The sequence below is a fragment of the Ochotona princeps genome, chromosome 11 (assembly GCF_030435755.1).
Source record: "Ochotona princeps isolate mOchPri1 chromosome 11, mOchPri1.hap1, whole genome shotgun sequence".
Lineage (NCBI taxonomy): Eukaryota > Metazoa > Chordata > Mammalia > Lagomorpha > Ochotonidae > Ochotona > Ochotona princeps.
Window position 1 is genome coordinate 29,167,337 of NC_080842.1, and position 72,089 is coordinate 29,239,425.

At 34.3% G+C, this 72,089-nt stretch overlaps 1 pseudogene; it reads left to right on the forward strand.

Moving 5' to 3' along the window:
- Positions 1 to 15,682: 15,682 nt before the first annotated feature.
- LOC101527949 (heat shock protein HSP 90-beta-like) lies at positions 15,683 to 29,998 on the forward strand (annotated as a pseudogene).
- Positions 29,999 to 72,089: the final 42,091 nt, after the last annotated feature.

Below are 72,089 nucleotides of genomic sequence, written 5' to 3' on the forward strand. Positions count from 1 at the left end.
CAACTGTAGCATCATATGGAACAAAATAGGTCCATGTGGCACCCAGACCTAACACCAACAGGTTCCAGCAAGAACAGCACAACTAGCAACTTAGTTATATAGGATTCCTGGTGTTTCCCTAATCCTGGGAACTGCTAGAACAAGAAGTGGGAGAAAAGTCGTACAAACAACAGTGCAGCCTCAGCATGGTATCAGAGGAGGTGGAGAGTGGTGAGCCAGGTGCAGTGGCTATACAGACCATGGTAGAAGTCTAATGTAAGAAACCAAACCCGAAATTCACTGAAGTGAATGGCAAAGTGAGTACATACAAAGAGCTGTGTACTAAATACAATAAGCAAAATTGTGTTAAAGACCTGTGGATGAATAGCTTAGAAACCTGCCCCAAGGAGAAGAACCTGCTAATAGAAGTATAATGACCAAGAGCAAAAGAATAGTCAGGTGAACAATTAATGTTACTGAAAATTCTCCTGTAAAGGAGCAAAAGCCTTTGCCAACCTCAGAATAGACTGAGGAAGACATGGAGAAAATGGGGAATACCGAATTCAAAATTCTTGTTACAAAGCTTCTTATCAATAACGAGAAGCATGTAATACAGGCAATCAAGAAATTTAAGAAATTTGTTACACAGGAAACAAATCAAATAAAAGCTGATGTATCAAAAATGAAGAATACAATGGAACAAATTAAAAGTACAGTGGAGAACCTGGCGCAGTTGGCTAAGAGCTAAAAATCTCACTCTTTTTCTTAATTGTTCTCTAGTGTGTGTTTAAAGTATTATGTTCATTTAATACAATTTATTGTTTTTTATTATTTCATTTTATCTAAAAACTCAAAAAGTCCTACATTTCTGGTAATTTTATATGAAATATCTAACTTATTAAAATCTTGTAGGATTTTAGCAGGTTTTTAGCTATCTAGCAAAGAAGGCTCTAGAGAAAACATAAAAGGGTTATTATTTTTTTAATTTCTATTTTTGATGATGTTTACACAGTTGATCAGCTTGGGAAGGGTTAAGGGTTAGGGAAAGTGGGTGAGACTATTGTTTACAGATTTTCTTTTTCCTCCTCCTATATCTGGGGGAAGGGGAGAGACAAGGGGAAAAACCATGCCGAACCTTCTAACCACCCCAGTACCCAGGGGTGGGTAGTGGCTACCATATATTAACCCAGGGTCCTCAATGTGAAGCATGTTCCGGAGGGTTCTGCTTAAGTGGTTTCTATAGTTCTGAAATGCTGTAAATCTCACCAATCCAAGGATGAGGAAATCTGTCCAATGTCCGCTGACTAACCAAGTCAACTTTAAAGTCTTGATCCTCTCAGATATTTGCTGTCATCCCTTGGTTGGGTAATTGTACAATCTGTTCCACCATCTTTCCTCTGCTATGGTACCAGATATCCTCTGCAGGCCCAAATGGGCTGCTATATCCTCCTTACGCATCTGGGTTTGCCATCCACTGATCCAGTTTTTCCACTGAGGAGGACACCCCATGATTCCTTCCCCAGACACTGCCAGATCCCTCACTCTGAGGGCTCATGGACTCACCATGCAAATAGGCCAAAGAATCTAGGTCAGGCAGTTCAGACCCTGCCAGATCCCACTCCCTCAGGGCTCAAGGATCTGGTACCTAACATGCAGGCATGCCTAAGGACCCAACACTAGGCGGCCTGGGCCCCACCAGACCCCACACGAACCCAGGACCCATAGTGTATGTAGGCCTAAGAACCCAGGCCAGGTGAACTGGGCTCTGCCAGATCCTCAGCCCCTTAGGCTCACAGACCTGGTACACTCCCCACACCCAACATATCTGTAGAAAAGAAAAAATAAAAATAAAATAAACTACTCAACTATGCTGGGACAGGTATGCTTAACATAGATCTGGCATTAACCAGGTCCAGGATGCCTGCCCACTATTAGCTACTTTTCTCCCAGCAGTGTAACACCAGTTTAGATACAATTCAACCTAGGCTGTTGCCCACAGCTAGGGAAAACGTTGTCTTTTTCAACGAATTTTTCTTTTTGATGCTAGTCTCTTCTAGGAATTTAATTCTGAGTTACAAAAAAAATATTTATTTTCATCTACTTGAAAGGCAGAGAGAGAGAGACAGAGAGAGAATAAACAAGGAAGAGAGATCTTTTACTCAATGGCTTACTTCTTAAATGTCTCCCTAAAAAGGTAGACTGTAAGAGTAGAAGGGCTGAAACCCAGAACATTTTTCAAATTCCTATTTAGGTGGTAGGAATCCATTTGTTGGGCCATCACCTGTTGCCTCCTATGATGTGTCAGTAAAAACCTAGACGAAACTTGAGGAACCAGGACTAGAACTGGCATGAGATGTAGGTATTTTAATAAGTGGCTTAACTCATGGTGTCATAATGCCTTTACAGGCAATTTTTAAAACCCATATTTAGTTTTAAAAATGTTCAGACATTAAAAAGTATGCTAATAGTTGTTTTAAAACTTGAATTGTTCTGGTTAGATAAACAATATTAGACTTGTCATTTGCATTACAAATTGTAATTGTTTATAAAGTCATGCATCATCTTTGAGCTTTTAATTTTATGATATATTATTGGTGACATTACTGAGATTTCCAGTAGGAATATGTGAGTGTATTTTCTTTATGTATTAATCTCATAAGAATGAATGGCTTGCTGTTGTTTTCTTAAACATTTTTCTATTGGATCTTAACTAGATTTCTGTTGAAAATTTCAGTGTTAACTTTTTTATAATCTGTACTAAATTTAACCATGATATACAAAACATTTTATGAATAGGTCAAAACTTTAAATTAAATATTTTTTCTTTAAAAAACATCCCTGATTTACAAGAACATTACCTGCTTGTTTTCTCTATGTTACATGGGAAATACCTCCTTCCAAGTTCATTCAAGTGTATTTTAGAATGTCTCAAGTCTCTGCTGACTTTTAGACTGCAGATAACAATTGATTCTAGTATTAACTCCATCATGTGGTAGGTCAAATTATGACAAATCGCATCTCTAAAAGAAGGAGTTTCAGCAAGAAAGGGTAACTAAATGACATGTCATCTCTGTTGCTGTATTTTACTTGTTAAAGCCATCCATTAGTTTAAACTCTCACATAAAAGGAAAGTATTAAACAGGAGCTTTGCAACTAGAAACTGCTAATCATAGGAAATTGGGTCTTAGAATCAATAAGCACTACTACATACAAGAATTTGTTGCATTTTTCTTCACTTATCACATTTTAATAGAGGATGCCCTGATTTCAGCTTTTTACCCTTTTCACTGCTATTCATTCACTGCTACCAACTGATTCAATGGAACTATTTCTATTTCTAGTATATCCACACTTCCCCTTATTTAATATTTTTTGCTCTCTCTTCCTTTTTGAGAAGTTTCAATATGCTTATGAAATATATTATTTATACCTGAAGACATACAAGCAAGAGTGCCAAATCCTGTCTTAGTATCATTTCACCCAAGAGCTCCTAATATTAGCTTACACAATTAAATCAGTACAAATAAATGATGACATTATCATTGCACATTTAATTAACTCATTAAAGCAGAATTATGGAAAACTGGTTTAGAATTTAAATTTTGAAATATAGTGAAGTCCAAAGCGCACTGTTTATGTATGAATTTGAAAGTTCCTTTGGATAGCTCTCTTTAACTACAGCTAATTGGTTATTGTGGACAGATGTTTTTATGACAATACCAGTATGATGGCTACATTCACAGTTGCAAATATTTTAGAAGACATATATTGTAAGATCTGTAACAAATTTTCTCCTAATAACATCATAAGCTTTCTAAACATATTTTCTTATGCTTTTGACTTCATCATCATACTTCTCAATCAGACAATCAAGTTACTCTCTGAAGCTCTTCGGATTTTTAGGTATGTGGTACATAGATTAACCAAATCATTTTGCTTTTCCCAAAGAGGTCTTCTTTCTAGTCAGAGAAAATGCATGTTTATGTACAGCTGTGGATTTTGTTCCTTCCTATAACTTGAGCCAAGAAATTACATCGACTTTCTGCTTTGACTATTCTAGATTCTCATGTTCAATTGTATATATAAAGTGATGTTTTTTAAAGGGAAATCTTAACTCTTCAGGACTATTTTCATATTTTATGCACTTCTTCACTTGAACTTTTAATCTAAGGCTAGCATCCAATCCTCCACTGAAAGGTTTTTTTTTAAACAAAGTTATCAATGATTTTTTTCACTGAGTCACAAAACAGTTTAATTGTGGCCTTTGTTTAAATTATTTTGTGGCATTTGGCATTAGTCACTTCTCTTTTTTTTCTTCAAAATTCTCAACAGAACTTTCTAAAGTTTTCATGAAGGGTTAGGCAAACATCATTTTATATCTTTTCTCAAAAATGCTCCAGGTAAAGCCAACTCATCCATGTCACATGAAAAAGAACTGTGTGAACTAAATTCTTAAGTCAATCATGCAGCAAAGTAAATTCAAAACCATTATTTCAGGTTGATTTTGGCTGCGCTGCCTAGGGCTCCTCCCATGGTGTTTTATGCAGACAGGTTGGATATTTCTCAGTTCAAATCATTTCAGTGTTAGACTCGTCAACTTTCACGGTAGGGTAATAGTTCTTCTGCAACTCAACATTTGCTAAATGTGTGCTTATACCAGTGTCCAAACAAAATTTCAGGAAGTATCATCTTTTTTAATCTTTCTGGAAGATTATGAAAATATCAATTTGGGAAATTGTTATTGAGAAATTGATTAAAAGTTATGAGACTCATCCCTTCCTTTAAATATGTTAACACACCACAAACCAGCCTCTTCCAAACATGAGACATCTGTGCATGTAATACATAATACTTAGATCTCATAAAATCTTGTTATACATGACTTAAACAATATAAAATAATCATCAAGGACTTTTATTTTAGAAAGAGATATCTCTGGACTGAAATCTAATTCAAAAAATACTGAATTAGGTATTTGTGTGAACCCTATTTTGCTTTAGTAATCCTAAAAGGAATAACAGCCCTTGCACAAGTTAGTTTTTAATTTTAGAAAACTAACACCTTAATAATATTCATTACACTTTTCCATCCTGCTGAGTCCAATAATATTTCTAATATTACCATTAATATTGAAGTTATCAGAAATCAGAAGCTTTTTCATACCTTTTATCCACATTGATGCATTTATCATGAGACCATAATGCTTAATCTGTACTTATCAGTCATAAAATTATGTGTAACATTGTCTTTCTCAGCAATAATAATTATCTTTTGCTTCTATGTCACCACCATAGATTAAACCTGACATACAGCTTATGTTAATAATATACATTTAATATTTCCTAAAATGTGTTTGTGAATGAAGGTGCATCTGTGCATTTATCTCTCTTCTTGACAAACTCAAGATTTATAAACTTTTGATAGGGAAAAACTCATTGTTTTGGTTCCTTTTGCTGATTTATTTATGTTTCTGTTTTCTAGGATTTTAGCGCCATTGACACCATAGCTACTCAGCATAAAGCACTGCAGAAGTGAATTCTAAATGTTTAAATATATGAGTAAATGATGAAATTCAGCTGGATATGGTTTAATTTATATTTCTGTCTGGAAGTTTATCAAAACTGTATCAACAATGTAAATTAGTGTAAGGAAAATATCAAATTTTCGAAAGGAATTTATCTAAAAGAATGATAGGAATATGTTCAAACACTTAAGGCTAAAATTTTCAGCTGGCAGAAATAATGATCTAATACCTTACAGAGCAGACATATAAATGCTGTTCAAAATCTTTCTGTATATTTGTGTGTGTTGGGGGTGTGTGTGTGTGTGTGTGTGTGTGTGATTCCCTACTGCTCCCTTTAAAAACAAAATTGCTCAGTATTGTATATTAAGGCAATGGAAGAAGGCATTGAAAAATGAGCCAGAAAAAAAAAAAGACATGGATGTAAGAATCCAAAGAACTATATAGTAACTAGAGCCCTAGTTTTTTTTTTTTTCGTATTCAAGTAGCAAAAGAAAACTTGATTCTCATGAGCTTCAGCTCAGCCACAAAGAATCATTGTTCATTAACACTGAGATATGGAAGTGACAAGAATTGAAGTCTCCACCCACTCATCAATGCAGCAACTCTCTGTGTGCTATTAAATCAGTGAAATACTGAAAATGGGATGTGAATGTGTTACTGAAGGTATGTTCCTTCCCTCAGGCTGTCCAATGTGTGGCACACTTAGGAAGAGAAGGTGAGAACACTCTGATTTTTCCCACAGACAAGGGGGTGGGTGTAGGTCATTAACAGGGCTTCTAGCCAGGTCATGTAGTAGGCACTAGACACAGCACCTTTGTGGGCAACTGGTAGACTCATGATATTAGCAGTGCTCGATTATTTCTTCAGTAGTTCATTTAACCTGATCTGCTGGTACGTCTTAGTTTTATACAGATCAAGTTCATTATCTGTTATTTGACAGGGTTCATCATCTACTTTCAGTTTATCTGCAATGTCTTGTTCTTTATCATCTTCATGAAGTCTGTTGGCTCAGTCATTCCATCAAAAGCTGAAATATTTTCCTTGTTTGGTTTGGTGTTGATATCTCCCAGAACCATAATATGAGAGAAGTCAATCCAGGACTTGCTCAGCCAAGTTGCCATAGCTCTCTGATTGTGGTCTATTCTGTTTATTTTTCCGTCAATGAATACTCTGATTTTACAGTCTTTCCACTTTTTCTTGGAAGTCAGAAGGAGGAATAGAAACCTCATTTGAAACACCAAAGGGTGCAAACAGAACTTCAGGCAATAACTATACTAGTCTACACAAACACAACAGAAAAACTGTTAACTCCTCCCTACCACCGTTGTTCATGTCAGCAAGGACTAGCTGAAAGCATAAAGTTCCATACATTTCAGGCCAAGATGAAATATTCAAATGTCACTAGATTAATATACTATTTCTGGGACTAGAATTTATATTCCCACCAAATAATAGTAAGGTGTACCCACTTTGCTTTGTAAAGGTAGTGATAAAGTGAAGAGCATATGATACCCCACAATAGGCAGTAATAAAGTGCCTTCCTCCTCTGCTGCCTCCTGGTGCCAAAGGAGGCTTACTGCAGTGTCAGGACTTTCTCTCTAGCCCATTAGATATAAGCATAACCCTTCCTTCCGTAAGTGTAAGTCAGCTAAGCGTATCAATTACCACCCAGCAAGGAGGGATCAGTGAAACTTCTGCGGAGATCCATATCCCCTACTTACATATAAACTCATGAGAAGACACACTTTGAGTGTCAAACGATATCATGTGGTGTTCCTCAACATGGCAGTAAACATACAGTCTCGGAAGAATTAAACAGAACGCTCAAATAAGACCCAGAGTCTCATAAAATATTATGCAAGATTTCAAAAGTCTCATAAAACACTACTTATCAGAAATCAAAGAAATGGTGTGTAATAAAATTGAAAGATGTATTACAATTGACAACTTATTTGGTATCAGAATTTTTTGATAAATATTTTCTAACACTCCTGATAAAAGTGACACACTGAACAATCAAAATGTGTTTATATTCTTGAAGAGACAGAAATTTTCAGAAAACAGACACTCAACAAGAAACAGAAGATATAAAGGAGGAATAAATGAAACTGTAAAACAAATAAAGAACACACTGGCTATGCAGAATTGCTCAAAGGAGAAAAAAAAGATTCAACTTGAAAACCAAATTCATATTCAAATAGAACAGATCAAAAAATCCCAAATACACTAAAATGTGAAAACACCAAAAAGCAACATATACATGGGTTAACAGAATTAAAATCTAAAGATAAGGTCTAACATTCATGAGAACAGATCTGGAAAAGTGACCTTGATAAAAAGGGTGTATCCTAATGTACCATTAACAGAAACATAAACCAGTTCAACCATTGTGAAATATGGAGGTTCCTCAGAAATTTGAACAAAATCTAACAACTGACCCAGATAGCTCTCTCTTGGGAATTCACTCAGGAAATGAAATCATCATGCAAATGAATTATATGTATGAACACTCATGCTTGTAACAATTCAATTCACAACTGATTAGATATTGAATGAATCCAGCTGTCCATCAACTAATGGCTAGATAAAGAAGATGTAGTAGATAGCTAGCTAGATAGAGAGATAGATAGTAGAGGATTGCTGAGCCATGGAAAAGAACAGAATCCTGTTTTCTGCAATAAAATTGAGGCAAATGAAGACCATGATGTTTAATAAAATAAGTCAGTCACAAAGACAAATATCATATATTTTCTCTGATTTTTGTAACATACAGAGCATAAAAATGTAGCATATTTTAGTGAAACTGACATCTTAGGATTTGATTATTCCTTAAGGTACTTGCCTTTATGCCTGTGTAAAATTGATCTTTCTAAAATATTATACCTGGGTTGAATCACAATATTTTTTTAAACAATCTCTTCTCCTCCTAATCTCTCCTTCATAGACATCTTGTCAATTTTGAACAATTTGGTTTCTAACAATTTATATGTAATATCTTTTCTAAAAAGGAAAAATTAAACAACAGAATCTGAACGATCTGAAAAAAAGTCGTAATTTGAGAAATTTTGCAAACAAAAAAAGATAATCCACTCAAAATTCAAATGACATGTTAAGTGAAATTTCTAAACGCTAAATAAAAAGAAAAAAATTTAAAGGAAGAGTGTGATAAGATAATGTAATACCAGGAGTAGGAAAAAAATTAAATGATACTACATGAGTTATCAGAAAATATGAAGCAGAAGTATGGTAGCATTTTTCAAATGCAGAAAGAAAACACACACACATACATTTGCAAATCTGTAATTCCTCAATAAACATCAACTAAGAAAACTTCGTAGGGAACTGTTCTTAAAAGAATGAGTAAGTGACATTCTCTAACCAAAATGATAATTAAAAAGGGAATCTTGTAAAATAGGAGAACACATTGGACAAAAAGTATACTAGATTTTCATTCACCTGATATAAGAATTAGTAAAATTTTAATTTGCTAAAAAGGAAATAAACAAAAATATGAATGCCAGTAAACTGCAATAAAATAAAACTACATTATACAGGAAGATACTCAGAAAAATATAAACTGATTTTATTAGTGTTCCTCCCAAGGTAACTTGATGAAATTTTATAGACTTGGTACCTTAAAGAGCAGTAATTTATTTTATCCACAATTTTAGAAGCTAAAAGTTAAACATAAAGTTTCTGAAAATTCAAAGGAAAAGTCAAATTGTTGGTAATGGCTCCCTCCCTATGATACAGAAGGCCACTTTTCTGTTATCCTATCTTTACCTGGGACATATCAATACATAAATACATTTCATATATATATTTAATAGATGTGTGTATGTATATATATATTGCATATATATAGTGTATGTGTATGTACACACACACACACACATATATATATATATATATATATATATATATATATATATAATGGTACATATTAAACACATTACTGTGTGCTTATATAAGTAACCAAAAACTATCTCTAGAGTTTTTTTATACACACAATAATTTCATCCGTTCAGTGACCCTGCTCTGCTCTTTCCTTACATGTTCAGTCTCCATACAAACTTAAGACTTCAACCTAAATTTCAAGGTTCAAAAAAAGCATTCAGTTCATAATCACTTTCCTTACTATTTTGGAAAGATGGGAGCAAAACCAGCCAAAAGTAAGCAGAAGGGGGTGCTAAAACATATAAATAAATGAAATCACAGCTAAAAAAAAAAATCTAACAAATCAATGAGATGAAAAGACTGTAGAAAAGGCAATAAATTTGGAAAGTTTGTTTTATGACTTACAGAGGATACAAACTGCTAATATCAATACAACAGGGATTACGACCACAGACTCCACAGATAATAAACTGAGTTGAGACTGGAACTAAGATAAAGAAAATTAATCCAGATCTTTCAGATAGGTGGCAGAAACCGATCACTTAAGTCATCATCATCACCTCCTATGTACTAGGACACATGACAAAAACATCTTGTTAGCAAACTTTCCCCTTTGATGTACACTACTTATAATTTACCCTAATAATAGCTATATAATTCCAATTTATCCTCTTCACTGAAGATACAGCAATATCTTGGCAGCACATGAAAATCTTATAACAGAAAATAATTTAAGTTGCCTCTCTCCAAAATAGAGTAAATGCAGCAGAAAATAATCAACATTGTAGCAATCTTTAAGAATGGTCTGGAAAAGAGCCCTGATGAGGAGGGTATATAAAAACCTTTAATCTGGCCAATATTCAAGATAAGAGCCTAGTGTTTGAAGAAATATTTACTTGATTACAGTCTGTACTTTACACAATTCTTTGTTATACTTCACAATAAAACAAGGTTTAAAAACCTACGTTGTGAAATGTTACAATGAAAATGTAGTTCATCCAAGTTAAAGAGAATACTTTAGCCTCTTCTAGAGTACAAAGGTATACCACTTACTAGAGAGTATCAATAGGCTGTACATCATCAGCAAAAATACATGCCAGTAGGAAATAAACTGATATATAAAAAACAGAGGAAAATAATTCTGAAAACTAGAACTCTATAGTTAAGTTAAATTATTTTGTCAACATTGAAGCTGAAACAAATGCATTTTCCATAACCACTGGTCCTCACTTAAAAAAAAAATAATAAGTATCGCATACAGGTGCCAGTTCATGTCCTGGCTGCTATCTTCCCATCCAGCTCCCTGCATGTGGCCTAAGAAAGCTGTAGAGGATTCACAAAACTTGGAATTCTTCACTCAAACCCAGAAGAGGCTCCTGGCTTGGAATGGCGTATCTCTGGCCATTGTGGCCATTCAGGGAATGAACCATCATGGGATGATCTTTCTTTCTGTGTCTCTTTTTATCTATAAATCTTTCTTTCTAGTAAAAATAAATGAACTTTTAAAAAATATGACTTTCCATTGAAAAACAGATAAATCTTTTGTTTTTTAAAGATTTATTCATTTTATTACAGCCAGATATACACAGAGGAGGAGAGACAGAGAGGAAGATCTTCCATCCGATGATTCATTCCCCAAGTGAGCCTCAATGGGCCGGTGCGCGCCAATCCAAAGCCAGGAACCTGGAACCTCTTCCGGGTCTCCCACGTGGGTGCAGTGTCCCAATGCATTGGGCTGTCCTCAACTGCTTTCCCAGGCCACAAGCAGGGAGCTGGATGGGAAGTGGAGCTGCCGGGATTAGAACCAGCGCCCATATGGGATACCGGCACTTTCAAGGCGAGGACTTTAGCCGCTAGGCCACGCCGCCAGGCCCAGTAAAACAAATAAATCTTAACAAAATTAATTCACAAAAAACTTTGTCAAGTAACAGTTTAGGAAGTGGAACACATTTGGTGTTTATTTCAAATGTGTTCATGTTAACAATTGGGAAAAGATGAGGAATTTTCATAAAAAGTCTGTATTAGACTGCTTAATACTTTAGAGTTATATATTATATTTCTTTGTGAATATTCATACTTTATATGTGAATTCTTGCTCAGTTCATCAATGAAGTAATTTACCTTGATTGATTTTTGAATACTAAGTCAACTTTATAATCCTGAAATAAACTCCACTTGGTCAGGCAAGACTTTTTCTTAAAAATATTATTGAATTACTGAATTGAAGTTACAAAACTGTTTAGAATTCTTACAATGCTTGTAAATAAGGGATCATGTGGTTTTCTTGCAATGCCTCTATTTTGAGAATCTGGGGAACACTAATCTCATAGGACGAGTTGGAAATTTCTCTCTGCAAACCTGGAATTTTTTTTTTCTTTTCTTAATCACTTCAGAGTTAGTAAGAAGTGATTAGCACATCAATTTGTGTCCAGAATTTTGTCTGAATGATTTCAAAATACACATCTTTAATATTTATATATCTATAGGGTGCCCAGAAAAATAAAAGCAAGTTAATGAAAACTATAGCAGAATGAAGACAATAATAAAACTGCAACAAAATCAGTAAAAATTGGTTATTTAATAGATCAGCAAAAACATTAGATAAAAATAGAGTGACAGAATAAAATTACTAGAATCAGGAATGAAAAATTGACATTAATACTGAACTTAAGAGATAAATCAGCTTTAGGACCAGTTTGTGGTACAATGGACTAAACCACTGCATGGAACACTGACATCCCATATAGCAATAGTTCAAGTGTGGGATGCTTTTCTTGTGATGCATTTTCCTGCTATTGTGCTTGAGAAAACAGTAGAAAATGACCCAATTAATTTCCCCTTGCAATTCATGTGACTCTGCTCCTGCTGCTGAAAACCATTTGGAAAGTGAACCAGCAGATGGAAGATCTCTATATTTGTCTCTGCATATCTCTGTGTCACTCTGACTTTGAAATAAAACAAGTAAGTCTTAAAAAGGGAAACAGAACTACAAGAAAATATAATGAAAAATTATTTGTAATGCATTAGATTTTATTTCAGAAATTCATAAGTGTTCTAGGCTTCCTCAAGAAGAAAAAGAAGTCTAAATAAAACAATGACATGGAAAGAGTTTGGGTTACTGCTTAAAATTATATGCCTCAATAAAAATCAGGCGATGTCTTTATGGATGAAATCCACTGAATGTTCAAAAAGTTACTAACAGAAAACTAACAGAAATGAAGTGGAAATAGGCTATTAAACAATAATAAATACATTAATGTTCAACTTTCTGTAACAGAGCATCTAGGCAGAATAACATAAAGCCATGAATTGAAATGAAGAAGAAGAGAAATAATACAGATTTGCTAAAATGTAGAGAATGATAAGATAATAAAGAGTGATGAAACTAAAATTTACCTCTTAGAAATAGTAAAACTGATAAGATGGACTGACAAATTGGATTGTCTTTTACTAGGACTAGCACTGAAATTACATAGATGAATAATTAAGATCAGAAATCAAAATGAAAGTATTTATGGTGGGATGGTTATGAGAAAACTGTATAAACAACTGGTCTGCAGCAAGTGACCTTTTAAGTGAAATGGAAAATTGTTGAATAAATTATCTGGATCTAAATTTTGGGAGTGAACCAACAGATGGAAAGTGTCTTTTTCTCTGTCTCTCCCTCTCTTTCTAGCTTTGTCTTTTAGATAAATTAAATAAATCCATAATTTAAAAAAAGTAGAAAGTAAGTTCAGAAAGATGTGGAGAAAACAAAACTCTTCTATACTGCTTGTGATCTCTTTCAGGAAGATAAACCACCAAGGAAAATATTCTTGAAGCTTCTAAAAAGGTAATAATAATAAATTTAGCTACAATGCAATCCAGAAATTCCAATGCTGAGTGTATACTCAAATGACAAAATAAATCTCACGGTAATATTTGAACATAATATTCATCACATTAGTTAAAGTTAAAAAGAACCTCTAGTGTGTAACATCAAATGAGTAAAGCAGCAAATGTCACAAATACATAACGGTACGTAATTCAGCTAATAAAAAAAATGAAATTTCAATATATGCTAAAGCATGGACAAATACTGAGCATAATGCTCAAAGTAAAATAGCAAAACCACAAACTGTTGACTAGCATCTGAAAGTTAGAGTTATATAGTAGGTATGAACAATATGTAGCATTCATTTGAATATTTCAATACAAAAAATAGGTGCTTGAGTTGGTGGAAATTATAATTAGCATTATTTGATAATTATACAAGATATATATGTATCAAAACATAACATTATTCTCCCTAAATTATACATATGTCAATTATCAACTATTTTCTTAAATGATAAAGGACATAGACTGGATTATTACACTTACATGGGAAATTTAGTGCATTAAAAAACACAGAAACAGTGAAATTATGGTTTCCAGGGGCTGAAAGAAGGAGGTAATAGGGTTTATTGTTTAATTTTAGCAGTTCCAGTTTTATAAGAATTTTTGATACAAAAGTGCTTGTTTCACGAATAAATATAGTAATGGCACTGAATTGTAGATTTAAAAATATTAAAAATATCACATTTTATGATATGTGCAATTTTACATAATAAAATGGAAACAAAAATTTATCCTGAAAAATTAATGAGAATAAGGGTGAGGGAATAACCATAATCTATGATATTCTAGGTTTAAAAATAACCTAAGACATTTCATTAAAATATATTCAAGTCAATCTACTAGACTACTATCCTAGATTCTTTAAAAAGCAATAGTGCCATTAGAAATAATTTAAATGTCATCAATCTTCCAGATTCACAGACACCAACCAGCCATTTTCTAAAACTATCTAAAGATTTCAAATAATAAAATTATCTAAGTCCCATGACAGAGCACAAAATTTCAGAATACAATCTTGTAGAGTTTAGGGTTGAGGGTAACTTTGTCAACACCATCACTTCCGTAAGATGTTCTTCATTCTTCATAACAACGTTATGGAAATAGCATTTAAATTTCTTTATTTGTGGTACATTGACTTTAATTAGAACTCCTTCCAGTTAAAAATTTAGGTGGTTCCTGGCATCATGTTGGAGCACAGCAACTGTGTTGCTTATTGAAACATGCTAATAAATCCAAAGTGATTTCAAGAAATCTGATCCTACAGTTTCCAAATAGTTTTGAAATATGAGAAGAGACAATGCAGCACAATAAAAAAATGAATAATTGTGAAAAATCTAGAGTATGAGAAAAAGAACTTTTAAGAATTCTTTTTTCCAAGATCAGAGGAGATCGAGCACTTTAAGGTGGTATCAGAAACAGAAGAACAGTACACTTCCTTCGGGAATTGGGAGAGGAGCTTTATCTGGCCCTTATTTAGTTCCAACTTTGGATACTCACCCTCTCTTGCAATGATCATCTGAATCGCCTCGAAGCTCCCCACCAAAAAATAAATTGGATTGGATAGACAGAGAACAACAAAGAAAGCTTAGTACTAGACAGGAAACGGTTAGCCTGCACTCACATATACCTTACTAGGTAGGACACGAACATAAGTTACTCCTCACTAAGTTATTGAAGATTTCTCTGCACACCCCTCCTAAAACTGTTCTGCGCCTCAGCTGTTGACACATGCCTTGTTAGAGTTATAAGCCAACATGGACTATCCCAAAATACACCACGTTCAGTAAAAAACATGCTTCAACACTATAAACTACTAAATACTAAAATGAAAATAGACCCAAGACATGAATAGTACCATATAGCCATTTTAAGGTGTATAGCAGCCAGTTGTGTATAAACTAAAATTGAAAGATCAATGAAGTAATCACAGGATGTAATTAAGAACTTGCATTTTCTAACATACTGGTCACTCAATACCATGTCATTTAACTCCATAAGTTTGTAAACAGTTGTTGATGTTATGTTGTGGCTTTTAATTGGTTGGGATGATATTCTACCAGCTCTGCCTTCTGACCAGAGATGGTCTCCCCAAGAAACTACTGAATTGATCTGGACAATAAGATGCTGGACACTATGCAAAGTACATGCTTGCAACGAAGGAACTATGATTGGATTTGAACTGTAATACTGCAACTAGGTGGAGAAATCTACCATACGGGGAGGGGATGGGGAGGGCTGGGGGAATCCCAGAGCCTATGAAACTGTGTTATAAAATCAAATGTAATTTTTTTAAAAAAAGACTGAATGAGTAGCACTCATCAAAAAAAAAGGAGAATTCTTTTTTAAGAATCTTCTTTCTAAATAAAATATCTTCTATAATAACACACATAACCATATCTAGAGATGAAAGTAAGTCTTGACTAAATTTTAGGGAACTTTTATTGATTTTTACAATATCGGGTTTTATAGAAATAGTAATCATTTTGTTAATGTCATATTGTGAATATGAAAGAAATTCTATTCTTATTATATTTTTGTGAACTATATGCGCATAAAGTATCACATGGATAATATGAAAATACTTGATAAATTGGAAAATTTGGAAAATGGATATATAAGAATCAATTTTACTTTTTATTTATTTTCTCTATTTTAATTTTTAAAAAACAGTGAATGGGGGAAACTTAAATATCAAATCTATAATACAAAACACATGAATTTTAAAATTTAAATTTGCAATATAGTTTCATTACAATGAAAACAAAGTGATACTTAAGATTATTTCATACAGTAGGTATACTTACAGTGACATTAGTGGCAAATAACATAGTCATATCTTAGGATATCCATGAATCTATTATTATAATCTTAAATGTATATATAGTAGAAAATATAACACTCTTTAAGGGTGGCAAGTGATTAGCATGTGATAACTCTCAAGAATTTCCCATATCTCTTTAGTTAAAATTATTGTAACTACTTAAAAATTTTGGAGAAAAATAAGCTTTCAACACTTGTATTCAAAATTAACTGAGAGAAAAACATTTAAAATGTTGAAATAATTATTGAAGCTATCTTTTCAGAATGGTTACAATGCTTAGGAAAAGATTAGTTTCTTTTTCATTAACCAACAGTCTTACAGCAAATGGAATGTCATGGTTAATGCATGGATACACTAAACTCAAATATTCAGCATTATTCTTAATATAAATAGCTTGTAGTATCAAACAAAACCATTTTTCTGACATGAGCTAAAAAATCTAATAAAGGGGTAATGAAAGCATTAAAATGAAAGCCATGGTTACATTATCTATGGAAATTTATTTAACTGGTTAGCATTTTGACTTAAATAACTACATGCAATTCGTTAGTAGGTACATGAGTTTTTTATAGGCTGCATTTTTAACTGTTCCACTGACAGTTCAACATTCATATGAGTACCCCTAGTTCTTCCATGAATTTCAAATTTATATTTGGCAAGCAACAGGAAATTACTCCATGGACTCTGTTTATTCTAAAATAAAATTTAAGACATGGTGTATTTCACTGTTTTAATACCATTTATTTGGAAGTCATTTTTATTGTTTATTCCAAACAATTGGAATTTATTTTTTAATATTTATTATTTCATAATTTTTACTAATATTCATAATATTTAATATTTACTATTCAATAAATTGGAATTTATTTCATAATATAATTGTGATAACAGACTGATATTATGACTGTATGTCATAAAATCAACTTAACTAGTCAGTTTTCATCCTACATTCGTAATAATGCCTCCTACAATATGAAATTTGATATGTATGGAAAAAAATCATAAATTTAAAGGTGACTGTTATTGTTTAGCTATCATGAGAATAGCTTGCTTGCAAACAGTTTACTGTCTGGACCTTAATGATATGAATTTGAATCCTTATAGTTAATGAACTTTCATTGTTTTCTGAGGGTTGTGTTATTCAAAATACAGAAATATTGGAACTTACACATTAGATATATGCTGAATCTCAGCTGATTAGAAACAATCAGTTTTGTAACACAAATGTTGAAGAGTTGCTTATTAGTATACTCATATTATAGTCAGGAAAAATAACAATATCAAGCAAAGGAACAAACCTACACATAGTGGCCAGTAGGTCTCATACTAAAATTTTAGAATGAACAACTCTCAATGGGCACATAGGATGCTTCTCCTATTAGGAATAATATTTTACTAGTATTATTGCAGGAGAAAAGAGAGTGTTCCAGAATTTACAAAATCAGAGTGATATATCTACCTCTTAAAAATATATAATGTATGACATGTGAGTCCCAGTTTATCATAAATTGAATGTATTATGTTACACAGCAAGTGCATGCAATTCTGGATAGCTAGTGTTGTTATTCTTTATGTATATTACACTACTGTTTCAAAAACAAAATTGTACAATTTGCATCTTTTTCTTTTTAAAAGCGAATGAATAACAATTTCAACTTAATTACTTCCATGTAGCTCCAACTCTGATGATTTGTCAAAAATTTTATTGTGTATTTTTTATTTCCATGTAGAATTGCACATTTTGGTGCTCAATAATCCTAAAATATATGTTTATCCTTCAGTTTCTCATTCAATAAGTCTCAATACATTTTTGCTGTTTTAAATATATCCAGAAATTTTAATCAAATTAGTTCACATTTCATTGTCAAATTGGGAGCTAGAAATGCTATAGGAAAATATGTATTGGCAAGGAAATTTTAACCAAAAAGATAAAATAAAAAATTGGTATGCCAAAAAATTATCATTGTTGATATTAAATAAGTAATTATTATTCACATACATTTATAATCAGTAAAAACTTTTGTAATCAAAATCAGAACTTTGATTTTACAAAATGTTGTTGGATCACTGTGTATAAATTTTAAAAACAGGTGTTTATAATACCTGAAAAACCTTTCTTTAGGAGAAGCAGGACTGAAGGCTGTGATTCAACGATTTCTCTAAAGACCACCAGAAGCAAGGGCAGTTAGTGTAAAAACAAACAAATGTTACTGCATGAAGCTAAGAAGCTTCTGCACTGTAAAGAAAACCCTCAAAAAAGTGAAGAGGCAAACAACAGAGTGAGAGATATATTGCCTTATTATGTGACTAATAATAGGACAAGTTTTCAGGCTGTATAAAGAGCTTAAGAAACTCAACAACAACAACAAAAATCAAAAACACAGCTAAGAAACGGGCAAAGGATATAAACAGGCAATTTTCAAATACTGAAATAGAAATGTCCAAAAGACAATTTTTTAAAATGCTATCAGAAAAATGCAAATAAGAACCACAATATTTTAAATCACCACAGTTAGAATTGCCATCACCTGAAAATTAAAAAATAATTTTAAAAAATCAATAAATACTGATGAAGATGTGAAGAAAAAGTTACCCCAATCTACTGACTGTGGGAATATAAATCTGTACAACCATTTGAAACACAGTCTGGAGATCTCTTACAAATCTGGAAATAGATCTACCATAAGATTCTGCCATCCTGCTCCTAGGAATTTACCCATGAAAAATGAAATTCACATACAAATTACTTGTATATATTTATTGTAGCTCATTTCATAATAGCTAAGATATACAATTAACCCAGTTTCATCAATGGTTGAGATAAAGAAAATGTGATTAATATAAACTGATATACTATGCAGCCACAAAATGAATGAGATACTATCTTTTGTGACTAAAATGAAAACCATTATGCTTAGCAAAGCAAGCAAATCACAGAAAATAAATACCAACTATTTTCCCTGATCTGTAGTATACAAATACAGAATACAAAAGATGTATTCTGGGCCCCATGCGTTAGCCTAGTGGCTAGAGTCCTTTCTTTGAACATGCCAGGATCCAACATGGGTACCAGTTCTAACTCCAGGGGCCCCACTTCCAATCCAGCTCCTTGCTTGTGACCTGGGAAAGCAGTCGAGGACAGCCTAAAGCTTTGGGACCCTGCGCCCATGTGGGAGACCTGGAAGAAGCTCCTGGCTCCTGGCTTCAGATAGGCTCATCTCTGACTGTTGTGGTCACTTGGGCAGTGAATCACCAGACAGAAGATCTTCCTCTCTGTGTATCTTTCTCACCTACTCTCTGTCTCTCTGTCTCTACTCCTCTCTGTATATCTGAGCTTCCAACAAAAATAAAATGGATCTTTATATAAAAAATAGATTCTATACAAGCAAATAAACATTTTGATTTTGATTATTTCAACAGTCTTAGTATTGTTGAGGAATGTCTTTTTTCTCTACTTAATATTGAATTTTTCACCTAATGAAGCTTCAGGCCTAGAATTATTAAGGGAAATGAAAGTACATCATTGTAAAAGTTAAGAAAAATGAGAGGAGAATGGTGAAAACATGGGAAGGAGGAAAAGGAGGTGCAAAGTATCATTTGCTTCTAAATCTGAATTGTTAAATGCATAAAATATGTTCACTTTATAAAATAAAATCTAAAAAAGAAGAGAAAAACAGTGATTCTAGCAGGCAGTGTATACTACACGTAAGAACTTCACCAAAGAGTAGCTCATAGAAGCAGGTATACAAATGCAATGTAATATGAAAGGAACCAGTAACCTCTCTTTATTAAAAACGAACATGCATTTCAATAGTGCAATGGATTACAGGTTATTGAGTAATTACTGTGAAATGCTGTTTCAGAACTCAGAGTTTGTTGCTGAAGTTATTTTTTGTCAGCTTGCCTAGCATGCTAAAATATTTCCGTATCTTACTGTTTGGGCTATGTAAATAGTAATTCCTGATGCAATGGTATGTTGTTTCTATTTGTAAACATTTCATTGAAATATCACTAACCATGAATAGAAACGCATACATTTTAAGTGTGGTCTTAACGAATGACTTTTCACCACCTAAATATTCTATTTAAGTAGCATTTAGATAAAGAAAGCAAGCATGCACAGACTCATAGAAACCTGCATTGGCTTTTTCAGTCATTACAGCCTCCAAGTAAAGCAGAATTCTGATTTTGACCATCACAGGTACATTCAGCCACTTTCACAAGTTTATGCAAGTGAAAAGTATAGACTATTTTGGTTCCACCTTCTTTATTCAAAATTCAGGTTTTGAGTTTCATCCCTATTAGCTTATGTAAAGCTTGATATCATTTTCAATATTCACAGGACAGTACAATAGAACTCTGCAGTATTGCAATAGTTGTATGCCTGCACTGTAATCTCTACAGTATAATATAGCAGTTAGGATGCACGCATCAACTCTAAACATAAAAATATAGTTAATGAAGACAAAATTTAAAAAATGAAATGAATGTATATCCGTATTGTTGCAAAAGCAGTTTTGTAAAGTTTTTTTAAAAATATAATGTAACTGAGACACAATTTCATTTTTTAATTTAAACGCAAACAGCTATATTACATTTTCACAACTCATATGTCAATATTTTGTGTGATTGCACTGGACTTTAATCACCCATTTTTTCTGTAAAATATCCTTTGAGTAGTTTTAAGTTCATGCTATCACAAAAAGATATTATTGAATATTTGGTAATCTATCTTTGGGAGAAAATACTGTACATTAAAGCTTTCAAAGTCAATAGATTCTCAATTTTCCAAATTGCTTGCACTTAATTATCCTCTTCATGGTAATGTACATGTGTTCTAATGCCTCCATATTCTCAGTAGCTATAGGTCTATTTCATTGTTTCTTTTCCATTTTTTTGGATATATAATATGCTCATTTGACCACTCTCCTGATTCCTAAAAGAAAGTTTCTTTCCATGTACAGTAAGAATAGAACTACAGTAGTCTGGATCTTCCTCCTGCTTATCACTCCTGTGTAATCACCAGGAAAATATTAGAAAAATCACAATTGAAGGACATTCTCAAAATACCTCATAGGGCCTTTTCAAAATTTGTAGGGCATGGAAAACTGGAAAAGTTAGAAAACTTGATCCAGTCAGGAAAAGATTAAATAACATGGTCACTCCATGTCAGCGGTATGCTGGATGAAAATTTGTAGCAAGAAGAAAGATCTGGTTAAAATCTAAAGTAAGTTAGCCATAAAGTTCATTATTGAGGTATTATTTTGGCTCAATAATTGTATCCAATAGACCATATTATTGTAAGTTACCAATAATATGAGACTATTGATAGATGGGACATAGCTATTCTCTGTATTATCACACAACATTTCTTAACTTTCAAATATCTTTAAAAGAAAAAAAGTTTAAAAATAGATTAAGAACTTTTTAAACTTTTGCTTTTTTCATTTTCATGAGGCTTTTGTTCTGAAATTTTAATAACCTGAAGTATTCTGTCAATAAATATTTTGCTCAACCTTAACTTAGGTAAAAATTAAAGCCGGGTAGGGGTGGGGATTAAAGCTTTGTTCATCTATACATGCTTAAAAGAATTAAATAAAACGTTTATAACATGAAATGTAAAAGGTCACTGAATACTTAAAAGTTTCTTTGTAGTCTCAGGAAGAGAGATTAAAGGGAACATAGATGGCTACACTGTCTCACTGCACTGATACTGCATGATTGACTTACTGTGACAAAGAGTAAATGAGATTTTTTTTAAGACTACAAAGCTACAGTGACTGGCTTTTCTGCCCCAAGGATACAGTAGGTAACAGAAGTCAAAATATGTCTTCTTTTGAAGGAAGAAACATCATTTTTATTTTACCAATAGAAAAGATTAATTCCAGTAGAGCTGATCTTCATGAATATATTTCCTTTCAGACATTGCCAAGGTCAATGGAAATTTAACTTGTCTGGTGAATTTGTACTGGTTAGGTGGCTTATGTCTTCTTAGAGAAAATATAACTCACCATCTATCACACTTGCTTTTTAAAGTTCAGGTTGAATATTTCTATTTCTAGCTCAGACTTTACATGCTCAGCTGATTTTTTTTCCTCCTAGCTGTATTCTGAGATTTGTTTTCATGCATCTCAAAGCTCAGATTATATTGATTAAAGTTGGCTGTGAAATCCAAAAAAGAAACAAAAGATTATTTGCTGTAAAGTGGTAAACACATAACAGTGAACTTTTAAGCAGCGACTGAGCTTGATATTTATTTTAACTAGAATTATCCAGCGATGAGAAAATTAGTATTATGTGTCTATGTGTGGGAGCATGAGTAATGCAGTGGCCTTTATAGAATCGATGATTTATGTAATTGGTATACAATTTTAAAAGGATGTAAAATGTGGAATAATACGAAGCTAAAAAACAAAATATTGAACTTTTGTATTTTAAAGTGTTTGCTTTAAATTAAATCAGTAATACATTGGTCTTCAGTATTTGCTCCATTTTGAATTACCTGTGTTAATGATTTATGATTTTCTCTCATTGACATGTCTTCCTAATTTCCCAACTCAAGGTAACAGAATAATCCTGAGCTTAAACATAAAAGTGTTCTATTCTATATTTCCAGCAGTAAAATAAGATTTTCTTAATCCGTGCTGGCATATTAATAAGTTAATACACTGGTTTTATTTTTGTTTTTACTGAAACACTCAACTTTTTCAATATATAGGCTTATTTTCTTTCTTAATGTACTGTGTAAGCACATTACAAGTTTCCTTTGGAAATGCTGATTTGTATGAACATATATGCAACTGCTATAAAATGAGAATTTCAGATCTGTTGAAGGAGAAAATAATATGATAGAAATCCACAAATAATTAGTATAGCCTATGACTTATTTAAAAGTATTTAATGTGGAGCAAGTGTTGTGGCACAGCGAGTTAACCCACTGTCTGCAATGCTGGTACTCCTTACCAGCACTGGTTCTACTGTTTGCTGTTCCAACTCCAATGCAGCTACCTGTTAACATGCCTAGGAAAGCAGCAGACTAGTGTTCAAATACTTGGACCCCTATCATTCTTGTTGAGGAGCCGAATGGATTGCCCAGTTTTCAGCTTTGGGGAACAAACCAGCACATGGGAGATTCTCTCTCAATCTCTCTCTCTCTCTCTCTCTCTCTCTCTCTCTCTCTCTCTCTCTTTCGCTCTCTCCCTCTCTCTCTCTCTCTCTCTCCCTTTTTCTCTGCTCAGATAAGTAAGTATTTAATCATGTAATAGTCCTTTTTCTATTCTGAAAAAGAAAAATAATGGGGTTTTCCCCATCCTTGATTGTGGAATATGACTTTCACACATAAGACTTAATAAGTAAATTAATGGAAAAATAAAGCCTAAAATGCTGATGAATGAAATTATACAAGTCACTTGACTAATCATCTTTTTTTTTAAAGATTTATTCATTTTATTACAGCCAGATATACACAGAGGAGGAGAGACAGAGAGGAAGATCTTCCGTCCGATGATTCACTCCCCAAGTGAGCCTGAACGGGATGATGCGCGCCAATCCGAAGCCGGGAACCAGGAACCTCCTCCAGGTCTCCCACGTGGGTGCAGTGTCCCAATGCACTGGGCCATCCTCGACTGCTTTCCCAGGCCACAAGCAGGGAGCTAGATGGGAAGTGGAGCTGCCGGGATTAGAACCGGCGCCCATATGGGATCCCAGGGCTTTCAAGGTAAGACTTTAGCCGCTAGGCCACGCCGCCGGGCCCTTGACTAATCACCTTAAACAAATTAGAGGAAGTCAAACTAGTGAAAAGGGTATCAGTAAGGTGGTGTTTCTTTGTGGCACAGGAATCTTTAGAAAAATAGAATCACGCAAAATTTTACAAATCACCTGAATTCTCTTTATTTTTCACATTAGTAAAAACATCAATTGGTCTTTGTGTGAATACATTTCAGAAATTAAAACATGTACTTGCCCCCAAAGTGGCACAGTGTAAGAATTGTGCTGGTAACCTGAATTTGGCCCACTTGTCTTACCACGGGTCCTGACTCTGTTGTACAGTGTATACCTGCCTTAAGTGGGCACAGTTTAAGAACTGTGCTATTAACCTGTCCCACTTGCACCATGGAGTTGTCAAGCTTTGATGCTATGTTTCATTGCAGAGACCCTTCATTCTCGTTTACCTGAAGCACTTCTTAACTTGAAAATTGGAGAATAGCATTTACAAGGTATTCGTTAAGTTTAACTAAATAAGCAAGACTTTATTTCCTGTTATTTTAGAAATAAAATATTGAAAATAGTTTTAGTCAATAGCATGTCAATCTCATACAAAAAAGAATTTTATATTTAAATTTTTGGCATCTTTTGCTCTGCACAAAATTCTAGTGAATAAAAAACATTTAATGTGGTATATAAGCTAAATGGCATTAGAAACTGCAGTGCCTTGGCTTGTTTTAAATCAGAATTAGAGATGTGTCAACCTGTCACAACTCCTATGCACCAAGTACACTATAGTACTTCACACCCCTTTGAGTTCATATCAATCATTTGGAAATAACATTTTTTCCCTCAGAATGAGCTGTCACTGCCAATTTAAATAGTGGCTCTTGAACTGGATTTGATCCAAAATTTCAGCGAGCCATTTGGTTCATTATATTACAATCCAACGGATTTGTAGAATCATATTTTCATGCTGTTTCTAAAGCAAATACAATTACATGTGTGCAAAGATTTCAGTAAAAAATTAAGATAGCTTCTTAAGCTATGTATTTAAATTCTTATTCATTTCTGCCTCAATATTGTTTTTGATTCAGTAACCAGCAATCAGCTGAGGGTTTTGTGTTTTTTTTTTTTTTTCATAGAATTGTATCTATTTGATTCTACAGTGCCTTACCTCTGGTTATTTGTGCTTATCATGTTGCAAACACAGCTTTATAACATCCCTTTTCTGTTCCTGTCACAATACTGTAAAACACTGCATGCTTTTCAATGAAGATTGTGCTCAGGGTAAAATAGTATTTGTGAACACACAAACACGAAGAGGTGGGTTTTTTGTTTGTTTGTTTTGTTTTGTTTTTCACTTTATCACAGATCCTCTACCTGTAATTTCATCCAAGTTCTGAGGTTTACGATTGTTATTTCTATGTCTATGTCACAAAGCATTACACCATGTGTTGCATAGGACTGACAGTATAAAATCAGCTGTGTATACTCCACAAGAGGAAAACATCTGTTGCCCATTTCTTCTTGGGATTTTGTTTTGTTTTACTTCAAAATAAAAAATAAAGTACTTATATTTTACGAGAAAATAGCATCATCCAGATGTTTTAATTTGTAAGTGGCCAATTTCAAGTGTATTTTTATTTTTGACTCAAGTAAAATTTGTAAACTTCTTATGTAAAACATGCTTGCAGACAGTTGGTACAAGGAATGAAAGAAATAATAAGGAAATTATATCTTAAATTTATCAAAAATGATAAACTCCTTATTGGGATGGTCTGAAGCAGTATAAAGTCCAAATCAGAATACTCAGTTTTGTTTCCCAAGTGTCAGCTTGCTGTCACTTGAAGCTCACCATGTTAGTTTAGTTGGTAGTCAAAATGAAAGTAAAAATTAAATATCTGCATCATTGGAAAGCTATAACATGATTAAATCAGCAGATTTAAAGAAATTTGAATTACAGGAAGTGTCACAAGACAGGGAGGGTATAAGAATCACTGTAATATTACAGTGATGCTGGAAATTCCAAAATTCTTTTATTTGTATTTTTTCTATGATATCTGAAAATATACTTGTTGTAGCATACTTCCTTGTATCTTTTAACAGAAACAGAAGTAGTCAAGGTTTCCTTGATCAACAACTATGTTATTTATAATCCTCTTGTACCCTTCTGTTTTCCCTAGGAAATTTACGTTCTGGTATGGACAACATTATTATTCTTGAGCATTTGCAATTATGAAATTGATTCTTCCCTGGTGAAAACTTCCCTCTCAATCATGGGCAGTGATTCCCACTTCCCTAATTAATTTATGGAAACAATGTCATGAACTGTCATATTTTCACTTCTTCATTTTCATTTACAAATTATTGATCAGCAACTATTATTAAAGCTAATTCATCACACGTTCTTGCCTTCCCCTTGAGGTTGACTTTATCAGTGCTGCCTTCCGTCATCGATGTGTAGAATGGCTTCATGACTTAGTCCATTTTCTATGATTAGAAGTGTTTTGCCAGAGGTCTCAGTGACTTCTGATTTTATCATTTATTTAGCTTATAATTGCATTCTGCAAAATTAGTTTCAATTTTCAGATTTCAGAAAATTTTATCTTTAGCAGGTTTCATTTGGCCATAAAAGCAAATAACACACTCACCACACAATGCCAATTATTGCTTAATAAAAATAAATAAATAAAAGTTGAACATTCCCTGATACCACAGTTTGATCATGACAACATCTGTACTCAAATTTGTATGAAACAGTCTTTACCTTTCATTCCTAGCTTCAGTTTATATAGCAATACAAGATTTTTTCAATATTCAGGAGGAATAATGTTTGTTAGATCCTGTTTTTTCACTTTGTGGTAGACAAATTTAAAAGTAACCATACTCTGGATTATTTTTATTTTTCTAAATTATTACAGCAATCCTATTGGGCATGAAGGGATAAAATCATTATGGCTTTGACTTGATTAATTGGATTTATAATAGTTCCTTTTGTCCCTTATTTCTACATGAAAATTTCTGCACATCTGCCTTAAGTTTTGAGCATTCATTCTAGTTAGAGAGGTAAAATAGAATCCCACATTTGGCTTCTCCCTGGTCTCAAAAAATGAAGTTCAGCATATTACAGCCATTGGGAACAATCTGCCCCAACTCCCTCTCTTGAAAATAGCATTTTATAGGAACACAGACAATCTTATTTGCTTATATGTCTGCCATAGTTACTTTAACAGTACAATGGTAGCATGAAACAGTTAAGACAGAGCTAACAAATCCTAAATATTTAATATATAGGCCTATGTAAATAATGAAAAACATTCAAATTCCTATGTGAAAATAACAATAGGTCAGATTCTTGCCTTAGAATATTAGTCAAAACTTTAAAATGAAAAATTCCAGGGCTCACTGAGTTTGTGTAGTACAAATTAAATCTCTTTCAAAGTCCAACCATGTCAAGTTGGGAGATTTTGTACCACATAACTTTCAAATATATCTAAACTTTGTTAATTTGCTAGAATATAGACATGAAAAAGTATAAAGTGTTATATTCCATTTTTTCTTCGCTTTTCCTCTCCTCTTGTCCTTCCTTTGTTCTTTCTCTTCCTTTGATCCTTCCTATCATTCTGCCAAATCTCATTGGTGAGAACTTGTATGAACCAGGGTAGTTTCAGATGGGATCAAGCGCATTCAGTATGGTATGGCTGTAGACATGAAGAGTAGTTTCAGAGAACTGCAAGTGACAGCTCCCTGCAATCTGCTCTACTCATTGCAACATAAATTACTTTCTTGCAACACTCTGCTGTCAGTGATAGGCTTGCATATTAGCAAAGCAAATTTTCATATTTTGAGGTTCTACAATAGTAGTGATTAAAAATACATATATTACTATTTCTCGAACCATACTTGCGCTGCCTTGAGCCACGAGACAGCTGCTAGTGGTTCCCCAACCAATGTTCTCTAGTGTTTGCAGCCCTTTCTCTTTAAGGTGCCTGAGGAAGTGCACCATTGGGAGGAGGAGGTGGAGACCTTTGCATTCCAAGCAGAAATTGCCCAACTCATGTCTGTCATCAACACCTTCTATTCCGACAAGGAGATCTTCCTGTGGGAGTCAATCTCCAACGCATCCGATGCTTGGGATAAGATTTGCTAGGAGAGCCTACAGACCTATCCAAATTAGACAGTGGGAAGGAGCTGAACATCGACATCATCCCCAACCCCCAGGAGTGCACACTGATTCTGGTGGACACAGACATTGGCACAAGTAAAGCCAATCTTATTAACAACTTGGGAACCACTGCCAAATCAGGCACGTAAGCATCCATGGATGCTCTTAAGGTTGGTGCAGACATCTCTGTGATTGGGAAGTTTTTGTTTTTGTTTTGTTTTTTTTTTAATCTGCCCACCTGGTGGCTGAGAAGGTTGTGATCACAAAACACAATGATGATGAGCAGTACACCTGGGAATCTTCTGCTGGGGGCTCTTTACTGTGTTCACCGATCATGGTGAGTCCATTTGCTGAGGCACCAAAGTGATCCTGCATCTGTAAGAGTACCAGATCAAGTACATGGAGGAGAGGCAGGTTAAAGAGATATCTAAGAAATACTTGGAGTTCATTGGCTATCCCATCACCCTCTACTTGAAGGAACGAGAAAAGGAAATCAGTGATGATGAAAGAGAGGAAGAGAAGGGGGAGAAACAGGAGGAAGCTAAGTAGAGTGAGGAGAAGCCCACGATCCAGGATGTGGGCTCTGACAAAGAAGATACCAGCAAGGATAAGCAAAAGAAAACCAAAAAGATCAAGAAAAAATACATTGATCAGGAAGAACTGAACAACACTGAGCCCATTGGAACCAGAAACCCTGATGATCACCCAGGAGGAATATGAGGATTTCTATGAGCCTGAGCAATGATTGGGAAGACCATTTGGCAGTCAAGTACTTTTCTGTAGCAGGGTAGCTAAAAATCAGGGCACTGCTTATCATTCCTCACTGCACTCTCGTTGACTTCTTTGGGAACAAGAACAATGACAACATCAAGCTGTGTGTCCAGCATGTGTTCCTCCTGGACAGCTCTGATGGGCTGATTCCAGAGTAACTTAACTTCATCTGCAGCATGGTCTACTCTGAGGACTGCCCCTGAACACTCCCCGAAAAATGCTGCAGAAGAGCAAGATCTTGAAAGTCATCTGCAAAAAACATTGTAAAGAAGTGCCTCAACCTCTTCTTGGAGCTGGCAGAAGACAAGGATACCTACAAGAAATTCTATGCGGCTTTCTTAAACAACCTGAAGCTTGGCATCCATGAAAACTCCACCAGCTGGCGCTGCTTTTCTGAGATGCTGACTATTACACTTCCCAGTCTGGAAATGAGATGACTTCAATGTCAGATTATGTCTCTCACATGAAGGAGATCCAGAAGTCCATTCACTACATCACTGGTGAAAGCAAAAGAGCAGGTGGCCAATTCTGCTTTTGTAGAGCACGTGTGGAAGCAAGTCTTTGAGGTGGAATACATGATGGAGACAATCTATAAGTACTGTGTGCAACAGCTCAAGGAGTTTGATGGGAAGAGCCTGGTGTTGGTTACCAAAGAGAGACTTGAGCTATCTGAAGATGAGGAGAAAAAGAAGAAAATGGAGGAGAGAAAGGTAAAGTTTGAAAGCCTCTGTAAACTCATGAAAGAGATCCTGGATTAGAAGGTTGAGAAGGTGACCATCTCCAATAGGCTTGTGTCTTCACCCTGCTGCATTGTGACCGGCACCTACGGCTGAACAGGCAATATGGAGCAGACCATGAAAGATCAGGTACTTCGAGACAACTCTACCATGAGCTACATGATAGCCAAGAAGTATCTGGAGATCAACCCTGACCATCCCATCATGGAAAAACTGCGCCAGGAGGCCGAGGCAGACAAGAACGATGAAGTGGTAAAGGATCTGGTGCTGCTGCTGTTTGAAATTGCATTGCTCTCTTCAGATGTCTCCGTTGAGGACCCCCAGACCCACTCTACCTGCGTCAACTGCTTGATCAAGCTATGCCTAGGCATTGATGAGGATGAAGTGATAGCAGAAGAATCCCGTGCAGCTGATCATGATAAGATTCCCCCTCTTGAGGGAGATGGGGACTCCTCCAGGATGGAAGAAGTGGATTAGGAGCTCCTCCTGGGAACCCTCATGCCCTCTCTATAGTGTCTCCCTGGTAGCAGCCCCAAGTGGCCCTGTCCCACCTGGTTCCCCTGCTCATGTGTAGTGGTCTAGTTCTCTCCTGTCCAGTGTCTTAAGGCAAAAAAAAAAAAAAAAGGGCCTCAAGCCCCAATACCTCCTTAATTTGACAATGGGGTTGAATATTGTGTATTGTGGATTTTTGTTGTTGTTGTTTATTTTGTTCTGGAATTAAAATGTGCAAAATAAAGATGATGCTGCTTTGTAAAAAAATTACTAGTTGAAACATTTTTTTTCTGGGCTTAAGTTTGGGAAGTTTGAATAGGCCACTTATTTGTGAGGATGTAACATCTACTCAATGCTGAAAGCATGTTTCTGTACCAGTATTTCATTTTCTAAGATTTGTTTATTTTGAAAGTCAGAATTATATATAGAGAGGGAGAGATTAGGGATAGAAGGGAGGAGAGAAAGAGAAAGAGAGAGAGAGAGAGAGAGACAGACAGACATGATGTTGAGGATGGGGAAATGCAAACACACAATTGCATGCAATTCTCCCATGTGGGTGTCAGGGGCCCAAACATCATCTGCTGCTTTTCCCAGGTGTTATCAGGGAGCTGATTCAGATGGCGAAACATTTATGTTTGGCATTATAGGAACTTTTGTACCAATAATTCTTAACTGCCAACTGACTACCTACTTGTTTGCACCCATATATTGGACAAAAGCAGTGATTTATTTATACATTTATTATGTCTACTTTCTTCATATCTCGAAAATAAACTCTACCATGTCTCTTTAGAAGGGAAGGGTCTCACTAGACTGTTGAAATTGCACTCTTCCCAGGGACCTGAGTTTCTTCTCCACATTCCATAGGTAAGGAACAGCTGGCTTGGGGTTCTGAGTCTTAGTTCCTAAGGGACTCTTACATGAATTCTGGAATGTATTTCTTGGATATGGCTAAAATGACAATGGCAACTTGATGTAAAGGAATAAAGCGTTCCCTACTACAAGGCAGTGTGGATTTGAAGACTTTGAGATGAACATCATAAATCTTACTTTGAAACTAGAGAATGCAAAGTCTGAAAACATCTCCCTGCTTCTTCAAAACATTCTTGTGACACAAATGGTTTCTCACCATTTCAAGTTACCACACTTGAGATAAGAATCAGTTACAATGTAATATTCAAAAGACAAACACAGTCATTGAATTCATTAATCACTGTAATGAATATTTTCATCATCCCCATCCTCAGGTTTGAAAGTTAACTTCTGATTTTCAGAGTATATTTTTCAGATATATGTATTTTTAAAACTTCTTTTAGTTCCAAGACTACATTTTTCTAAACAAATAATGACCATACAGATTGAAGCATATTTTCATCACTATTTTAATATATTTTGATGATATTTAAATATTCAATAATGATATTTTTCATATCTGGTTATATATTTTCAGAAGATTTCATATATGTTGATTAATTATAAATTCTCATTTTATTAGCGAAGCGTTTGGCCTAGCAGTTAATACACTGGTTAGGATGCTGGTGCTCTAATGGAGTTTCTACATTCTGCCTGTTCTCTACCTCCTGTTTTCAGCTTTTTGCTAATGTGGATTATGGAAGACAATCCCCTTACCTACCTCTTGCAGACATTTGGGGAGTAAATCAGTGGATGTAAGCTCTTTTCATTCCAAAATAATAAAAACTGAAACACAAATTTCTATTTACTGATTGCCAGATTATCTGCAAAAATAAATTAATAAAATATATCCATTTCCATATATTATAATCCACTATATTTGCTATCCAATGAGCTTCATAATGATTATTTATCTGACATTTTTTTAATATAGTCTCATTTTTACAAGCAATTTAGCTTGTCTTTCCCTCTCCATTTCACTATTTAACATTTATATTTACTTATGTATATTTATTAAAGGTGATAAATAAAATTACAGATGGTGTATAACATATCTTGATTATATATAGTGATGATTAAATCAAGGTAATGATCTGTTCATCGGCTCATAATTTCTTTCAGAACTTTGTGATACTATAAGAGCTTCCTCAGTTTCAAATATACAATATAATAAATATGATCAGCATGCTGTATAATAGATATCCAGAATATATTCATCCTATGTAACTGAAACTGTGTAACCTCTGGTCAATGTCACTTCAATCCTCCTTCCTGGCAAGTGATCTACAAGTATGATCTTAAATTCCAGATAAAATTGAGATTATGCAGTAATCTGTCTTACTGTACCTACTTTATTTCCTTTAGCTTAATATGCTTCAGGTTCATCTATATTGTCATAAGCAACAGGCTTTAATTTTTAAATTTCACAGTTTAAAAAAACTGAATTTTCATGATATTTTATGAATGAGTTTTATCATATTATATATAACCATAAAAATTGAACTTTTTAACCAAAACATCTATCAATAACACACTTTGATTGTGTATATTGGTTATTTTTAATAATATGCAATTCATGCTGAAATTCACATATCTTTCCTACATAACAATTCATTATTTTTTCAGATATACTGAGTAATGAGATTGCTAGTTTATTTTATTTTAAAGGATAACTTTATATTGCTTATCAAAATGCTTATACCAATTTACATTCCACCAACAGGGTACATGAGTTCCCTTAATCTAAAATTTCACCAATTTTATCCTTTGTTTTCCTAAAAGCCATCTAACCATTTTGATTTAATAGATCGATGTGGCTTTAGTTTGCATTTTACTGATTAAAGCATAGTTGCCTCATATGTTGGTCATTTGAATTCCTTCCCTTGAGAAACACCAATTCATTTACTCCGTTTCCATATTTAAAATTAGATTATTTGCTTTCATGCTATGGAGCTGTTTGAATTCACTTTTTACTTTGAATATTAGCCCCTGAATAGAGAAATTGTTAAAAAAAAAAAAAAAAGCATTTCTACACATTCTAGCATTTTTTTCTTCACTCAGTTCATTGTTTGCTTTGCTGTGCAAATGTTTATAAGCTTGCTGCAATCCCATTTTTCTATCATTTCATCCACAGAATACACTTTGTTATGAAAAATAGCAAACATTATAAAGTGTAATTAGTATCTGAGTGGAGCATATTTTCATAATATCTTACACATGTGAAATGCTCTATGAACATAATATTTTAATAATGCTATTATTTGAACTTTTGCATTTTTTGAGATTGTATTTTCTCTTGTTAATATGTTCTAATTGTGAAACTGTAGAATTAAATCTCTTTGATATTTTAGCTTGTGTTTTAATAATATATAATAGTATAATATCTACCAAGATAAAATGAATGGGTGCAAAAATTATTAATCAAGTAAAATATACTGTTGTAATATCACAGTTTCTACTATCAGAAAAGCACAAAATAAAGCCTAGAAAAATTTATTATGTTTTTAAAAAATATTTTGAAATTATGGCATGCACATTATTTTTTTCCATTTTTTATATTTTTGACAATTTTTACATCGTTAATTAGGGCACAAAGGTTCAAGGGCTACAAGAAAGTGGGTAACACTATCATTTCCACACATTTTTTTTTCTATATCTGGGGTAAAGGGGAAATTTTATTATGTTTATAACTGACTATTCACTAAACTTAGAACGGCCCACAGGATCACAAAACTGTCATTTATTAATCTTTATTTTTCCCATATAGATTGAAGCACAAAGAATTTAACTTGTAAAGTAGAATTCAATTAAAACTCCACATCATATCCAAGTCTACTGCTATGGGATAGTGTTACCTGCTTTTTACACTATTCAAACATTTTTTGAAATCGCAAATAAAAAGAACTTGTTTAATTTCATAGCAGCAAATAATTTTGCTTTAGCACTTGTTTATTTCAGTGCCCTCAAATGCCCATATTCTCGTGCATCAGTTTATAACCTTTACCTACATGACATCTTGCTTAAAATAATGAATGTTTGCATGTCTATTTTAATTGAAAGGCTTATATCAGAATCAAAGTTCCTGTACTGACTAAATATCTCTACTCTAGTTCATCTTGATAATTTGCTGCTGCAACTCAGAGAAATTAACATAATGACAATATGTTCAACTTCTCAGGGGTTTTGTTTTCTGAGGTGAAAAATTATCTAGACCTCAGAAAGTCAATGGAAAGTACAAGGCTGTGAGTTTGAAATAATATGACTGATGGAAACTGAACTGTTTGCTCCAAAGTGTTGCAGGATTTATATTAAATACATTCAGTAATCACCCTCTTATGAAAGTTATACATTTCTGCATTTCTATCTTCTTTGCAGTGCCTATGTCGTTGAGCATGAGTGTTTTATTTCTCACATATTTTCCTAATTTTTACTACTTAATAGGAAGGAAGACAATAAAAATAAAAATAAAAACTTAGACTACCCTATGTTTTTCAGACAACTGTCTACATTTTCATGGTCATTTGGAGCTCTTTCATTACTTGTTTTTTCCTCTCCTTGCCAATTTTTCCCCAAGCCACAGATGTCAATTCCTACTCATCTGCCGCTCTGTTTCTAACTGACACCCTGCAGATTGCATGGGTTGTATTCCAGCCACAGTTGGAACCGTTAAGTAAAAAACGCATTTGAAAAGATGTTGAGTTTCCCTTTAACTTCTCTTCACCATCTTCCCATACAAGTTTATACTTTTATAAAGATAGATGTTTTATTTTTTTCAATCTTTTATGTTTCCACAAAGTATTAGCATCAGTTTTGCTTAGAAATTCTTAAAAAGACAAAGCAATTTCCCTTTCAAAAATAATTTACACTAGGTAATTGTATATGTCAAAAACTAAAATTCCAGTAAACTTCAATAATTTCAGTGTTTCTGTAAAAATATCATTTGTTAACGTGTACGTTAGTGGAATTTAATGTGCATTCAAATTAACATTAATATCCAAATGCTTTAGTATACTTTCATTTTAATTATTAATCTAAAATTATTGTCCTAACATGCTAGAATTCTTTAAATAGTTGATCATTTTTGAAATATTTCATGAATACTAAATTCTGACACAAAGTTACGATTTCCAATCTTCCTTATGCAATGGATGGAATCTTTCAGTGGCATTTTAAAGTTCGCAAGACTGTTATCATTTCCCATGTGTCTTGTTTATACTGTTTTCTATCCTCTGCTACAGCATAATTCAATAACCTAAGGTATTCAACATCTTCACATTTTACTCTTATTTGTAGGAGAAAACTTGCTACTAAATCATTCCAAAGTTAAGCTCTAAATTTTTTGCTGTGCATTTGCTCACAGGCTACCTGAAAACTTAGTAATTGCTTTTTAGATTTCATCAGGAGAAACAAGATATTATTGAGACGTACTCCAATAATTAGTATATGATTTTGGTCACAATTTGGGTTCTTCATATACCAGTATACCAGTATAGGCAAAAAATTACAGCATACAATCTTTTTCTTTAAATGTTTTAAGGAAAGGGCATCAGAAATTTATAAATAAATCCAAAAGATAACAATGGGGCCAGCATGGCAATTCAGTAAACTAATCATCCTCTTTGTGGCACTTGCACCCTATGTGGGAGCTGGCTCCTGTCTTAGTGTCCTACTTCAGACCCAGCACGCTACTTATGGCTTAGGCAGGCAGCTGAGGATGACTCAGATCCTCAGGGCCCTGCAGACTTGGGATACCCAGGAGTAGCTCCTGACTTCCTTGTTCAGATCAGCTAGACTCTGACCATTCTGGAACCTGGCTTTGGGTTGGTTCAGCTCCGGCTGTTGTGGCCATTTAGGCAATGAAACAGCAGTGGGAAGATGTTCTCTATTTTTCCTTTAGTGTAAAAATCTGCCTTTCAAATAAAAATAAGTAAAACAGGAATATCAATGAGAAGAAAGAAAAGAAAACTGTAAATCCTTCAATAGCATCACATTTAAATGTTTACCTGATTGTATGTGCTTTACCATGCAAAATGATTCATATACAAATTTGTCAAATAACATATTGACTGTGGGCACAGGCTTTGGAGTTAGACTACCTCCAGCCAAGCTCCTGTTGTTCAATGTACTCAGGGTCAGCAATCTCTGCTCTGCAATAAAATTGATGCTTAAAAATATAGTGTGATTAAATGATCATAAACTAATTTACAAGAATGCTTCATTTATCATATGTGTGCCCACTCACAGTTAAATCTGATTGACTTTTTCTCTTTGATGATAAAGTCAATATGGCTCAACAAATTTTCTTTCTATTCTATAAGACAGTAAAATATGTTAATATATTTTTGCTTTAAAACATAATAAGCATTTACAGTTAATGTTTCTATGCCAAATCATATAAACGGAGAGATCCTTATGTTTATAAAACAATTTTTTAAACAATTTATTTATTTTTATTGGAAAGGCAAATTTACAGAAAGGAGAGAAAGATCTTCCATCTGCTGGTCACTCCCCAATGGCTAGAGCTAAGCCAATCCAAAACCAGGATGCAGGAGCTTCTTCCTGATCTCCCATGTGTGTGCAGGGTCCCAAGCCTTTGAGCCATCCTCTAGTGCTTTCCTATTTCACCAGCAGGGAGCTGAATGAAAAGTGGAGCATCCGAGACATGAACCAGTGCCCGTATGGGATCCTGGTGTGTGCAAAGACAGGACTTTAGCCACTAGGCTACCGCACTGGGCCCAAAACCCAAATTTTTATTTTAAAAAAATTCTAGATGTCTGTAGAAATAGAAGGGCAACTTATTTGAAGGATAATAATAACATAAAAGTTTTCTACCTGGATTTTCATTCATAAGAACTTCTAAGAAATGAAACATGCAATAGTTGTATGCAAAATTAGATACCCCATTAAATTCCTGCTATGCTTTAATGGCTGCAAAAGTTTAAAGATGCTGTATATAATTAGGGAATTATAATGTTTTATGGCTTAATTCAATGTAATTATTTTACCTTAAAGCTTTGTCAGATCAGAATTTTTATTGCATATTTACCTAAAGTGATGACTTAATTCATACAAAGTTTCAACATGTATAATTTAAAATCATTTGAGCATCTGTCTTTAGCAATATCATTTAAATCTTGATATTCTATAGTCTTTGGTGCAGATGGCTAAAAATAAATAGTCCACGTGGACCCTTTCAGTTTTCTGGTCACTGTTCTCTTGTGTACAATCCCTGGGGCTCCTACTCCTCCTTTATTTTGTTTCTGGCAGACTTGTGTAAATTGGAGTGTTCCTAGTATCATCTTCTCGTTCCTTTACTGTCATAACAATTCCATTTTGTATTGGAAATTGGTCTTCTCTGAGGCTTAAATATTGTTTTATGTTCTTTATAGTTTCTATATTCTAAATGAAAACTAAGATTTATGATGCCCTGGAGAGACCACTTGGTTTCAGTCCTTCAAAGAAAAATGTTACATTAAAGACAGTGTTGGTAACCCTGCAGAGTATCAGAACATTTTATGAAATATTAACTATGCTAGAGAGAAAACAGCATGCTTAGTTATGGAGCTGACAATTATCGTGTCTGCTAATACGATACTATGCATATTCACAACATTTCTTAAATTACTCTTTAAGACTGAGTTCAACACTGGCCTGCCTCAAATCTCACTGCTTCTTTCTTATCAGTTCTTTAAGGTATTCTCTGTATATCACTACACAGACAGTGTTAAAAAATAAACCTCAAGGGAATTCATCTATTGTCTCATGAAGCAAGAATTTGTCTCTTAGGATAAAAGTGAAACATTAAAAGATTTCACATAATGTTATATAAATTTTACTCCCACTCATTATTTGTAAGGTTTGTTTTCAAATAATATTTTTATTTTTATTTTCTGAATGCTGAATATTTCTTGAGACAGTCCAAATTTAATCTACTTAAGATCAACAAATTGAATATTATCATTAATCATGATATGCATCCCAAGCATAATTATTTTTCCTTTTTTTCTCATGATTTAAAGCAGAATATTATAAGGTTGAGCAGGATCAGCCTAGTAAAACACCATTTTACAAGAACAATTTGTTGAGATATTATGACTATTGCTCCCAAGTATACAATGTTGTAAATGCATAACTTGTGTGACTTATATTTCTCTCTCAGTATTCAAATTACTGTGCTAATAAAATTTGCTTCAAACTATTGTACCCTCAACTTAGTTTTTTTTTATATTTATTTATTTGTATTGGAAAGTCATCTTTACAGAGAGAAGGAGAGACAAAGATCTTCCATCCACTGTTTCATTCCCCAAGTGGCCGCAACAGTCGGTTGTGAGCCAATCCAAAGCCAGGATTCAGGAGTTTCTTCTGGGTTTCCTATGCAGATGCAGAGTCCCAAGGCTTTGAGCAATCCTCAACTGCTTTTCCAGGCCAAAGCAGGGAGCTGGATGGGAAGTGGAGCAATCGGGGCATGAACCGACACTCATATGGGATCCTGGCAGATGCACTGCTAGGACTGTAGCCACTAGGCAGCTACTTCAGGCCCATACCCTCTCTCATTTATGGTGTTTGGTCCCTACCAATATCCATATTTTTTTAAAGCTTGTCTTTTTATATATTTTTAGGAAACAGTATTGCAATTCATGAGGATGTTCACTATTACATTATTTAGGAAAAACTTCTTTATGGTTCTATGCCAAAATAATCTTCAATCAGCTCATGACTAGTGTGTTCTCATTCTCCTTGCTAATGTTCAGTATGGAGATGCATGAGTGCCAACTGTGTTCTCTACCATCTGAGAAGGTATTCTTGTTGACTTTTGGGAATGGAATTCCTTGATAATAACCACATAATTGCTAATACAGAGGAAAACACTTCAACTTATCTTTCAAATAATATTGTGAATAACCCAAACTACCTCCTAAACATGAGAGATGTTCATACTAGTGCATGGAGATATGTGCACTGTAAGACCTGAGTATATTATTTAATTATTGAATCAAAAACTCCTGATAGGCCATCATTTTCTATTACTTTACTGTCTGATCAGTTTAGCTTATACTGAATTCTGCATATTTCAGTATTCTGGACTTTGGATCAATCTTCTCAATGTACAAAACCAAAGAGTTTTTTCATCAGAGGAGTAACATTTCTAGACAATATTAAAATCCCAATCACAGCATGATTCTAACCATCACCAGACAATATCCTTTAAAGAATCTAAGAATACCAACATTCATCTGTGTTTGCTATTTTTCTCTTCTGATATGTTTACATTCTGCAGTATTTTAGAAATTTTCTCCTGTAGGATATCCTTGTGGAATAACAAGTAAAGCCACCACCAGCAATGATGGCATCATATGTTGGTCCAAGTTTACATGGCAGCTGTTCCTTTTCCAAACCAGCCCTCAGCTTATAACCTCAAAAAAACAGCAGAAGATTCTCCACATGTTGGAGCTCCTGCTTCCCCTCTCCCTCTTTTAATTCTGACCTTCAAAACAATAAGTAAATCTTTAAAAAAGAAATTATCTGTTGTGTAAATTCAGTGCAATGAAGATTAAAACATAGAAGACTATAAAATCCTTGACACATTAGAAGACAACAAAAGAAAATCAAAAAAATATCAAGAGAAGCTTAAATACAGAGAGGGCTAAGTGGTTGACATTTCAATCACACAACACCCATACTGTGGTAATCATACTATGCAACTGAAATACAGTATAAAAGTAAATTACTTAATTTTCAGAACAGAGAGGTCACTTGATGGGTATTTCACAGATCTTTAGGCAATTAAAGAATATTACGTGACATTGTATAGAGAAAGTCAGTGAGCCAAGTATTAAATCATCACTTCTAAAAAAATGTTTGCGATTGGTATTGTAGTACACCAAGTTATGTCACTGCCTGTGCCTCTAGCATTTCACATAGATGCTGGACAAAGTCCTGGTTGGTCCACTTTATATTCAGGTCCATGCTAACTGACTATGGTGTTGGAAAAATAGCAAAAATTGGCCCAAGACCTTAGACCCTGTACTTCCTGAAATGAGACCCAGGCTGCCAGACTGGCTTGGCCACTATGGCCACATGGATGTGACTCAATGGATGAAAGTTCTCTCTCTCTTTCTATTAATGTTTTTATTTTTAATTTTAAATTATTTTTATTATTTAAATATTTTAAATTAAATTTTTAATCTTTAGGAAATAAGAAACATGCTTACAAATTTTCAATTGATTCATATAAAATGATTATTGATTATCTACTATATGGTAATACCATGCCGGACACTAACACCAAAAGTAAACATACTTGTGTATTTCTAAGGCTCATAGTCTAACAGGGTATTATAGACATGAATATAAAAATGATACAGTTATTAGGTAAAGAAATAGTCATTGATTTTGAGGAAAGATCTGATATGAATCAAGGATACAAGATTATTGTTTTGATGAAGAAATACTAAAATTTCAAATTAACAGATGAAGATATAAAAAAGAAAAAAATTTTAGATTTTCTATATTAGGTGAACAAATTGCAAGTATTTCATGATACAGATTTAGGAGCACAGCAATACTTCCTGTCTTCTGTCTAAGGGAAATGCACCATGCAGGAGAAAATCCTGCGCAAATTACATGTACAACAATTTATGTAAATCAATTCATGAATAAAAAAAATAAAGTGTTACATTTAGAATATGAGGTAAAGAATATAAAAATATAACAAAATTATGCATTTCAACAAGAGCCCATACTTGACTATTTGAGATGATTAAATTGTATGACTTGATGTCAACAGAAATATATTTCACAAGTTATTGACATTCTTCAAGAGAATAACATAATATTTAGATTTTAAAAGATTGAATTAATTTTACTGTAATGGATATTAGTAGATGCCTTTCAATGTGGAAATGACATTTAAAATAGAATTAGAGTTGAGAGGTATATAAATAACTAGCATGTTCAACTGCTAATGATATAAAAAATGAAATAAATTTGTATCTTTTTATATAAACAAAGTATAGGATCCAATGTTCAAAATCAAAGGGCTTTTGACAATGTTTTTTTGGGCTTTTGTGCAATAAAATGTACATCAATGTTCAGCTGTGCCAGCTCTTATTCCAATCTAACCACGTAGGAAATATGATGAAAATATGAGGTATTAGCGCCATGAGCCTCAGCAACATTTGGGCATGCATGCCAGGAAAAGGGAAATGTCCACTCTGTGTCCCTCACCACCAAGAACATTACTACAGCCTTGCAAGTTATTAATGTGATTGAAACCCAACACTCTGTGAACTGAAGAAACACCGTTTATAATCCACATCTAATCCAACAACATATTTCTTCCCCCTTGAACAGCTGAAAACTAGAAACCTGTGGCACTTGTTGACATTTCCAATGTTAATTAAAATCACTCAGAGACTTCACTTCTTGGTTCACTGGAACAAAAGCCAAAGTAACAACTCATTTTATCTTAAAAAACAAACAAACAAACAAAAAACTCTAATAAAACCTACCTATAAAGAAGGAACTATTACACCAGATGCATAGATACAAACGCAGGGACACAGGAAACACCAAGAACCAAAGAGGCACATCCAAAAGTGTACATTTTCATTAAAACATACACTTATGTGAAGGAAATTAGGGGAGTGCCTAAATTTTTTTTAAAAAAAAAATTAAAAGTAATCCTAAGAAAATTCAATGAGATTCAGTAAGTTAGAGATAATCAAGGAGGAAACTGAAAATGATATGAGAAATTCAAGAGAACAAGAATCTTAAAAAGAACCAAACAAAACATTTGGAGCTTAGGGACCAGTGTCGCGACGCAACAGGTAAAGCCTCCTACAATACTAGCATCCTTTATGGTCACTGGTTTGCATCCCAGCTGCTCTTCTAATCCAGTTCTCTGGTAATGGCCTTGGAAAAGTGGAACATGGCCTAAATGTTAAGGACATCTGAGTTAAGCTTCTGGCTTTTAGCTTCAGGCTGGCCCAGCCACAGTCACTGTGGCCGTCCAGTGAATACATGTGGGCCACGTGATCCTGAAGCACAACCTTCAAGTTGTAAGATGAAATAAAAGGTTTCATTTCCCAAAAGGCTTTTTCAGGTATTTTAGTTAAGGTAATAAAAGCCAATTATTTCAATTATTTTCTGCATTATGCATTTTAGAAGATCTTTTGGTATAGCATTTCTGTTAGCATCAATTTTTTGGAGAATGTTCATAGAGCATTAATTGTTCCTTTCCTTAATATGAATTCCAAGACATAAGAAACATCTAGCTTGTTCTGCAGCTGAGAAAAGTGAACGGGAATTCAAGTATATATTCTCTTATATTTACTTGAATTTCAAATAATTAATTAGTTATCATAGCAATAGTTTTTTTTCAATCATTCCATCTGTCTCCCACTCCCACATTCATAGATTTTAGGCGAAATCAAAACACTAACAATTAATATCATAAATGAAGTCAAAACAAACTACTTCTGCAGAGTAAGACCACATTTTCTAGGGGTTGCTTCAAATCTAAATCTACCATGAGAAGACTTTGATGGGTAAGTAAGACTATATTTTTTAAAATACTTGCTTTTCCTTTATTACAAGTGGAAAAGTGTGCCAGTTTCAGAAGTTTACTGATTTTTGGATGGTCTCAATCCCACCAACACAAATCAAAAATCAAGCCATTTTCATCGTCATGCTTTCTTCCACGAGACCATTTTTGCCTTTGGTATCATGATGAAAAAAGAATCGGTAAAATTAATTAAAAACACACTTCCCCAGGCATACACTATTCTACATATTGAGGTCAAGAGAGACCCAGATACTCACTATCTCTCCTGTCACACTTCCAACACTATCCAGTAAGACCATTAGGCTTTTTATCCTTGAGTTCATGTTGGTTAACACAGGAAGTTCTGTAATCTCAAACTGGTACCATCTTCCAGGATGTAGTCTTTATAACCTCCATGTTCCACAATTTTTCTCCTCATTCGATTGTTTATTAAGTCTGGAAGCTTTTTCAATATACCATTTGCATTAGAATGTAAAGACCCATAAGTCTCAATGTCATGCATGAACACTCTTGTGAACATTTGGCTTTTTCATAAATTTCACCTTTTCTAAAGCAATTCTATTCATGCAATTCAATTAAAAGATGGCTCTTTTCTAAAATAGTTTCATTTTCTAAAAACTTTGAGCCTTTAGTCTTGAAAAGAGAAGCATATTTTTCATTCCTTTCTTATTCACATCTTTGATTATTAATCTCTCCCCATTTTTCTTTCTGAACTGTCCCTGTTTTAAATTTTGATGCCCTATCACCCACCATCCTGAACTAATCTAAACTGTCATATATGTGTACACACACACACACACACACACACTTTTCAGTTATATTCTTGTTTCATGGGTGGTTTCACCCTCTAACCTGATATACAATCTTAGTCATCACTCCTACATATCTTAATTGTTTTAAAATGCAACTAAGACTTTTCTCCTTGCATGGTTTCTTGCTCTCTTGCAATAGTTTCAACCTCCACTCTGTCTTGGCTATTCATTCACATATTCTATTCTATACTCCTAAACCTTAAATTCATGTAATCCTCTGACTCAAAGAAAATTCAAATCTGTTACACATAGTGCCAAAAAACTCTTAAGTTTATTATTTCAATATTAGTACACATTATATTGCTATTGTTCATGGTAAACATATACAAAAATGCATTGACTCCTGTGATATAAAATCTAATTAATTTCAATATATACATGCATTTGATTAAGATCTTTGCTTGAACTCTTTCTGTTGCCAAGAAATAATTGTACCTTACTCTTCTAAAAATGCATATCTCAGTTTTCTACTCCTCAATCTCCAATATTCCTCCTCTAATCATATTTTGCAGTTAATTTGATTTTTATTTCACTAACCAAAATAAAAGTAAACTGCAACCTGAGATGAGAACATTTACAAATTTCATTTGTCTGCTCAGCTTCAAATAGTCCATTCTGTCAATTAGCTTGAAGGAGAAGTGCCTGCTTCTAACTCAAGACAATTCTGCATTTATGCCATAGTAAATCCATGTATTCTTTTTTTCCCAATCAGGAAATATTCACCTTTTCTTCTATACCAACTGTTTTGACTCTAGATTTATTCCTTAGCATACAAATGCAATATTTTATTACAAATACTGAAATTTACTTTACTACATGTTTCATATAAAGTAATAACCCATCTTTGGGTTATTACTCCAATTTTAAAGAAAACTAAAGTATTTATAACCATACAGTTCCATTTTCCTTTTCCCTCTTCCTGACTGTGAAGTCACATATTCTCAGTTTTGCCCACTACCTCTCCATCATTAGCAATGTTTCCAGATCACTAATGACTTTTATATTGCACTATTTTCCTTTCTTTGTGTTTTCTATTTTCCATCCATCTCATCTGTAAAATGAAAATTTTTTTTTCAAGAAAGTGCTTCCTGTTCAGTGAAGGCTTTTTTACTGTTCTACAGAGAGAGGCACAATGAAATCAAATAGAGAAATATATAAGACATCAAAAAAGTCTTCAAAGAAAAAGCATTAGGAAAACTAGCATCTAAAAGATGCTAAAGAGAATAGGCTAGTTCATATCAAAGACATCTAAAAAGGTATTAAGGACAGTATTTTCAGTAGCGTTATTCTTATTAGCATAAAAGGACTGGGTTTATGCATGGTATAGGTACAGTTGAACAAGACAACCTCACTTTCCTTACTCCCCGATTCCTTTAATCCCACTCCCTCCCTCTGGTTTCTTTATTGTTTTTTTGCTAAGACATAATTTTAATCCACTCTATACAGCAGTCATAAATCAAAATGGTTCTGGAAAGTTTGGATTTATGCATAATCACTCACCATTTTTGCTTGTATTACTAAATATTCAATAGTTCAGTTGACATTAAAATCTGTGGTCTAAACAATATCAGTTAAATGTAAGAAATATTTTTGATAAATCTCTTTGACAACACCAACAAAACACTGTCAAAGAGCACCATTTAGTTGAAGTTAGTATCTTACCTTCATTAAAGTTAAGTGCACTTAACAGCTTTGTCTATACCCTTTGAGAACAGATATTTTTATTTGCTTTTTGCTTTTTGTTGAATTCTTTGTCTAATGGGTGCTGAACCTATTTGGGAAGTAAACTGAAAAGGAGGATAGGCTAGAAAGTGTTGTTATGCTCCTAACTCTGCATCAGAAAACACATACAATTTATTTATTTTATATAAATAAAAAACAAGGAAGTCAGGAAAAAATTTTGAAGAAGAAATAAACATGAAGGAATGTGGATGGGGAACATGGGAGGGATGGGAAGTATCACAGTGCTCCTAAAGCTGTATTGTGAAGTACAGAAATTGGTTCCCTTTACATAAACAAAATAAGTTAAAATGAGAAAGTAAGTAAGTAAAAAGAAAAAAATTAAAGTAGCAATATGAATATATCGTGTTTTTTATATTTTCCCTAAAGTTTTCTCCCCATCAAAATAAGGCTTTACTTTCCATATACATAGAAAAATAGTATTCATTTAAACATGAAAAATAAGAAAATAAGGGCTGGTGTGATAGAGTAGCTGACTAATCTGTCTATGTTACTGGCATCCTATATGTATGATCAAATGGAAGACCTCTGTCTATCCTCTCTAAGTAATATCTACCTTTCAAGTACAAACAAGCAAGTCTTAATAAAGAATCACAATGGTACTTTGATGCATTAGGGGTTTTGTTATACTATTTAATTTTATCTGAATGTAAGCGCATCAAAATACCAAAATAAGTACTGACACATAACAACAAATCAGGGTGTGGCCAGAAAAGAAAAGTCAGCAATATTCAAGAGCAAAGCAAAAGAATATGTCAGTATGTTTTGCCCACCCCCCTTTTTTTAATCAAACTACATTTTGTGATAATCACCCTAAGTACAAGAGAGCGGCAAAGCTAGTACATGCCCCAAATTGATGAAAAGGCTACAGCTGAGCCAGTTTCTTCAGAAGCTAGGAGCTTCTTCCAAAGTCTCCCACAGGGATCCAGGATCTCAGATCTTTGGAACACCCTCTGCTGCTTTCCAAGGCCATAAGCAGGAAGTTCAGGGACACAAATCAGCGCCCATACAGGATGCCAGTAATGTAGACAGAGTAGTGAACTACATTATCATGCCAGCCCTCTTCTTTCTCTCTCATTCACAGTTTCTCTATTTGGTATAATGTACCATTCCTTCTCCCAATTTTTGGCCTTTAGTCAAAGTCTTATAGAAAGTTCTTGTTCTCATATTTCCTGTAGACTATCAGGGTATTCTTGGTGTTAGTATTATTGGACAAGTCCTTCTGCATTGCTAACTGATTAGTCTCAGCATCACAGAGCAAGGGGACAGGCATAGGCGTAGAGAGAGTTAACAGGAAATATAAAGAAAACTTGCTTTGAGCCTCTTTTGAAAAAGATAAACCTTAGCTACCTAGCCACAGAAGCAAAGAACACTTTAAATGCAATTAAGTCTGAAACATGGGGCAAAAAATAGAGATATTTTAAATTAATGAAAATATAGAAATGAGAAAACTAAACAATAGGAGATGTATGAAAAATTTAATGAAAATCAGCAGGATCCTTCTTCCATCTGTGAAACAAACAAAAAAGGCTAACCCAGGTTCAGCACAAGTGCTCTGGCAGTGGCTGATGGACAAATGGGAAAGTCAGAGCTCAGGACTGAAAGAGAAGAGAGACAATCACAGAGGGATTAGCATCTCTAAAGGAAGCCTAGTGGAAAAGGAAAAGCAAACTTTGCCAGAGCAGGAAGTGTAAGCATAATACAAGACAGAAAAATATACGGTAATAAATCAGGGAAGGAAAATGCAATCAACAAAGCTGAATTAGCTAGATATTGATTGCTTTTAAAAAATGTGTAGGGAAAAAAGAAACAAAAATGGTACTTCAACATTAATGAATACTCAGGAAAATAATAACGTACTTGGAAAGAGAAAAAGAACAGCTACAATTTAAATCTTTGAGATTGTCAAACAAATATTTGATTGTTGTAATTGGATTTAGAGGTACTACTATCATGAAAGAAAACATTTAAAACTACAAAAGAATGGCAGGCGCTACCATAAATATGAGTCCCTCTGGGGAAGGAGTAGAGACCAAAACAGGTTAGTAGTTAACTCTGAGATCATTCCTCAAATGCTGAGAACGGTTCCAGGTAATATCTGAGTTATGTTATACATGTATAATAAAGGAACCTAAACAGGATAACTGCATTACAAATGATGTCCTACCAAAACATTTCCAAAGATAACCATCCATTTGTTCATATGTTGCAATTAATGTCAACTGACAATGAAAGGGGAAGCAAAGAAAAAAAAAAGAGGACACTTTAGATCTAAATCTCAAGGAATCAGCTGAAATAAATTTTAGAGTTTTTATTTCTCCTACTCTCAGTGTCTTAGCAGGGGCAAAAGTAGGGAACCGTTTTTCTGCCAAGAACCGTTTGGGTAGTTTTTAATATCCTTTGCAAAACATATCAAGTTATCAAGTTAAAGATTAGCCTGCTATAAATGAACTGAATTTCAAGCGCCTCTCAGAGTTGCTTTTTCAGGGCTGGCCTGTGCTATTTTCCTGGTTTTACGTGGCCCATGAATTTTATATTCCCCACCTCTGCTAAAAGGGAACAAGGATGATTGCCCTTCACCAGGATTTTCAGACATTTGTTCCTCATGGCAAATCATTAAAAAGTTTCTGAAGGAGATTCATTCCCTTTGCTCCTCCAGACATTTTTTTGTTTATGAGTTCCTGATTAAATCACAGGAAAGAGCCTACAAATGTGGACTGCCCTTTTATTTCTAGTCCCCAAAGATTGGTTAGCAGTTTTGTAAATGCATCATTGCCCTTTACTATTTCATCATTTTAGGTAAATTCTCCTTAACACCAGTCAACAACATCTTCCCAAAGCAATCAAGTGTTTATATTTCATTTTGTCTTACAGACATTTGTTTTACCTTCAATTTCAGCTTATTTGTCTGCCCTTGTGAATCAGTTATCTGAAGAGGTCAAGAAATGTGATTTTGCTAATTTTATGCTTCCAAGCTTTTGTTAAATTTTAGGGCAAGGTTTATTTCACTTCAGTTTCTATCTCTGAAGTATCAAAGTCTCCTCCATAACAGTTTGAATTGGATATTTAAGGTGCTGTGTCAGTGTTTTAATTACCTGTTACCTAATTTATCTAAAAATTTTTAAAATTCATATTTGATATGCAAATGCTGTATCTGTTTAATTGCCAAAGATAGGTGGTTTTCACCATGAAATCCTGGAGAGTAGTGATGCTTTACTCTGTGGTATGGTTTTTCTGTTATCTTTCATTTTGTTCTGTCTTATTTCTCTCCTTTCTTCTTTGTTTCAGCTAAATGTCTGCTGCTCAGGATTGTACTAAGAAGCTCATGTTGATTTCTATCTTTTTGATAGTGTTTCCTAATTTTACAACAATGTTCTTCATGTTCATGCTCTTTAATATTCTTAAATCTACAAATTTTACAATGTTGGTAAGTCAGGATCACAGATGTATTTTTCTTATGTATTTTAAATTTGAATTCTAGAAATTTATTTGTAGATAAGTTTTAAAAAGTTATTATCTTCTATATTGGAATGTCATTTGTGAAACCTAATGTCAAATGTCTTAGAATTGTGTTTTTTTTTGTTTTTTGTTTTTTAAGATTTTATTGTTATTGGAAAGCCGGATATACAGAGAGGAGGAGAGACAGAGAGGAAGATCTTCCATCCGATGATTCACTCCCCAAGTGAGCCGCAACGGGCAGGTACGCGCCAATCCGAAGCCGGGAACCAGGATCCTCTTCCGGGTCTCCCACGCGGGTACAGGGTCCCAAAGCTTTGGGCCGTCCTCGACTGCTTTCCCAGGCCACAAGCAGGGAGCTGGATGGGAAGTGGAACTGCCGGGATAAGAACCGGCGCCCATATGGGATCCCGGGGCTTTCAAGGAGAGGACTTTAGCCGCTAGGCCACGCCACCGGGCCCATGTCTTAGAATTGTTTAGAAGAATTTTAGAGGTCAGTGGTAACAATGTTGTTGCAAGGATGAATATACAGCTGAGAGAATCAAGATGGAGGAATAGGGTGAGGACATATTTAAACAGATGGAGAAACATCAGTCAGGGTGAAGCAGAGAGTGCACATTCCAGGAAATAGGAGAGGACAGAATGATGGAAGAGGGGCATCTGGAGACTGATGGACACAGGAAACCAACAGAAACAATGGCGTGATGCTGCAGTGATCTGATACACCAGCATCATTCAGCAAGTGGTGATATAAACTCTATCAGCAACCAGGTAGAAAGGGGAGTTTATGGGGAACTCACGAGGTGAAACTAAAGAACTGCCTGTCCTGCTGGCTTCTTTGATTTGACCAGGAGCAGAGACAGAGCAGCAGATCCCAAAACAGCAATGTGGGAACAGGGTGGAGTTCACAGCCCATCCCCCAGGGGAGCAAAGGCTACGGGACAAGACTGTATATGCGATTAGCTGAGAGCGAACTCATTTTAGGCTCAGTGAGTTGCAATGGCATGGCATCCTTCAGATTCCACCCAACATAGGTCCAGGTGAATCCCAGACCTAAAGGCCAGCAGAACAAAAGCCCCACAAGTGGCATCTCAGGTGCCATTCTGTACAGTGTGGTAAAGGGTTTGAGACACCAGGGGCAACAGTGAGCTGCACATGCACTTAGCTGGGAGTGAACTCCCTGAGCTCGGTGTATTGCACTAGTCCCAGGTTGAAAATAATACTGATTTTGGCATCTTATGTCTCAATATAGGTCTGTGCAGCCCTCAGATATGATGGTTAGCAGGTTCCCACAAGATCAACACCACCAGAAGCCTAGCTATTCAGAACACCTAGTGTCTCCTTAATCTTGGGAACTGTGTAGACCAGAACTGAGAGAGATGCTGTACAAACAATGATGCAATAACAACAAAGGATTACAGGAGGGAGAGTGCTGAGCCAGGAGCTGGAGCTACAGAGACCACGGTGGAAGTTGAACATAAGAGCCCAGATCTGAAACTCGCTGCAGGGAGTGGCACAAGTGTCTGCAAACAAAAAATCAAGTACCAAACACAATCAGTAAAACTGAATTGCAGATCTGTGAGTGACACAGCTTGAAAATCTGCCCTAGGAGAAGAATCTGCTAACCAGAAATGTACAATGACCAAGAGTAAAAGAAGAGAAACACAACGAATATTACTGAAGACTCCCATGCAATGGAGCTCAGAGTTAATTGAAGAATACAATGAGAAAATGGAGGATACAGAATTCAGAAAACTCGTTATAAAGCTTCTTATCAATAATGGGAATACATACCAAGAGTTCAAAGAATTTAAGGAGCATGTAACACAGCAAATGGCAACACTGAAGCAAAATCAAGCTGAATTATTGGAAATGAAGCAAACAATAGAAAAATTAAAAATTCCATGAAGGGCCTGACAGGAGAATGGGATTGGGAGTACACCTATGACTCAAATTCTGATATGGACATGATATCATAACTGGAATCTTCACTGGTGGGCCAAATACATACTTAAAACAGAAGTTATATGTTTAAAGATGTTACTAATTCAGAACACATTTATTGATTCTTTCATATTGAAGGGTCATACTAAACACATGCAACTAAAGAATTAATAATAAAGCTAAGGGACAAATAATTAGTTGTAAACATTTCGCTATGAGCAGGCATAAAATTTTCAAAATTACTATTTAAAAGTACTGGCAGAAAAATTAATTAGTTTTCTCCTTCTATATGCAAAATTCATAGTTAACTACAAATTTATTAACAATGACAGAGAAGAAAACATGCCAAGTGAAAGATGGTGCAATGATTTGAATATTCCATATTCCTCACCTCTGCAAAATTCATACTGAGTAACATTTAACTTGCATAGTAATTGTAAGTGAGCATAAGACTTATAAACTGTGATTAGAACATGGCTTTGGTCCTTCTGGGTTAACACCACCATCTGGTGAATGTGTTCCTTATAACAATTGTGGGGGTGATGTATGTCAGCATGCCCTTTTGTTGATATCCTCTTTGTGCCTTACATGCTCCCTCTGCTACCTGTTCTGCCCCCATGTGTTATACTTGCATGATCTCTTGCAGAATGGGGGCTTGTCCCAAAGCAGGCCCTATGCTCTTGGACTTCTCAGCCTCCTGAACTACAAAACAAACAAATCTTTCTTTTATAAATTAACCAGTCTGTAGTATTCATAGCAGCAGAAAGTGAGTTAATCTAGACAATAAAAACAGGTAAGATTCAATCTGAGTTCTGATTTCTGATATGTGATACAAAGAGACACTATCATCAACATGATTCTTTTTTTTTTTTTGGAATATTCTGAACGAGATTCCTTGAACGTATGGAAAGAGAAAATATAGTGAATTAAACCACAGATTTACAAAATTTGGAAGTGATCAGTGAGAAATATTTTGTATCACGTTTCATGCCTATGTATTTAGGCAAAGGGTGAGGTGTGGTATGAAAGGGAAAAAATGTGAAACAATGAAACAGCATCAAAACACTTCAAGATTCTAATTGTTGTTAGTGTAGCTGTAGTCATAGTACGCATATGTATGCATACATACCAATTGAAAACTGGTCAACTTACCCAGAATTGTGGGAAAAGCGCTTCAAAGGAAATTAAATTTAATGTTTAAAACTGATTTAGAGAGGACATATAAAATCCTTTCAGTAAAATGTTGTGAAAGATTCCGGAGCAATGGCTCAATTGGCTGATCTTCCACCTTAAGTGCTAGGATTCCATATGGGTGCTGGTTCATGTACCAGCTACTCAACTTCCCATCCAGCTCTGATTTAATGGCCTGGGAAAGAAGCAGAGCATGGCCCAAAGCCTTGGGACTCTACACACGCATGAGAGACCTAGAGGAGGCTTCTGGCTTCTGGCTTCGGATTGACTCAGCTTTGGCCATTGCAGCCATTTAGGGAGTGAACCAGCAGATGAAAGATCTTTCTCTCTGCCTCTCTGTTCCTATTTAAAATCTACCATTCCAATTAAAATAAATATGCATTTAAAAAACACATTGTAAGAATAAATGAGCTGCCAAGTAATTTTTAATTAAAATTTGAGAGGGTAACATAGATAATATGCTAAAAGTACTATCGGCAAGTTATACAAACATTATTACTACATAAATTCCTTGTGCTTTGTTGTCATAAGATTAGCCTTCCTCATTTGTTACTGAATCATTTATGTATATAATAATTAAAAGGTATTTATGGACTATTGGAAAAGTTCATGTACAATATTTTAATAGATGCTTATAAGGGGTAACTAGTTATGAAATATCGCATTTGTGTATAGATGTGTATATGTACATATAGAATGCAAAATTTGGCATGATAGCCTAGTGGCTAAAGTCATTGCCTTGCATGCTCTGGGGTCCTATATGCATCCCAGTATATATCCCGTGTACTGTACTCCACTTCCCATTCAGCTCCTTTCATGTGGCCTGAGAAAGTAGTTGAGTATAGCCCAAAGCCTTGGGACTCTATGCCCATGAGGGAGAACTAGAAGAAGCTCCTAGCACCTGGCTTTGGATTGGTTAGGCTACAGCCATTGTGGCCACTTAGGGAGTGAACCAGTGGATGGAAGATCTTTTTCTTTGCCTCTCCTCTTTGTAAATTTGACTTTTCAATACAAACAAATAAATCTCAATAATAATAATGTGGCATCATAAATTTATTTGGGTAATAAATTCAGTATTGTGGTATTTATTAATAATGCAAATATTAATTACAAATTTAAGGTGTCATAGTTCATTGCTTTTATATGAGAAACATACTTTATGATAGCATAGGAATTACACACCATGTATAAAATAAATTAGTTTTGGGCCTGGTGCGGTGGCCTAGTGGCAAAAGTCCTTGCATTGCACGTGACGGGATCCCATATGGGTGAAGGTTCTAATCGCGGCTGCCCCTATTCCCATCCAGCTCCCTGTGGCATGGGAAAGCAGCCGAGGACAACCGAAAGTAATGGGAGGTGCAGAAGCAGCTCCTGGCTCCTAGCTTCAGATAGGCTCAGCTTCAGACCACTGCAGTTGCTTGGGGAGCAAACCATTGGACAGAAGATCTTCTCTGTCTCTCTTCCTCTCTGTATATCTGTCTTTCCAATAATACTAAATAAATCTTCAAAAACAGTTTTGATATGCCTAAGAGTTACTAAGTATGTTTACTTATATAACATGAGGGCATAGACTGTATTTTGATTCTTAATGTTCAACAGAGAATGGGTGGAATTTAGCATGATTAAGTCATTTGGCATCTTTAGTGCATAGGAGCATATGAATCTGGTCAGGGAATCTTGCTTTCAATGCTATTTCAAATCGGGTCCAAAATCACCTGTACAACAAGAATCCAAAAAAAAAAAAAATCAATTACATAAAAGCAAATTGCATGAAAGTATATAGTATGTCATGTCATTCTTTATAATATTATAAGGCCAAATATGACAAATTAGAGTCTGCATTATATTGTACAGCATTAAACCTCCATCTGAAACATCCCATATGGGCACCTGTTTGAGCCCTGGGTTCTCTTATTCCCATCCTGCTTCTGTAATACACCTGGGAAAGCAGCAGAAAATGGCTCAAGTCCCTGGGCCCCATGTCCCACATGTTCCTGGCTCCTAGCTTTGGCCTGTTGCATCTCTCTCTCTCTCTCTCTCAAATGTATAAATAACATTTATTTTACAAATATATAAATTAATACTGGCAGGCATATCGTTCCATATTATTTGTTGTTTCATTTATTACATTTGAATTAAAGCTGCCTTATTTGACTTTTTGTTTAAATCAAAATGTTTTGGAGCAAGACAGAGAGAAACGCTCTTATCTACTGATTCAGTTCCTATATACCTGAAATGGTCAGGAGCAAGGTTCCAAATCCCAGTTCCTCATGTGAATGGTGCTAACTTGATCGCTTGATTCTTCCCTGCTACTTCCCAGTGTTTGCAATTGACAGCAAGCTAGAATCAGCAGTTAGAACAATAAATGGAATCCTGGTACTCCATTTTGAGTTGTGGACATCACAATCAATAAGCCAAATCACAGGAAAAGACATATTTCTAAGGCCATGTCTCTGGAGTAATTCCTAAACTGCAATTTAGTTGCTTGCTTTGTGAATTGTCTCTCCCATTTTGAAAGGAATACATGAGGTATTGTGTATGCTAAATAGTTGGATTTGATTTATACACAGTGTATATGCTGTAAGGCAGGGACTTAATCTTGGTCTCTTATGTGGATAGCAGAAATCCACTTATCAGGGCTATCATCACTGATTCCCAGGGTCTACTTTAATAACAAAGTAGAATTAGGGTTAGAGTAAGAGACAGAATGCAGGAACTCATAGGTGGAATGCCAGTGTTTCAACTACTAAGCTAAATGTCAATTACTATGCATTTTTAAATAACACAAATTCCTATGAACTTTTCAAAGACAATTGATATGCAGAAATTTCATAAATGTTTGCATGCAAACACACTTTATCTTTTGTTCCCAGTTTTCCATGATTTTTTTTTTTGGTGTGACATAATATGTGAGTTTTGGCAATATATGAAACTTACGGAACTTACATTGTGTGTCTATGAGAAGCTAGCTATACAGCACAACATCATTAAAAGAGATTGGGGTAGTTGACTACTGGTGAATAGAACCTAGCCACAAGACCTTTTATAAGTTGTCCAACCTATTTATAATTTGATTCCCTGGTTTGCTGCTGATTTGCAAGACCACATCCTGGATTAATGTGCTGGGTCTGAGGCCTGCCTCAGCTTCCATTTCCAGCTTGTTGCTAACGTGCATTCTGGGAGGCAGCAGGTGATGGCTGAAGCAGCTGAGTTACTGCCACCCTGGTGGAAGACCTGGGCTGAATGTCTGTTGGGTGTTGTATGCATTTCGGTATAATTTGCAGATGGAATCTCTCCCTTTCTCTATCTCCCTCCCTCCATTCCTCCTTCTTTCTCCAAATGCACAGAACTGCACAGAACATGAAAAAGTCAAACTATTTAGGGATGTTATGTAACATTTACCACCCACCACTGAAAAGGAAGTAATGTATTTATATTCTTTCCAACCCATTATTGTCTCCATTCTTTCTAGCACTTTGTATCAATGTTTAGTTTAGCTAAGAGAATTCTGTTAAGTGCATTCTTAAGCCAGCAACCATGTGATTTCTTTTTATGCTAACATTTCCTCAGGAAAATACAATACATGGATATTTATTTTACCAGTCTGTATTTAGTTTTAAGAACAGTCAATCTGAAGTGCAAAACTTCGGCCTATTGTATATGACATTGCATAATTATTAAAAGTGTATCTTTAAATTAATTGTTATTTTTATACTAATTATCTAAAGGAATTTACAGAAGCATTTTCATTGTGATAGCAGGTAATAGATTACTTCAATGGGATTTAATAAAAATTATTTAAAATATTTTATCATATGCCAATGTCAACACATGTGACTATATTTAAATGAAAATGTGTGGTTGGATGCTAGCTTAGTATGACTAGAATTATTGTTTTACAGCTGTGAGAAATCCTCAGCTGTCTGAACTTTCATCTGTCCTTTCTATCCACGGAGAGAGAAAAAACCGCTTTGGGGTCTGAGAAAGAGCATCCCTACTTTACATTTCATTATGCAGGCTATTTTTTAGTTGAGGAGTTAAATGCTAGCAGCCTGACTTTGCTGCACTGGAACTGACCACCGTGATTACTGGTATTTTTGCAGCTGTTCCAATAGCATTTTTGTCTGCAGAATATGAATTGCTAGAGATTTCAGTTATTTTATCAACAATTTATGATAAAATAGGATCATGCAAATGAGACTTTAAAATAAAAGAAACCAAATCCTAGAATTTTGAGTCCAAGCATTATTGAAATATCAAGAAAAAAATCAAAAAACAAAGTTAATTAGTCATTGAGAATATCATAAACCTTTGAAATTATTTAATTTTAACCTAAAGATGCAAAGGTCCTATATCTTTTTCTTTATATAAACTGGATCAAGTTATCTATAATATATCAGATTTCTGAGATAAAATTCTTCATTGCAGAAAATACATTTCCCTAAAATTTCTCAAACTAACAATGTTTTAGAAATACGAATAGCTTTGCAGATTTCAAAACTTGCTGAGCTCTCAGAAATATGTAAAACCCTTTCAATCAATCAAATTGAAGCAAAATAGTGGAAAGTAAGGTTAGAAGATAGTTTAGGGCCAAATTTTGAAGTACTTCAAATGTGAATGAAGACATTTGGAATTTATCCTGTCATTTTTAAGGAGTGCTTTGAAAACTTTTAAAAAGAGTATCAGGAGAGAATAAAAGGTAAAATGTTAGGAACATTTTTATGTTGAAAATGAGCAAGAGAATTAAATGAACTAGAAAGCAACATTCATGACTAAAACTAGATCAAGAAATAAATGCAGCAATGAGATATTTACATACCTCCTTTCAGGCACAGCTCTCCTCTCTTGGCTTCTGTGACCTGAGAGATACTCAGGTTACAATCCACCCTGTCTTTCTTATTTCCCAGGTAGAGTACCTTATTGGAATCTGTAAAGTTCTCTTTCTTTGCTCTTTCCTTGCTGTCCATTTCCCCAGTGTTAACTCCCTTTCTGTTGCTAGTAGTCTGGGAGGGGGTGCGGGGGTATTTTGGCTCTTGAATCTAAAGTTCTAAAAGCAGAGTATATAGCAAATGAGATTCTTTAGCCTGCAGGGCACTACATTACAAAGGAGAGGAAGTGTGTGTATGGACCAAATGGTCTCTCCTCTCTTTTAGTGCCCAATATTTAATAATGAAGACTCTAGTCTAATGATTTTGTGTGATCCTAGCCACATTCCCAAATTCACCTGTAAATATCGCAGTTGGGTTGTATTCACCTCTCAACGCCACACAATAGGATCAGACCTCACCGTGTACTTCTGAGGGTCAAGCCACATTCTCATCTCAGCATCTCTCCTTCCTCTGCTTCCCTTTTCTCTCCCCATCACCTTTCTTCTCACTTCCTGTTCCCTTCTCTTAACTTCATGCTTTTCCGTTTCTCTTTTTTCTTAGTAACTTTGCTCCTTTCTTCTCCCTCTGCCTCTCTGTAAATCCAAATCTATATCCATATCTTCAACCATCTTCATGTTTATAAGTATCATTTAATTTTTTCAGATTATCATATAGGCTTTGGTCTCTGTTTTATGCCACTCAATGATTAGCTTAAATTACAGACTATGCAAACCTATAATTTGTTAATCAGAAATACTAGAGTGAGGCCACAGTAATAGCTATGGCATTAACATGATTTGAGACTAGTACTTGGAGAAAAGAATTCTAAGCACATTAAAGGTTTATTTTAATTTTCAAAAGTAGAAATGGGAAACCACACATTTGATTCTAATAAGTCATAAGAAACTTATTTCACTAATCACTTACTGCACTAATCATAATGTAAATAATTGACATCCCTTGCATTGTGACTAAAGTAATTTTATCATGGCTAAAGATATTCTGGAGTTAAAAGTTTATTCTTTGGATACCATCTGTGAAAGGATTATAGACCACTCTTTGTGTGTGAGGGAGACTGTGAGCTATTTTATTTGTACTGATACTTTTTATATTTTCTTCTCGGGCCTAAAAGACTAGTGTTTAAAATATTGTTGTATTTTGCTGACTATACTGAAACAAAAGGAATTGTAAGTGACATGGAATAAATTTAGTTGCAAAAATGCATAAGTAATTTATAAAAATATTACATGTAACATGCTTATGTTTAAGCTCTTATGTTTTTTATGCTAGCTTTGTATAATGGATTAAATTGCTGTATGCAGTGCCAAAAGTCCACAATTCACTTTATAAAGCAACTATCTGGAAAACAAACCAGGAAATAGTTTTTTTTTTCTCTCTCTCTGTCCTGTATTGAAGTAAATAAATCCTTTTGTTTTAAAGATCTTATGCTTCCTCTCATACTTTCATTGACTGTTTGAGCTACATTGCCTCTTTGAGATAAGTTAGATCAATATACTCATTGCATTCACAAGGGAAAATAAAATTAGACAAAAATGGTAAGTAGCATGGACAAAGCCACTGAAGTATTCATTCAGTAGTTAAAATGGATGTTAACTTCCTTCCTTTATTTGAGTTAGTTTTATAATATTCTAAGATTTGCATATTGTGAACGCAAGCAGTGATTTTTTTAGGGTTCTTTCAGTGATCACTAAAGTTATACAAATAAAATATTCCTAATAAATATTAAAATGTTTATTTAATATTTCTTCAGGAATCATCTAATTGCATCTTCCATTTAGATACTAGCTGAATCATATTCATATAACTTCCCAACAGAACATTATTTTACATAGCTTCAATTTGCATATACTGGATTTGATTTAAATAATGGTATGAAAATTAAGAGTAATTCTTTTCATGTAATGTAAATATTAAACCACTTTCATAGTCATTTGAAACAATAATTCTGCTAACCAGAAAATGTAACTTATCATAACTTAACTTACTATTTTTGACACTGAGGCAGTACTTAAATCAATTTGCATAGCTATATTTACATATGCAAACTCTGAAATATGAGATATTGATATTTTAAGATATAACTGTGAAAACAGTTTATCTCATGAATTAATTATTTTGCTTAAGTGAGAACTTTATTTTTAGCATTTAAAAACACCTCGTTTGAGTGAAGGTTAAAATCACTTATCTAAAGAGAATCATAGTCATAAATAATTTTAATTTTAATTTTTGAGTTATTGGTATTGATAACCCAGATTGAGAGGCATTTCTATTACAATACTCTTAAGCTAATCATTGCAATAGATTTTATTTCCTTATTTTTTGGTCATAATGTACCTCATTTAATTAATCAATTAGGAAAAAATTAAATGTTGCCCAGCAAAATTATTTTTCAAACTTATTCAAACGTATTATTTCAAACTTAAGCAGTAAATTATTTATTTCAATGTTTGTTTGAAAGGCTTAGTTAACAGAGAGAGAGAGAGGGAGAGACAGAAAGAGAGAGAAAGAGAGATATCTACTCACTGACTCATTACCCAAATGGTCACAATGGCTGAATCTGGCACAGATTGCAGCCAGAAGATAGGATTTTCTTCTTTATCTCTCTTTTGCACGACCGGCATGCAAACACTTGGGCTACCTTCTGCTGCTCTCCCAGTTGTATTCGCAGGGAGCTGTGTCAGAGGTGCAGCAGCTGTGAATTGAATGAGCTCTCATGTGAGATGTATGCATTTCAGACAGTTAGCTCATTGGCTATACCGTTAGACATCCAAAATACTATTTTTTTAGACTTTTTAAGAAGAGTTCTAGAGAGGGAAAAGCAGACACACAGAGAAAGAGAGAGACATATTTCATCCATTGATTCTCCCCACAAGTGGTTGCAACACTTAGGATTAACCCAAGCAGCAGAGTGGAACCAGAGCCTTCTTCCAGTTGGTGCCAGACGCTCAATAACTCTAGGGGTGTTTTCCCAGGTCAGTAGCAGGGAGCTGGATTGAAAGTGGAGTAGCAATAGTGTATTCCTTCATAAGGAATCATAATTCTATCAGTCTCTTATTTAAGTGTACCCCAACATTGATGGTACAATGTCAGAAAGTTCAGCATCCCATTTTTCCACACATGTCCAATAGTTTCGTTGGGAATTCATCTTTTGTCTGGATGCAGGGATGCATGTTCCATTATACCCCAACGACTGTATATGATAGACCCCAGTACTCCATCACTACACTTAACCATAAGTGAGAAGCCATGAAACAAGGTCAACAACTGTAACAAAATGGGAAAAATATGACGGAGGGTGGGAGTTTGGGGGGGGAATCCCAGCCTATACAAAATTGTACCACATAATTTAAAATTCAAAATAAAAATATATTAAAAAATAAATAAAACAAACAAAAAAAGGAAAGTGGAGTAGCCGGGACAGGAACCACCATCTTCTTGGGATGCCAGTGTTGCAGGCAGTGACTTTATCATCACAACAAAGTTGTAGTACATTATTTTAGACACTGAAAATTTGCTTTCTTCTGCACCATCTCAGGTTATGTTAGAGTAGTCTTAAGAAATCAGATTACAGGGGCCGGCATAGTGGCCTAGTGGTTAAAGTCCTCGCCTTGAACACGCCTGGATTCCATATGGATGCCAGTTCTAATCCCGGCAGCTCCACTTCTCATCCAGCTCCCTGCTTGTGGCCTGGGAAAGCAGTGCAGGATGGCCCAAAGCTTTGGGATGTACCCTGCACCCACGTGGGAGACCTGGAAGAGGTTCCTGGTTCCCGGCTTTGGATCGGCGCAGTACCGGTCCGTTGCGGCTCACTTGGGGAGTGAACCATCGGATGGATGATCTTCCTCTCTGTCTCTCCTCCTCTCTGTATATCTGACTTTGTAAAAATCAATAAATAAATCTTAAAAAAAAAGAAATCAGATTACAAATCATTATTAGAGTTGTGAGTAAATTAAGAATTAATAAATTCTCAGCTTAACAGACTCAACTAGGCTGAAGATTTAAATCTTATCAATACAATTTCAGAAAATCTGGGAATAAGTAATGGCAAGTAAGATCAGTTTTTTCATTAACAGAGTGCCCACCACCGTTTTCTTATTGGCAATAGCCCTGTCCTATCTGATTATTTTTCATCTGTAGATCCATACAAATAGCAATATTTTCCTACCTCAAAATTTAGTTTAGGACCAGTCAGAGTCACACATACAAGTGATCGATATCCAGCCAATAGTAATCAGGGGAAGGATGACAGAAAACAACTGCAAACCCTTTCCTCGTTGACATAGTATATCCACATGTGAGAAAATGTGTTGCTCTTTGTTAGCCTTGGTAGCTTCTGGATATGGCAAGTAGAACTACGTTAGTCATTCCATGGTCATGAGAAAATAATTACCAGTGTGTTGAGAATGTTGAGGCAAAACATGGAAAAATAAGGTGGATCTATGATAACCAACTGAGTTTAAATTTACTTGCAGTGATGTGGGGGCAAAAACATCTTCTCAACTATAAATACCAAGATAATGTCTAAGATATTTTACATTATATTATGGGTCGGCTTTTTGATGAATCATATAAAGCCACAGTTGCAACTAATATTCAAAGTCATAAAGGGAGAACATGTCCTTCAAATATAATTCTTTCTTCCCCCACAAGACTCTTTTCTCTTGTATATCCTGGCTACATTTCTAAGAATTGAGTAATGAGAAACAATATATGCAACATGCAACAGACCCAGGGACTGAATTGCTGGTGTGGAATGTTCTTATCTTTTATTTTTGTGACTCCTTTAGGAATGCTGTGTCATTAGTATTTAAATCACTTCATAAATATTTCACTTTAAATACCATTGTAATGTCTTGTGTATGCCTTAATTTGTGCCTAACATAATGGTTTTGTATAGCGAGACAATTTCATCAGGGCACTTACACGATTAAAAAGAGATTTAATAGAGCTCTTTATCTCTACTTTGAGTTGACCATGGCCTAGAAAGCAAAAGGCCATTCCATTCCTTCAAAAATAGCTTATTATATTTAGCACACTGTATTTCAAAGAAAAGTCAACATATACAGAAATTTGTGGACACAGTAGCTAAGGCAGAATAAGACAGAAGAAGAAAAGCATAAAGGCTTAGGGAAAAAAAATTGAAAGTCCCCAAATAGCCTTATGAGGGAAGGTTTTTGCTTATGTTTTTATTTTTAAGGAGAGTATATCGTGATATAAATAACACTCGAATGAGATTAATATCAGATTCTGATATATATAACATGGTATATGAGAGTACATTCAAAAGCTTATTCACAGTTCCTGCTTCCAGGAAGATGCAGTGAATCTGATTTTCTCTATTCTCTCAATTAAGTACATTTAAAAGCTGTAGGTGTTTTTTAGATTTATTTGTTTATTTGGAAGACTGAGTTATGAGAGTTTTGGGGGCTGAGAAAAATAGGAGAGAGAGACAGACTGAAGTAGAGAGAGATGGGTAATCCTTCATCTCTTAATTTAGAACCCAAATGGCTGCAATGGGCTAGGGCTAAGCCAGGCTGAAGACAGGAGCCTGGAACTTCATCTGCATCTTCTATATGGGTACATGGACCCAAGCAATTGAGCCATCTTCTACTGGTCTCTCAGTTGATTTACCAATGAGTTGGATCAGAAGCGGAGCAGTTAGAACTAGAACCAATGTCCATATAGGATGTCCACATTGCAAACAGTAGCTTAACCTGGTAAGTCACAATATTGGTTGTACTCCAGGTGTCTTACGTAAACAATATATTTTAGAAGTCTGTGCAAGTCTGGCAGGAAAAGGCCAGAAAGACAGGGGACTTTTGCAAAGCAAGAAATGATGTAGTGCTGAATTCTCAGAGATCTCATTTTGTCTCCAATAGCTCAAACTATGTGCAGGGCAAAGTGGAAGCCTAGAAACGGGAGCAGTCAATGAAGACCACAAACAGAAGCCCGTGCTATTGAGCAGTGGCCAGAAAAGGGAAGCATAACCACACAAAAAGTTTTTAACCAATTCTATTCAGTTCTGAGCAGACATACAGAAATAAACTGTGGCTTCAGAAGCACAACATACTTATACCCAGACCTTGATGAACACCAGTAAAATCCCCGGGAAGATACTGTATTATCACCCTTGTCATGTTGTAATGAGGAAAGCTAAGTATCATTACCCATCCTCAATGTGGTATCAGAGTAGGAAGAACAAGGAATAGGGATCTTTATCCCTGTCAAAGGGTACCAGGAACCACTTCCCCAGTATTAATGACGATGAGAGCCAGGAAATTTGATTTGTCTTATGTCAATATATAAACCAATATTTTTGGTTCTTTTTTAAGTTTCTTTCATCGGATGACAGAATAAGTGTGACTTAAAGTATATGTTAAAGGATTTAATAATACATTTAATAACCAAAATAACATACTCCTGCCAAATGTCATAGGTAAGAATAATAGGCTGTCCTTAAAATGTAAGGAGATTTGTATTAAAACATGTAAAATCTTATGGTATTTGGGCTCGGCAGCGTGGCCTAGTGGCTAAGGTCCTCGCCTTGATCCCATATGGCCGCTGGTTCTAATCCCGGCGGCTCCACTTCCTCTCTGTCTCTCCTCCTCTCAGTATATCTGACTTTGTAATGGAAATAAAATAAATCTTTAAAAAAAAAAAAATCTTATGGTATTTGATACTATGTCATTTAAGAGTAAACAGCATGACAGGCAGTATTTTGTTCAGTTAATGTCAAAAAAGGTAGTCAATGACACTAAAACATCCCCTCCTGGATTACTTGCAAAAACTAAGAAAACTCGCCCAAAGAATTTAAAGCTACGACTCTTAAGGAAAATGCATACTTTATCAAGAAGTTCAAAACGAAGAAACAGAGGAAAAACCTTGTAAATACAATGCCCATGACTAAAATTCGGTTTTAATTTCAGCATTTTGACATTCTTACTTACACATACCAAAGGTAAAAAGAAAAAAAAATCATGAAATTAATCCAAATTCATCTGAGTCACCTGCCCTAACAAGATTGGCATTAACACTTTGCATACAAATAATAAACAACTTTATGTTACAGGAAATGGATCCTAAATACTTATTGCTTTACAATGTGTTAGGAGTTCAGACATGTTGCCCTTTGTTTCTGAAGCCATATGTGAAAAGAAATTGGAAAATGCCTCATATATCATTCTAAAGATCTTTGTCCTATTCTATCCAATAGTGTTGCTTTTTACCCAGTTTATGTACATAGCTACATGGATTTGTTAGCTTGACTTACATTTCAAAAGCAGGAATCTTTTCTGTTTAGCTCAGTGCCAATTGTGTGCTGACTGCCCGCTGTTTCTCAACTACGTATCTAGAATTTTGTAATTTAATTGCCACTTTCACAGTGGTATTGTATATAAACACAGCAGCTGCTACTGTACATTGGAACTGGCTCAGTAAAATCTATGGACACTGTTCATTTTTGACTGAAAAGCCAGAAATTTTAAACCCAGCTGCATTAGTCTAACAGCCTGGCAATATAGCATCTTAACAAAAAGAATTCATCTCATTGGAAGTCTTCTTACAATATGTTTGAGACCACACTATTGCTTCCCAGGATACACATTAACAGGGAGCTGGAACCCAGGCATTCCAATATGATATGCTGATGTCCTGAGCAGTAGCTTATGCCCACCCATCACTGCCACATCCTTTCTTTCATTAAATTAGCCCATAGAGCACACATTAGTGTTACGATATTTTGTGAGATAGGTAGTATTGCTAACATGATTGCTTAGAGAGAAAAGTATACATGAAGACAGTTTCAAAATATGTCCTCATTATTTCCCTCTTGTGTAGCTACAACTCAAATGCCATCAATATCACAATAAAGCCCAATTTCAGCTGTTTGGATCATGCTATGTTCTTCTTGACTTGATCCTTCATTTTCATTCTGAATTAATTTTAACTTCTAAAATATGCACCTCTCTCATCCCTCTCATGTCTTTTTTTCAATCTTTCTCATTAAATTATTTTTCCTTTTTGTTTTCTTCCTTCTTTCACTATATTCATGTATTATATAATATTTTGGAAACTTCAACTAATACCTTCCTATGTATATATCATATTAGTTAAAACATCTTCCCTGTTTTTCTGCTTTTCCCTGCACTGGGAAAATTGAAATCAGAAAACAAACCTCAGTTATCACTGTATTTCTAGAATTTCACAGCACAATCACACACTCAACTTTCAATAGATTTTTAGAAATAAAAAAGATATATTTATTAAAATAGTATTACATGAATTTTACGCAGGTAAAGATAATAAAAATTTAGTGAAAAATTCTTTATTTTTCACTTAATGGAAAATGTAATTTCTTAAAATCTAATACATAGAACAAATATAAGTGAATGCTTTCCAGTCACACCTGGATTGAGAGGCTCGAGGATGTTTTTCCCTTGAGGCAAATTCTGCAGCACTCTGGCAATGCAAAGACTTTCCACTATAATCTACTGTACTGGATCACCAAAACATTTAAGGAAGTCTGGATTACTCATTAATTTGATATGATTATAGCTAATACAGATTACATTGCCCAGGCTACAAATTTACCTATACATTGAAAGACTAATATTTAGTAGTAATAATACATATTTCAGACATATAATCCTCTTTTGATGAATAATTAGGTATATCTTAATTCCCTTCCCTCTGGTTATATCTGTTTCAGTATATTTGTATTTATGGAATACATTTTGCTCATGCTGCAATGTCAAACATGCAAAAGCACACACAAATGAAAACAAATACAACCGATTTACAACAGAGTCAAATGCCATTTGAGATGCAAAGGTAACTTGAATAAGATTAATGGATTATGTATGAGAATATAAATTTCTGTATGAGCAGAAGCCACAGAAGACTCAATATATCTAGAAAAGGAGAAAAGGGGATAATTCCAACTCAGATACTAATGCTTTAGAGGCTACACCTACATATTTTGTGTTTCAGTTGTTATGATGCTCAGGGCTAAACAGAAATTGTGCAAATGATCTTAGAGCAGAAATACATCCTTGTTCATCTGTGAATCCTAATACAGGATCAGTGAATTTAACAATAATTGGCTCACCTTCTCCTATGTCTTCTAATATGCAAGATGTACTTTTCTAAAAAGTCATAGAAAGTTGTGATACATGTTCCTGATTATTCTTCTGCTCAGATCTAATGGTTTAATTAATGTTCCTAATCACTTATTCTTCTTTCCGTATTTTTCCTTTTCTTGAACAAGGACTGTTATCGTTGTGATTATTACTATCATTATTTAATCCCCATTATCCTAATTTAGAACCTCCTTACTGAATCTTTTCCTGTACTAAGAAAATAAATTTAAAACTCTTATTTTGTCAAATGTTGAATGCAAAAACAATTTGCATAGGAAAACACAAAAAATGAGATCTAAAAGAGAAAAAAGTAGCAACAATAATCAACTACATAAGAAATAGGAATGAAATAGCATTTTGTAAAACATAATGTCTAATACTATTCCTGCATTTTCACTGACAATTTGTTTTATGGGTTTTTATAAAGGGAATTAGAGTAACTGTGTAATACATCCAAATGTAAAGACATAATGAAACATGCAGCCCTAATACTAAAGCAAAGATGGAATCCCAATGAAACTGCTATCTATATCTTGACAATAGGAACATGAATTCTCTGACATTGTCCTTACCTACAATGTCAGAATACATTAAATGGCAGAATGATGAATTTATGACTGTTCATGAAGAACTATGCACTGAAATAACACAGGGGAAGTCAGTGGATGGGGTGGACCTGGGGGGGGGGGGATCCCAGAACTGTATCACAAAATAAAAATTAAAAATAAATAAAGGTGATACTGATTAGCATATCAGTGAATTCCGGATTCTTATTGATAATTTATTTTGCGGATTAATCAAGTGGTGCTGACTCTTCTAATAATACATCAGTAACATAAAGCATTGACAATTAAGATAATTTAACAGCTGTTATTTTTTCAGCTGTTTGGTTTGTCTTTAAATATACTGTTACTGTTAGTAACAATATCTTAGTATTTTAATAGTTTCTTATAGAAATAAATTGCTTTATAAATTATTCATTATATTTCTAAAATTTGGAAAACATTATTTCCAGACTCTTCTTCCCCAATTGCTTTATTCACATTCACAGAATAATGACAATGTCATATTAAATCTCTGATGCTTTACTTATGTGATGGTAATAGTATCACCTTCCTTCAAGTTTATTTACTTTCACAGCAGCGATGGCTGGTAAAGATCATCCTTCCACACATGCAAACAAATAGGGGTCATGGTAAATATCAGATTTTATGAGTGGAGTTTGAAAACTTACTGCAAAGATGAAAATAAGAGAGTTCTCTTTTGGTACAAGCTTTTTTTTAATGCAGGCATATGTTTGTTCATTATATTCATTTTCCATGATCTTTTGAAACCCCCAATAGCGCAAAGAAACAGCATAGACATATGGCACAGTAAGGTTTGCTGTAGCTGCTTTTACCAATAGAACTAATCATCTTACTTTAAAAAATTAAGGAATTCAAAAGAATTGCTTTACATTTTTATCTTGAATAAAGAATAAGTTCTCAAAATTCCTATTCTATTGTTAACTCAGTACTAAACTGAAGAAAGGATCTGAACTTAATTTGTTCATTAGAAATATGAGATTCAACTGGTTTGCTAGATCATATAAAAACTGGTACATATTAATTTTCATTTTATGGTTGTTGTACATTCTTTAAGCTTTGATTTCTAACAAGTAAAATATAGTATTCTTCAAAAATGAAAGTTATTTGATTTGAAAAAAATTGAAAACCATAGTTACTCAAAACATACACTGAGTGAGGAGCTCCATGAATTGAGATTTAGGAATTTGGTACTGAAGAATAAAAAAATTAAAAAGTTACATATATGAAAATGGAGTAATAAAATTAAGCAAACGAATGACTATAAAGCCAATTCTTTTTTTCTCAGACTTGTTAGAAATAACAATGGTACACAGATTATATATATAGATATATAGATATATATATTACATAATATAATATATATAGATCATTTCTTTAAGTTAATTTTTTAAATTTACAGATGTAACTTGGAAGAAAAGGTTACATGATGTAGTAAGCAGAAAATCACAACAGAATTAGGGAAAGAAAAGAATGAGGAGGTACCATAGGTATTCCAAAGATGACAATGGAATGGTTACTTCAAAGCGGATCAAAACCTGTTAGGAGCTGGACTCATTCCCTCTGCTTCCTACTTCGCTAATATCACTTTGAAATGGAAATGGTAAAATCTTTACTGTGTACAAAATCAGAGCTATGCTTGGAAAGAGATAAGCAGCTTTTGAGATGAGCTGAGATGAGCAATTTTAACACGCATGGTCTCAACAGTAATATGACAAGAGAACGGACAGAAATTTAAAGTGAAGACAGAGAGGTAGCTATAAATCTTGATATTTTTTTCATGAAGTAGTGGATAGTTTATGCTAGCATAGGAAACCAGGATCTATCTATCTATCTATCTATCCATCCATTCTTATTTTTCACTAGAAATGTCCCCAAAGATTTTTGCTTGCTATTTTCTTCTATGAACTATGTATAAGTTAATAAAATAGTATCAAGATGTTATGATATATACGACAATCAATTCTGTATGAATGAAGTTCAAAGTGGTTGCAAGTAACATTCAGATTTCATGTTAACTGCAGGTAATAAAAAACAATAGAAGGAAATAGTGTGTTTAAATATACACTCAGGAAACTGCACTAATAATTAGAAGTAAGGTATGGGGAACATTATTTTGAACTTATTATAAATCAACACTGAACTCTGGAAAAGCTTGATATGTACTTTTTTTTTGCCAAAAAGACAGTGGAATACACTTCCTACAATATTGATGCTTGTTATCTTTCTTTTATTGTTATCTAGAGAGAGCACTTTTAAAAAGGTAAATGGAAAAGCTGCAGTGTATCAACCAGGGAAACCGATAGCTCAGCACTGGACAGCTGAGACCGGTGGGGTGCTTCTGCTGAATACAGATTCATCGATTTTTTCCTTTTCAGAAAGACACTACTCCATTTACTCTGTCAAAATCCTGGCTCCCAGATGATGTTGTTGCATGCTGGGTGTGGAGAGAAGTAACACTGTTCTTAAATAAGAGTCTGTCATTATTTGTTCCTATTCAGCCAAGAGTTCCCAAAGACAAACAAAAGAGCCCTCTTTACACTACAGGTTTAAGCAGTAAATAAATACATAAATAAATATATCTAATAACTTGAAAAATGTTTAATCCACAATAAGTTTTCTTTTGTCTACAAGCTTCTCCTTCTAAAAGATAAGCACCTGTTGATTAGTTATTTTTAAAATGTAATTTCAAAAAATCTTTCTCAAAAGCTAGTATAAGATTTTTAAAACAAGGGCCTGGCGTGATAGCGTAGTAGTTAAAGTCCTTGCCTTGCACACCTGGGATCCCATATGGGCGCCAGTTCTAAACCCAGCAGCTCCACTTCCCATCCAGCTCCCTGCTTGTGGCCTGGGAAAGCAGTGCAGGATGGTCCAAAGCCTTGGGACCCTACACCCACATGCAAGACCTGGAAGAGTTCCTGGCTCCCGGCTTCGGATTGGCGCAGTACTGTTGTGGTCACTTGGGGAGTGAATCATTGGATGGAAGATCTTCCTCTCTGTATATCTGACTTTGCAATATAAATAAATAAATCTTTTTAAAAAGATTTTAAAACAATTACTATACAGAAGTATTCAGTTTCAGCTCATTTTAAATTTTGAGAGGGATGCAATGAGATTAAGATGAGTTTGTAAACTGAAGCTTAGTTCAGTTTACAAGGGATTTATGAAAAGGGATTTATGAAAAGCTGCGTTTCTCATCTTCCATCAATGTAAGCTTTCACATGAATAATGAAGCACCCATAATGAAATTACTTAAAGTTTATAAGAAATGATTATATTACCCAGAACTAATTCAATGTTTTTATTGTTTGTAAGCCACTGTGCAAATTCTAATTTTATATATATATATCTGTGTGTATACGTGTATATATATGTGTATATATATTACATATGTATATACATACACACATATATAAATATTTATTTATTTTTTTTTGCAAGACAGAGGATAATAGAACATCCATTATTTGCTGATCCACTCTCCGGATGCCTGTAACATCTGGGGCAGCACAAAGCTAGGATCCAGGGAATTAGACTAAGTCTCACAAGTGCTGTGGCAGGAACTCAAGTACTAGAGCCATCATACAGTGTATACTAACAGAAAGCTAGATCAGAAGTGGAGGAAGGATTTGATCTTAGGCACTCCAGTAAGAAACATGGGCATTTACAGGGACAGTCACAGTATTTGTTCTTTTAATTGGATTTTAGGGCAACTGAACGAAAAATAAATTTCAAAACTTCAACTATAAGAATTTTTATTACCTGTAAAATGCTTTCAAACAAGTATATTTAAAATACTTTGATTATAATTAAAGTTAATTTATAAGTTTTGCCACTTATCAGGTATAAATCCAAAGATTATAAAATTAAAAATACTGGGTATAGAAATAGACATTACATTAGGAAATGTAGACAAAGAAAAGAATATGGAAACAAGAAAAGAAAAAGTTTTCAGATAGGATCATAGATCAAAGTATCAATACATTTATTGCATATGCGGCTAGTATTTTTGTCTTGGTCTTGTTAATATTATTGTTGCTAATTTAAGTCATATAAGCAACTATTTTCCTGATCTTCACTAACTATGGTGACAAATACTGCTTTTTGCATGAACCTGACAACCTCATATTTGGATTATACTACCACATCAATGTAGAAACAACTTTTTTTTTCTTTACATGACAAAATCTGAGTCTGAAATTTAATAAGGGATATATACCATCAGGTTCCCTTTGTTAAGGGGTAGCAGTTTCCAGATACATTAGTTTGAAAATTAGGAACTGATGTTCTGATATCACAAAGAGATGATGAAATGTTAGAGAATTATTATGATCACATATGACAAACTCACAAATTATAAATTTGCAGTTATGAGTAAACAGACATCTTAAGATAGCATAAAGAACAGCAGTGACTACCATATTTAAGTGTGCACTGCATATTTACTATCGTTTCAGTAAGGCTGGTAGTTAAAAATGGCACCATTTTGAGCCTACATTTCTTGACAAATCATCTATCAAGTAAATCACAATTCAACAAAAGTATTCCATTGAAGATCATTATATACATATATATATATATGTTTCATAACATATAACAAGAACAACAGTGATCATTTTGGAGTTTTAAAATCCATATCAAATCTGTATATTTTATCTGGATATTGGTTCTTTTCAAATTTTACAATAAGTATTTATGTAATTTTATTCAATTTTCTTTCATTTGAATACAATGGGATGACTTATAATCACTAAATAAATGTGGTACTTTTTCAAGCATCAAACTTGCAGGAAATATTTTTAATGTCTTTTTAACCAAGTGATAATTTACCTGATTGTTAATCTTTATAAGAAATAAATGGGCTGGTTTAAAATGCATATGAATAAATGGTATGGGAACAAATTGAATCTTACTTTCTTAGAGAGTTTCATAAACCAATTCATACTATGAGGACAATAGGATCATTTTTTCTTAAAGTAATGATCCTGACAGCATAAAAGTAATTAGTGTATTTTTGTTAACATTTAGAAAACTGTGAGCATGATTAGAAAATTTCATTCAAGTATTTCATTCACTTCTCTCCAGTTTTACCCATCTTTAAAGCCAGCTATTCTCAACCCTTTGTGAGAAGAAGTCACCTGAGAATCTCACAAGGATCTGCATATGATTCAGTAGATCTAAGCTGAAGCCTGAGCCTATAAATCCCTAGCAAAACCCCAATTGATGTTTATGTTGTTGTTCCCTTGAAATGCATTTTGGGTAGATACAGTAGGCACATTTCAGGTTTAAAAAAAAACCATGAAATCCTATAAATTGCTGAGAATGACAGGTATAACAGGAATAAGTCCATACTCCATAACTTATAAGATTAAGATTATAATCTTAGTTATAGTAGGGTGGTTTTACAGTTTCAACTTGAACTTATAAATAGCTACTTACAGACAATATCTTTCTTGATTCACAAAGGAAAGTATTAAGTCAGATCTTGTCCATAAACCGAGGTATAATGAACAGTCTTTCCCCTTTTAGCTTTTACAATCACATACCACTAATTTTACTTACAGTGTGTTCTGATGCGGAATTAATAGCTTTGCTAACAGAGTACAATCTAATAGAAACTGCTGGGATTTTATGTAAGCTTAAGAAAGGAAGAAATAAAATCAAATATCTTTTTGATAAATGTTGGAAAATCAGAATCCTTGTATTTAGAATCCTACTCTTTATCACTTCGTTCTTAAACTTTTCTTCTATAGCTGCAGGTAGCTCAGTATCCAAATACATAAAGCATTTGTATCTGGAATGAGGATGGAAAAAGTGTGGCAATTTTTGTATGTGTGTGTGTGTGTGTGTGCAGACAGCTTTGCACTTGTATAGTTAGGAATTACA